Source organism: Trachinotus anak, unplaced genomic scaffold, assembly GCF_046630095.1.
Source record: "Trachinotus anak isolate AG129_WGS33_773 ecotype Australia unplaced genomic scaffold, CSIRO_AGI_Tana_v1 ptg000001l, whole genome shotgun sequence".
Lineage (NCBI taxonomy): Eukaryota > Metazoa > Chordata > Actinopteri > Carangiformes > Carangidae > Trachinotus > Trachinotus anak.
In genome coordinates, this window is record NW_027273852.1 from 2,729,967 (window position 1) to 2,785,050 (window position 55,084).

Below are 55,084 nucleotides of genomic sequence, written 5' to 3' on the forward strand. Positions count from 1 at the left end.
CATGGCTTCACTGTGTTTGGTCAACAGATGATGAAAGCGCTGCTTAATTATAATTGTTATCTCAATCACAAGCTCTGAGCCAGTTTGTCAGGTTGATGTGTGCATTTGTAGAAGCAAGTAAAAAAAAAAAAGTTCCTGTGAGAAAAGACTTTAAAGAGATCCTCCGCTCCATCACGATCATCTGGATACAATTGTGCCATTACAGCCGACTCCTGTCTGTGGATGAGGGGATGTTAAACAGCCTGACGATAAGGCCTCAAAATTAACTTTTATTTTCTCAATCCAATCCCTGCTTGACTCCCTCCCTCTCTCTCTCTCTCTCACTCTCTCTCTCCCCTGCACCCAGTCTCAGGAGCCACACAAGAAGCCTGTGACTACAGGAAATAAGGTTGCTCCCGTCGAGGCAAGCAGGGCCTCGTTTAACCTTTGACCTCACTTTGTGACTGGCCCACGAAACAGTGACTCAACACAGACGCACACAAACACTTACCGTAACTCAAAGCTCTTGTTCCCGTAACATTTTGAAATAAATGAGACGACTTGCAACTGTGTGTAGCTGCTAGAAGTGATGGATGTCATGGAGCAGCTGCTGGAGTTTTACTGGACAGACTAATGAAAATCACATGGTTTTAAATATCTATATGTTATTACTACAACACAACATGCCGCATGTTTGGCTTTTGAAAACAGTTTACAGAGCACCAGTCTCTGAACAAAATGCCTGTAATTTTCACTGCAGTGAAAAAAGGGAGGGTGTCATCTATTCTTACCAGATTAGTAATCTCAGCAGAGAAAATGACTCAATTAACATTAAACTATAGGGATTTTCCATCAGCCTGTTATGACTGTGTGTTTGCAGTGTTGACTTCATGCAAATGTGTGTATCCATGTAAGTCTGTGAGCACACGTGCGTATGCGAATGTGGCTTATTTAACAAATCATTTTCTCTTGATCCTTATAAGTGACAGCTACTCATTCACCTGCTATGGCAGTCAACCCCACCCTATTATTTAGCAACAGCAAATAGCCTTCCCCCTCAGCATGGGTCAGTACCAACCTCTTCATCTAATCGTTCCCATGTTATTACTGAGTCTGCCCCTAGAATCAAAGACTTCATCCCACATGCAGAGCAATTTATGGTCATTTTAGATCTCTTCACAGCCAGAGAGATTTATACTGGCAACACAGTGAACATTTTATTGAATAAACAGCAGTGATTGGTCATTCAGTCAGGTTTGTAAATAAAACAGATTGAAGAAGATTTGTTTTTCACATGGTTTTTCAATCTGGCGCCTACATTTGGGAAATACAGATTCATTGTGGGACACAGGCTTATTGAATCATAGAGAACAGTGGTGACCAAGCAGACACGGGCCTGTGACTCATTTTGGATCTCGAATAGAGGCTTTAAAACCAGCGGCGTAACACATTCTTCTTTTTCTTCCCTTTTAATCAACAGTATTTAAATGTACAGAATGTGTAGATATAATCCATATGTGACCTTGAAAGGTATGTTGTTTTATGCAGGGGTGTGGGTGGATCCTGTGGGTAAACTTTTATTTTTAATTTAAAAACCATAAACTCACTATGCCTCCCATTGTAATTCTAAAACCTTTAAATTCTAACAATTGCCCATATTCTCACATCTAATACCTAAAGTTAAGTATAAAGTTGACTGTGGCTAAATATTTCTTGTTACATTCATGGCATTAGTTATAGAGCACACACTGATATTAATCATTTTTCAAAAAGTATTCTTGACTGAGAGGCAATTCAGTTCAATTTTATTTTATTTGTATTGTGCCAAATAATAACATACATTATCTCAAGGCACTTTATAGGTCTATGTATGGCAAAAATGTGTATTGAACATTACCATTTAATATAAATTATTTTAATATAAACTGTTGTCAACAACTGTGAACATTGACAAATCTATCAAGGGTGTATATTTAAGTGTATAAAATATACTTAATGCTTATTTATATTTATATTTTTATATTTTTAAATTTTATTTCACACATTGCTCTTTACCATTGTCTGGGTGGGACAATTAAAGGGTTAATTCAAAAGCATTTGTAAATTACAAATTGGTGAGAACAAGGTAAAAGACATTCCTCCTGACACCCCCATGTGAACATCACAAGAAAAAAGGGATTTCTCCTCTAGTTCTCCTTCCTTTTCCTCCCCAGTAGCTCCCACTGCCACTGATTAACAACATCCTGAATCCTCTGTGTGGGTGTGTGTGTGTGTGTGTGTGTGTGTGTGTGTGTGTGTGTGTGTGTGTGTGTGTGATCAGTTCTGGTGTGGGGTGACAAGATGACTGCTTTGATCACACTGTCACCTCCCATGAACAGACACAGCTGGCCGTGGTGCTGTAAGTGTGTGTGTGTTGGTTGTATTGTAAATGCTCCACTTGAGTGAAATGTGAAGTCTAATACGTGGCGCGAACATGTGTGAGTACAGCTGAGGTTTTCCTCTGGAAGTGAGGGGGCATGCTCATCCCATTCACCCTTCGCAATGTCGCAATGTTTTCAACTGCTGGGACGGTGAAAGTGAGGTCAGGTAACAAATGTGTGATTCAGCCAAACCTTTCCAAAACATTATGGCCCATTGATCCTTCTCTGCATTCATCTCCAAAACCTCAAAAGCCTCAAAATAAAGCATTTTTCAAACAACTCAAGGCATCAAAGAATAGTACTAGATATTACAAAAAAAAAAAAGTGCAAACATTTCTCTGCTTCATTTGCCTGACTGGTGAGTTGTTTTGTTAGTCTTAAGTGTTTTCATTGTTCCATATGTTCATTTTGCATGTGCAGTGATTCAGCAGTTGCAGCTCTACACATGTTCTGATCTCAATCTTGTGTAACCACATACAAATGTCTCTGTTGCATTATAAACACTGTCCTCAATGTAGCATGATGCTGTTGGAATGTGGAGTACACTCTCCACAGCACAGATGCACTGCTGCTCCTGGGGTTTAACACTACACACATGGTTCTGAGGCCTGGATTTTATACTGAGTTGTCAACAACATACACAAGACAAAACATTTACTCAGTCCCTACTCAATTCATGAATCCTAACTTTGCGTTATACTCATGAAACCGCTGGCGTCCAAGGTCCTCCTCCAAGACCGAGGGGGTGGTGGTTATCTAGGAATTACTTGTGCACCTTAGCAGTTTAGTTGTAAGGTGTTAAGAGGATGTTTGAAGATGGCACCTGAAAGTTGCTGAAAGAGCCATATGTCGAATAAGCATCCGTGAGCTTCTTTATGCCTCCAGTCATCCTCCAGCCGAGCTGATTGAGAGCATGTGCATCCATGACTTCCTGTTAGCTCCCCACACACGTGAATGGGAGCAAATAGTTTAATGCTACAGCTCTGTCAGACTTTCCAAATGTTACTGAACTGAATGGATCAAATTCTGATAATCAATAAGAGGGTGTTTGAGATGCTCAGAAAAATCACCTTGTTGCAGCTGCTCCTTTAATTTTTGATCGTGTAAGGGAAAAATGCTGACGGAAGTTGTGACACAGAGCGTGGCCACTACACAAAAATTGCTTCACAGCCGCATGATTTTGGCAAGGGCTTAGTTACAACAATAACTAGCTCGCCAACAATTACTCACTAACTAGCACAAACATGTGGATCACTCATGTGAACGCAGAGGAGACAAGTTTTCCTCCGAGGTGATCATGAATGCTGAAACCTCAGCAAACAGCCATTTAGCATACTGTGGCTGTCACAGAAGAGAAATATATCTACATATAAAATAAAAACATATATGTAAAAATTATATATGAAAACTATTAGAAATTGGAACAATTTCATATATTGACATACATGTCAAACCCATATAAATATGTATGTTTATGTATGCATGCTTATATAGTAGACATACTCTATGTAAATATATATCCATCCTAAAGCCTGTCAGTGTATGATGATATGAATACAGCTGGGTCCAAAGCTCTGAGGCCACTTTCCCAGAATGAGAAGATAAATGTGTTTAAAATTCAGAAATTAATAGGAAAAGCATACAGAGATAGACTTTTTATATAAACGTGTATATATAAATTAAATATATATAGTTAGTATCTATAGCTGCAAAATGTTACACCATATAAAAAAATCATCATATAGATGTTTTTAAATATATGCACATATACAAATTTTACTATGGTATTTTATATATGTTATAAACTTTTAGTGTCATATTTCCAGAATAATAATATAACCCCTCATGGGTGACATATATGGCAGCATCACTCTTGATATAGGGATGTATATGTCTGTATGTATATTTCACCTAGTAGAAGTCTACAGTGCAGTGCTACCAACCAGTAAGTAGTTCTCACAGTTCAATCATAATGAGAATTTTAGGCCTCTGTTAAAAACTTTTTGTTGCCACTGCCAACCCATGGAGACGTAGACCATATGACAGATATTACCCCGCTTTCTTTATATAGACCTAACCCTGCCTAGCCCTGCCCAAAGCTTTCCTCATGGCCCCAAACCTGAGGAGCAAAAAAAAAAAAAAAAGAGGGAAGCAGAGCAAGAGAGAGAGAGAGAGAGAAATATATTAGGAAATGGAGTAATTAATAAACAAAATGTTTCTGAGAATGACATCGTTGCTAAAGATGGCAAGTGGTAAGATAGCTGAAGTAGAGATCAGAGAAGGGGAAAGAGACGGACAGAGTGAGTCTGGATCTGAGCTCTATAGAGGAGGAAACCACAGAGAAACCCTCTGTGGCCAAAGCATCCATCATCCTCATGTTACTGCGATGGGAAGAGATCGCTGACCTCACCAGCAGATGTGCAGCCTGCAAGCTGGGCTGGGCCGGCCAGGGTTGGGCAGAGAAGAGTTGGACTGTTGAATGCACATGGATATTCCCATCCAAGCTCTTGCATTGGTCGTTTTGCTTGTATGCTTCTTATGCTTATAATTGAGTGGTCATTATAGTAGTACATTAATCATTTAGCCTATAGCCAGTACTCTGATGGAGGATATGAATGCTTCCTTGGTTGGGCTTGCTTAGGAAAGCTAATGTACAGGCCATGGTTTAGCTGAGGCCAATCAAGCCAACTCCCTGAAAATGACATTGGAAGAGTAATGCATGCATTACACTGCATTTTATATCAATATAACAAGGAGAGTTATATTGAACATATAAGCAAATCACTCACAGTCAGTGTATTTAATTTTTTGCTGTGATATCTACTTTTTGCAACTACTGTTTTTATGGTTACATGTCATGTTGATGTTATGGCAAACCATGGTTTTGGTTAAATATTTGAAAAGCTCAACACTGACTTGAAGCACAAGACCGGACAAGTTGACTTTTTCAATATTTAACCAAAACCACCACCTTATTCTAACCTTAACCACGTGTTTAAGTAGCCTAGACCTAACCACATGTGGGACGCAGGACTCGGGCTCCTGTCAAGTCAAGTCAAGCTGATTTTATTTAAATAAATAGCTAAACTTTAATGGGGAAAAACTGGAAGAAACCTCTGGGAGGAGTAACAGAGGAGGGCTCCCTCTTCCAGAACGGACAGACATGCAATAGATGTCAGAAAAGACCAACATGGTAAAGTTACGTGTGGACAATAAGGACGTCAAAATAAAATTATAGGTAAACTGTAAATGAGGTGCAGCCAAACAGAGACTCTGAGCCACACAACCTCCTCTCCGCCATGGAGAGAGAAATGGAAAGAGGACAGACTACACGACACACGAGAGGCGAAACTCAAGCACATCATTCATACAGGGCGGAGAAAGGCACCAAACACACGGGGTATGTATATTAGATCTGTGCTAGAGCTAATTTATATAATGCGGTACATAATTACTAACGCTTGCACAAAGATGAGCAAGCTATGACAACAACACAGTTCTGTGTAATTTAAAAGTAAAAAAACAACTACAGTTAAGAAGTTTGATTGGCCCCTGACAGCCCAGTGCTCAAAAACACTTGGTTTATCTGTGATGTGGCAGTATATTATTTATTATATATTATAGCTAGAAACAGCAATAAGACAATAAGTTTTAATTTGAAAAACAGAATCACAGACTAAATTGTAGTGAACATATTTATAATGTGAAACTTTTTCATGTCTAAGCAACTGTCTATTAATAATATGAAACTGGTACAAAATTCTACATTTTTCCAAAATGCCTAATTTCGTTATAAATGCTTGGAATTAAAGTCATCCATCCTCTGTCAAATAAACTTCACATCACATTTCAGTTAGTATTAGTAGTATTCATGGATGTCTGGCCATTTTCAAGCCAAACTTTGATCAAACTTCAAACCAAAAATTTCTTTGTCCAGGTTTTCCAAAATTCTCTCTCTGTGCTTCTTCACTTTTCCTTCAACCTCATCTGCATCTTCTCATCTGCTGTCCTTTCCCTCCTTGCCTGCTCTCACTATTACCATTACTTTTTTCCCCTCTTTTGTTACTTTTCTCATTATTTGTTTTTAAGTCACCTTGCCTCCTTTACTCCCCGCACCCCAATCTCTTGATCCCACCCCTCTCTCCCACTTCTCAACGGGAAAGTCCCCTGAGTTTTGCAGTAGCACCAGGAGCTGCAGCAGTAGTGTTTGGGTCACACTGGTGAGGGGAAGGCACGCCACTGGCAGCTGGCCTACCACATGAGAGGACTTTGGTGTATGTATGTGTGTATGTGCATGTATGTGTGTGCTTGCATGTGTGTGAGTGCATGCATGTGTGTACAATAATAAGAGCCCTGCTGCCTGTCAGCCACAAGGCAGCAGCTGCTCAGGCCCACAGATTAGAGGCTTGCACTGCACTGAATGCCCTTAGTGAGTGGTTAGATGGATGGATGGATGGATGGATGGATGGATGGATGGAAGGATGGATGGATGGTGAGAGTTTTGGAAATGAGCATTTACCAAGCCCCGCCCCTCTCAGATTGCCACACCTGCCAAGCCTTGCATACTGGCAAACAAGTACTGTAATACTGGGAAATGTACTGTGTCATTTCCATTTCCATTTTCACTGAAATAAAGCTGCAAACAGTACAGTCCATCACTGGCATTGTGAATGTGTCACTTTGAAGTCATCCTCTCCAGAAAAACAATAGTATTGGTCATTTGTTCAAATACTTACTACACAACTATAGGCTAATTATATACTGTAAGTGATGTCTGAATCATCTCCACTGTCTGTCAGTAGCAAGAAGAAGTGATAATATCACAATATCACAAAGCTCTTAAGACAAAGGTCGGAGTACAGACTGTAGTTGTGTTAATACACTAACGTGGACAATGACAGTGATATGTCCAAGTAATTTCAATGATCTAAAATGAACCATCAAGTTGGAAGATCAGAAAACAGGAGCTATAAACAGGAATTTAGTTGATTTTGTTTTTCCAAAATCAAACCAATAATGAGTTCTCAATAGAATATCTCAACCTGAGAAGGCTTTTGCTTCTTGCTCAATTTCTCTCAAGTGGAGTCATGTAGCTCTGACTGTACTTTGCCAGTTCCATTAAATAAACAAATGGGGTTAGGGTTAGCCATACATTTTCAACTAATTACCGTCACTGGTTCTCCCTAGTTTCACCTGCTTGTCAATATAATTAATCAGTATCTGTACTAAGTCAGTTTTGTGACATTTGTAACCTTGACAATGATTCAAAGTGCAGAAGACTGTCTCACAAATGGACGGATCTTCCCAAAAAACAAGAACAAAAGAAAATTCTCTTCCCTTCCAAAAGCAGCAATAAACATCATCGCTCCCTGTCGGCTAGTGTTTCATCTTCGTTTCAGCTTAACACAAAGACCCATTCTATTCCATTTCTACAAAAACACCTAAACAAGGTGTAATTTCAACCAAAAGAATTAGTGCCAAATCATTAACCATCCCACACAAGTTCAATGATAGACTTCATTTATAAATACCAGTATAATTACTTTGGAGCTCTTCACATCCCCCAGGTCAAAAACCAGTGGAGGTAGTGTGTAATTAAAAAGCCACTGTCAAGTATAACTTTCCACCATTTTTTTTAATAATCTCAAATAATGCAGTACATTTGAATGTCTCAACAAAAGCACCATTCAGCTAACTTACTGCAACTGCTAACAAATTAATACAATGTCAGTAAATAGAAAAATTTGATGTTTGAGCTTTTCTACAAGACATGAAATCTTATTTTGGTTTACTGCTTAATCTTAAAACAAAACATCCCAGTGCTGGTGAAATCATCAATACAGCCCATTACCAAACCCTAAAGTAGAGTCGTTAATACCTCCAATTAAAAGCTGCCACTTTGGCTTATTGTTGGTGTTAATGTATAAGAAAGCTTATTCTTTCCACACATTGCTTAAAACTTGAATTGTCTTTCAGCTATTTAAAGTAGCTGAGGTAAAGTAAGGACTCTTTACTAGCATTTAAAGTTGAGTCACCACCCATCAGCTGCTCCTCTTTGCAACATTTTCACGTATTCAAACTGAATTGAATTCCGCTGCCAGCAACACAGGGACCTCTATAAAAGAGTAGTTGTCTGCCATTTATCCCACCTGTGCATAAAATCTGTTTTAGGGTGGAATTCCCCTTTAGGCGGGACCCATCAGTCATATGCCGGTGAGGTATCCCCCCTTGATCCTCTGTTGTGGTTTCTCTGGGTGAGATGAAGGCTATTGCTGTGACTCTGGGAGGCAGGCGCACTCCTAAATGCTCCCTCTTTGTGTCTGATCCATCTGATCTCTTTGTTCCCCACACTCTGGCACGCGCACGAATGGAGATACACCGCCACCACCAATGAATGGTTGCAAGCACCTGCAAGCACACACGCAGACCTGCAAACGCACTCATGCACACGCCGTTTGTTGATCCCTGTAAGAGTATACTCTTAATGTCATAACCCCATTAAAGGCGCAGCCATCTAGGTGTCTGGTGAGTGTTATCATTGTATTGGGTAGATCAGGTGAGATGAATGCCTGCTCACTACATCAGAGTGTCCTGAATTCCCTCACACGCGTCATCCAGCCAGAAGGTGTGATCACGTCAGTGGTACAGTGGTGGTGAGACACCAGCAGTGGCTGCCTCATACAAGAAGGAATGTTGTTCATTAGACATCTGGTGCAGGTAAGGATGCAACCTGGTCAAACATGATGTCATCAAGCTCAGGTGCTGGTGATGAAGAATGGAGGGGGCGGGGGGGGGGGTGTTTCATACACCTCGTTTCCCACTCAACACACAATGACATATGCTGTCTCACTCCCTTTGACATACAGCACAAGCCCACCCACTAAATAAATAATTAATAAGACAATGCTATTGGATACTTCTGAATGCATGCTACATGTTACTTAGAGTTAAATATCAGAAACATGATTCTACACATGGAATAATGGTCAGTCTTTTATAAGACTTTTATAAACTCACAACTGAAGATTCTGTTCTACAGGCAAAGATGTGCAAATACAGCTAAAAGGTGTCAGTATGTGAATGAATGAGACAAAACTGTGACAAGACATGATTAGACTATTGGATATCTATATATGATGTAAACATCATAGAACAAACTTTTTGTAACTATCTGTATTTTACTGTCTGAAGTTTCTTGTCTTACTGTAGCTCAGGAAGTGGAGTGAGACAGCCACTAATCCAAGGTCGGTGGCTCTCCAGTCTGCATGTCAAAGTGTCCTTGAGCAAGATACTGAACTCCAACTTGCCCTCAATATATCATCTGTGTCTGTGTGTGAGTCTGTGTCTGCAGAAAAAAAAGTGCTGTGTGAATGTGTGAGTGAATGGATGAATGTGACTTGTATTATAAAGCATTTTGTCTGCTAGATCAGACTAGAAAGGTGCTAAGTAAGTGCAGTACATTCACCGTTTATTTTCAAAGGTATTTACTGTACTAAAACGAAATGCAGACACCCTTCAAATGATTCAAATCTTATCTCAAGTCTGAAGTCAAGGCTCAAGTCTTTTTCAGTAATTTCTCGGTTTGACCTGAAATGTAAAAACAATTTATAAACATGCAACATTTCCCAACACAACCAACATTTTCCCTACCCTTTTAGGTAGGAAACAACAAAACTGTGCATTGCACATGTCATCTGTTGAAGAGGAACAAAAACAACATGCGCTATTATGTTCTGCAACAATTGTTCTTGTTCTTATTGATTTTCTTTTCTGACAACTGCATAAACATAAAATTTGACTTGCTGCATCCTTTTTTTTCTGCCTGTGAACTAATTCCTGTGCAGTTCACTGAGTGCATGGATCAAACCACTGTTGAATGGGAACTCCATCCAATTGTACACATCAGCGTCTGTTCACAGGTCTGAGGGAGTACTGGGCTACTTCATATGTGAAAAAATTGCCCCAGGTGATGTCCCTTGAGTCAGTGTTGGTTGGGGAAGAGTTTCAAAATTAAAATCATTTGCTGGTGTAGAGTTAGAAAGAAGTGACCTCACCAGACCTCTGTAGCCCACTCATCTTTGCTCGAGGCTACTAACGCAAAGCTATATTAGCCACGACTAGCATAACAAATCTAGTCAAGTCATAATTTTTGTAATGCAGGCACCAAGAATGATGATCTCTGGTTCTGCTGCATCAGTTTTGATCCTCTTTTGGTATAATGACCCTGTAGCTGCATATTTAGGCCCCTTTTGGTGTGGACATTAATGACCATCATTAATAACCTTCACAATAAAGACGAGGGCTTTGCCTTTGGAATGCTCTGCCTACTTGTGGCTTAGGTCTGTTACACTGGGAGGTGTCTGATCTGCAAAGATACATAGTTGGAAAAGATTGTATATGTGGGTTCATGCACATATACATGTGCAACCACACAGACAAGCACACTCACACACCCGCCTCCAGCATGGCAGGTCTGAACACTGTGGTAGCAGTGAAGCCTTGGCACTCCCCTCCTGACATGTTCAAATCTGTCCTCATCTGTGATTCTCCACTTAATCTGCACCGGATCACCTCTGTCTGTCACATCAAAAAGAGAAGGGAGGGGTGGGAGAAAGACAAATGATGCGTTCTGTGTGTTCTTCTGTGATTTCCATAGTTATTTACTAATAAGAGGTCAATAAAGCACCCCTGAGTTAAACTGGAGGAGCAGAGAGCAGCATCTCCAGGTGTTAAGTGGTGGTGGGGCTGTGTGACGGGCTTTGACATGAAACAGGAGTCACACCTGTATGAAACAGAAGGTGAAAGTGTTAAGCTATACATTCCTCACACTCTTCCTTTTAGTTAAACACATGGAATGTACTGTATGCTGCACAGATGCAAAACAGCACGAAACTGTGTGTGTGTGTGTGTGTTTGTGTGCATGCTTTTCAGAGGTAGCAATTAGAGGCACATGCATGTATACTGCAGACAAAAAACGTGTCTGCAAAAGTGAGTATTTGAATTTGAAAAAAATTGTAAAAGCACTCATTTGTGTGAGATACAGATGTGCTTGTGCACTCACACATCAATGATTGATTGTATTTCTCTGTCAAAGAGGTGGTAAGTGCACTGGAAACAAGCCGGTGTGCAGGAGTAACAGAAGGAAAAAGTGTAGTGCACAACAAGTAAAATAAGGCCAGGTGATCCAGCCTGCTCCAGGTGTATCTGCCCATGTTGTGCCACATTCTACAGACAGCGTTGCCCTGTGGGATCGTGGGAGAGAGAAAGGAGGGATGGATAGGAGGGAAGAATGCAAGGAATGAAGGGTGAGCTCAGCCCGGCAGGTCTGTGCAGCGACAGCATGCGCAGTGAACTCTAGGAAAGGTAGTACAAATGGCCTAGGGACACATCTTTGCCTCAGCATCTGCTCAAAGACCTTGCTACTGATTAACCTACATCTAATCAACTCCCACACCCATGATTCAACACTGTCTCCATCTGAACCTCTCAGATTTTAACTGTCAAACTAGAATTACCGCCTCACGGTTGTTTGCCTCTGCGACTCAGACGAGTTTCAGGTTACATCCCTGTTTATCCAGAGTCAAACAAATTAATAACCATTTGTGTGAAATTCTGTTGTAATTGCTGTGTGAACTCTTGAGTAATGGCTAAAAAGGGTTTCGTGAGGTCACATTGACCTTGACCTTTGACGACCAAAATGTAATCAGTCCAAGTAAATGTTTGTACCAAATTTGAAGAAATTCCCTCAAGGCGTTACAGAGATATTATGTTCAAAAGGCCAAAACTATGTGTTGTGAGGTCACTGTGACTTGACCTTTGACCTTTGACCGGCAAAGCCTCTGATTTAATGCTCAGTGCTCAAAACACTTTGTCATGGAATATAGTTATTTAAGTTCTGACAATAATGTTTATCTACTAAGCGTTCCAACTTACATACTTTTATCTTTAACCCCATCTCTCATAAGGATACCCACTTCACTGGGTCAAGCAAGCATATAACTCAGCTTTAAAAAAAAAAGATTAGTTAGCAATAAGCAAAAAAGGGAGACAAATTTCTCTGTGACATATGACAGTACCTTTTCTCCTCACGTCAGGGGCACACTGGATGTGGTGTGTGTGTGTGTGTGTGTGTGTGTGTGTGTGTGTCAGGGCTGCCATTGCTGATCTGCTGCAGAAAAACACACCCGTGTATTCACACTGGTTTCATGTCTGCTCTTTTGCTGCTACTGACAATTCTGTCTACATAGAGTTTGCAGGATAACTGAATATTGGATATTTCTTTATTATAAATTAATTTCAAAATTTATTTTGACAGAAAATGTCACTAAAATGCCACTGTCTCCACATGCACCTGCTAAAATGGTTAAAAAAAAAATTGATTTAGATTTTTTCATGCCTGTGTCATATTCAGATTCAGCCTAGACATAAAAAAAATAAAAAATAAATAAATAAAAAACTATAGTGGAGGCTGTCAGTTTGTGTAATGTTGCTGGTGTGATGTCAATATGGCATCAACAGGTCTTTTCTCTGTCTATTTTTACTGCCAAACGCTCGCATTACACATGAAAAATAGGCGAGGCGCCGAGCTTCTGGATCATGCGACACAGCCACGAGGTGTGTGACGCATGAGCAGGCAGCGTGCTCGCTGTAATCCATTACCATGGGTGCCGAAATGACAAACAAGATGTTCTGCAGCCGCCGTGCACAAGCAACGCATCCAGTGTGACAGAGCCCTCAGTCATTGTGCACAGTACAGTACAAACCCTAAATTATCCCAAACGTTTAATGATGACTTCATGTTTTGTACATGTCAGTTTACCAGAACTGAACTCGACACAGATGATTCATGCTGGATTACTTTGCCTCTGTAGGTGAGTCCACTGTTCAGGGTGAGTATTGTGTTTTAAATGCTCTCAAGAGACCAAAAATTCCTCTGAGATAAATATTCCTAATGATCATCGATGCACAGCTAAAATCTTCTAGTGGGCAAGTAGTGGAGAGCTGTGAGTCTTGATGCACTGAAATGTGCTAGTGATATGAGCTGGATAATGTGATAGTGAGCTCCACAACTATCAAAACACCTTGGAGATGGAGCTGATAACGCTTATTACCAGTCCTTTTCCAAAACACTCACACAAGGCACATTACTGGCAACAGCCAACTGATTAGGTCTTACTGACTTAAGAATCCTCTGGACTACATATAACTTCTCCCAGACTTAAGAGCTTAAGGTTTTATAGCAACAAAGCTCAGAGAATTGGAGGAGACCAAATATGTAACATCTTAAGGGTTAAGAATGACATGCCCATTTAATTCTTCAGCATTTTTGTGAGTCTAGCCCCTGACATTTACCAACTATGAAGACATGGAGGAAAACTAACTAGTTTCTTTTTAAGTCCTCATCAAGGCTATGTCTACAGCTGAGAGCAGTTTTAGTAATGACCATGATTGAGGCCACAAGGCCATGAAGTTGACAATCAAGATTTTGACCTTCATCGCAACGGATAACTGGAATTCCTTCTGTGCTGTTGAATCTCTGGCAAAACTGCACAATAATGACTACATGACAGTGTTATGGTATGACAGTGACCTTCCCTGAACAATAAAAAGAAAAGTACTGAGAAGAAAAGTATGACATAATGAAGGTTACAGAGTGTAACTTTTATTCTATGAGCACAGGCTGCTCAAGCCAAATAGTACAAAATAATTTAGGCAGATATCAGCTGATTAGGCTGGACCACCAACTCTGCAAACACAGTTCTAAGAGGATCCTTACTATTCATTACAATCCTGTGATGCACTGCAAGTCACCAGAGAATATCTAATTCATTACAAAACTACAAATGAGAAATTACTCACAAATAAAGCTGTTTGGTTAACCACTACATATATGTCTCTAGAACCATATACGCCCTCTCTCTGAAGCTTAAAATCTTGTCTGGTTCAGGACCGTGGGTTGCAGCCGATCATGGGTCACTTGGAGTAAGAGGTGGAGAGGAGAAGGGACATAAAAGAACCCTCTGAAAAGCGTAAGATTAAAGGGTACCACTGCTTGTCCCTCGTTGTGTTATTAATGCCAAAATTACTAATTATACTGTCTCAGATGTTCTTAAGGCTTGGTTGATGATGCAGCAATTTAACTTGTTTGGGGCAGATAACTGATCAAAGAAGAACACCCGCCTGGGTAAAGAGGAAGGCTGAAGTGCACACAACTACATGGAGAGAAAAGAGAGAGCACGAGGAAGAGAGAAGAATAAAGAGGACACTGATATATGAAATGCATGAGTTTAGAAGAAGTTGAGATTAGAAGATATGACTGCCTCATTAATGTGAAATCAAGTCATCAATATATTGAACATAAAAGCTTGATTAGAAGAGTTGTTTTTGTTTGTTTGCATAGGCATAAGTTAATTAAAAGACATTTCCTGTATATTTCAACTTCAGAATTCAGACTAATTGATCATGCAACTGCAATGTAACTCCTAATCTAACTTCCAAATAACTTTTACACAAGAAATGACAGAGATCAGATTGAATTTGTTTTGGATGCTACCTATTTCTGGGGCAACATGTCAGCTAACCAAGCTTATTATCTATCATGTATTTATCATTGTTTAATATATACCATGACTCTGTTTAAGGAGGTAAACGTTTTATGAAATGTCCTGAAAGATGTTCCAAGTCTTACATGAACTGGTCCCTCTTTGCAGTTTCCTCCTCAGTTCGCTGTCAAGAGCAGTGACCACAGAACACCCCCAGTTTCTTGGGGTATTTCTATCGTCCACTGAATGACCATGCTATTGCACTCAATTTTCCGAAATTTCCCTCCTAGCAGAAAAAACGTTTTCTCATTTGCCACTGCCTCTCTTGCAATATCACAGACTTGCACATAAAAACAACATGACATGTACAGGTATATACAGCTAGCTCAGCAAAACTTGTCCACTAAGTATAGATCCCTATGCTGTTAGCTACAATAGCTAATCTAGGGGCTACTTTGCCTTCGTTTAAACTCAGGGACAAGTATTTAAAGTGATTTATGTAACACTTTTTTTTTATATGGCAAACTTGTTGGCAAACAGTTGCCTATTTGCACATAGCAATATTATCATTCATTTGAAGTTGTGTGTCAGACCACCCGGTGAATGTAAGTCCAGTTCACTTTCCTTTTAGCTCTGTTTTTGGTCTCTACTCACTCCTGAGGCAAATAATTGGCTCTTAAACTGCTAAATGCTCCACTTTGTTCAATAGCTAGTTCCTGTCTGCAGTTTGGTGCTGGGCAGGAGTGTACAGTGCGTCTTTTCACTTAAAATACACAATATACAGCACTATGAGAACTGTGCAAGTCAACCTAAAGAGTGAAATTGCGGGCTGAACACTTAAAACAATGAGCTGAAATTCAATACCCTTGCTTTGTAAAGCTGAGGGGACTAAAAATATTGATTAACCTATAGCCATTTTAATGAAAGCTATTGTTTTGTTTTGCCAGAGTTTGTGTTTATAGATTGTGTAGAACAGGGGTGGTTTACAAAGTTAACATTACCCATTGTCAAAAAGGTTATAATAATGAGAATAAAATCCAGGTTGGAAAATAGATAAACTTTACTTGAACTATTGATGTCATTAATTATTTTCCTCTAAATACTATTTCCTTCTGGAGCCTTCAACCTTACACTACACTACGTAGTGTTGACTTTGTGGTTTATGAGTAGTGCGTTGTAAAGTGAGTTGTAATAATCAGCAAGCACAGAGTGGCATTACCTAAGGCATGCATATTGTCTAGCTATCAACAGTGTGAGTGGATAGAGGGTGCCTTTGCCAGCAAGTCACAGGTTTCTATGACATCCAGTTTCTTGAAAGGCAAAGCACAAATAACAGAGGTCAATACAGGTATGTTACTTCAGCCCTATCTCATATAATATGAAGAAAAAAACACAGATGATACATGAAAGACAGTAGATGGATGTATCTGCTGAAGACTTTAATCATCTCTGTATTCCCTTCGCTGTATGTGGACGTTGGTACGGTGGGTGGGAAAGGGTTTCCAGCGGTTTAAGAGCATGCATGACAAATGAGGAAAGAATGCAAAGATAAACCAAACATAAATGGCACATTAAGTACATTCCTTTGTTTGAGGGCAATAATCAAGATATCAGCCATCCTCAGATGTGTTTTTGACTCAAGCTAAGATCAGGTCTCTGAGGTTAAAGTAGTAGCTCATAACATTTTGGGAAGTATGCTTCTTTAATTTCTTGCCAAGACTTTGATTGATACCACTCACCAATGTCAGTTCTGCTGGTACAGCCAGTGACCTGTTAGCTTAGCTTAGCATAGAGACTGGAAATTAGGAAACAGCTAGGCTGGCTAAGTCCAAAGGTTACATAAATCTTACCAGTACCTCTACAGCTCACTAATTAGCATGTTATATATCATCTGTTTAGTCTGTAAAAAAACTGAAGAGCAAAAATAACAATTTGTGATTTTTGGACAGTTATGTGCTGTTATGTGCTATTTCTTGATTGGGGGCAGTGACTCTTTTGGTTGTCTGTCCTACTGAAGGTAATGACAAGACTCTAGGTAAGAAATAGCAAGTAAAGTCTTGAGTAATGGCTAAAAAGAGTTTTGTGAAGTCAAACTGACCTTGAGCTTTGACCACCGAAGTCCAATCAGTTCATCCTTTAGTCCAAGTGGACAATTGTGCCAAGTTTGAAGAAATTCCCTCAAGGCGTTAAGTAGATATTGTGTCCACGAGAATGAGGCGGATAAATAATCAACAACTTCAACAATTCATTTCTGAAAAAAGACAGATTTGCTGATTCTCGTTTTGATACCACATGGAAAAATTATGGGGACTACATTTGCCTTTTGTGATCCTTCAGATAGGGGACGTAAATTTAAACTGATTGTCTCACCACTGCAACATCACTGGATGTATCAAACGCATGCATTTATTTATATCTTAAGTAATCATGCTGTTTGGTATTACATTTTTTAAATGGATTGACAGTGGAAGCTTTGTACTGGAAAAAGCTTTACAAGCTAGATCACTACCAACAACTGCTGAAAAGGTGATGCCATGCAATTGTCCATACCAGAAATAAGCCTTTCTCGATCTGCATTTTTGCCTGTAACTTTGTTCTTTGGAAACTTTGGAAACACCATCAGTCATTGTCCAACCTGTGTCCTAATTCAAAGTCCACATCTAGTCAAGTATGGCCCAAATACCTGCAATCATTTTGCTGTCTTCCACTCTGCTGAGCTCAAAGTGCAATTTTTCAACCACTTCTAGGCGACATCAGTAGAGCTAAAGGTTCCTCCTGAGGAAAACCATCAGACCAGAAGGGTTAGACCTCTTCCATATATAGCCCTTCTTATGAGGACATGTTTGACCCTTGGTGATCAATATTTTAGGAAATTGCTCCTTGTGTCACTCCCCATCTCCCATGATGGCAGGGATGTGATCATACAATGTGTGTGTGTGTGTGTATGTGTGTGTGTGTGTGTGTGGGTGGGTGTGAGAGGCTTGAGTTAAAGTGAATCCGTCAGCAGGCCCATGGCATTTCTCTCCACCATCTCATTTCCTGTCAGGCTTCAAGAAAGTGGAACTCAAATCCACTGAAGCAAGTGTCAACTTAGGTCGAGTGGAACATGTTGCAAATGGTGTTAAAAGCATGTACTTGTTGGCCTCCACTCTCAATAATTAATGTGAGGAGGCGCACAAAAAATGATCCCTGTTTCCTCTTTGATACTTCCCTGGTGGAAGACGGCATGAATTAGTAACACAGATCAAACTGCTGTGTTAGCGCAGATCAAGTATTTGTAAAGAAGCTGAAAGGACTGTATACAAGAGAGGCCCTGTGAGATAATGTGTATGTGCCTTGTATGTTCGCTGTTCCTGTCAGATTAAATTTTAATTTAGAATCAAGCAATTCTATAAGAATGATGAATTAGTTATTTAAATGCAAGACCTTTCTTTAGACAGAAATTTCTAATATAATGTTTTAAAATGCTGTCCTCATCAAGTTTAAGTAGAATCTTCTGGAGAATGTACTTTAATTTAAGGCCAGTGAACAAATCAGTCAACAACACATCATTTCAAACTGAATTAACCTTAGATTGTTGGTCTGCTTCAGCTAATTGGATCAAACTAACCACTTGTGTGGTCTCCTCTGATCTAGCCTCAACCAGGGCATCTATGCTGGTGTGGTATATCTAAACTGGCAGTCAGGGACTGCAGTGCTTCCAAACTTTACAGCAACATGCACTTCAAGCAGTCCCTACTGAATTTGGAGAGACTGATCATTAACGATCTATTGAGAATAAACCATGAAGCAGAGGAAACTGTAGCTGCTGTTACTTTGCTAAAACCAAATTATAGATTCAGTTGCATGATAATCTTGCTATCTGTAGCTGAAAGTGGATAAAAAAAGTTACAAATCCAAATCCAGCACAAAACATCCACAGAGCTTTAATGAGCACCCATGGTCATTTGACACAGGACGATCAGTCACACTCTGTTGCACCTGATCATCAACGCTGTTGTTGTTGATTTGCTTGACTTACTGTTTGCTGCATGTGGCATGTACACACAGCACATGTGGATTACTGTTATAATGCACTATTCAGTGTTTTTCTGCTGCATTTACTTGTAGCGACTGGTCCTCACATTTGTTCTTTTCAAACCACCCTTGAGGGAAAAGGAAAGTAGAACATTTATACCTCATCAAGCTTGTAGCAGCTAGCTGCCTGTCTGTCTCCTTATCTTTGGCTTCCCACATGTCTTTCTTTCCATCCGTGGTATTGTATTGTTTGCTTACTCAACTGTAACTCTGCCTGACCACCTCTCTGTCTCTGCACCTTATTGCTTTCAAGAAAGAGCTTTGGCTTAATTCAACTGAGTTATGCACCTACTTAGTCTTTTGGTTTGGTCTGCAGGTTGTGGTTAAACTAACCACCTAACCTAATCCATTTAGGTGACACAGCTCAGGGTCTCGTGATTTAAACCTAAAGCAGGACAGACAAAAGGTGCTAGGTTTGTTGCTATGTGCCATTCATAAAAGGCAATAACACACTCAAACAAATGCACACATACCTGCATGTGACAAACACTTACATGCACAAATGCTCTTATACAAATACACAGTATGCTAGGAATACAGAGGTATGCTCTCTGTTGCTATCTCTTGCAAAGATACTTTATGCACACATTCCCACAAGTTATAAAAACACTGATTACAGTTTGAATGTATGGTGTTGTTGCTTGTAGAAATATGCAATATGTGAGGATAACTGCACTATTAAAAGTTCTCTAGCAGCCATCGTAGAAAACAGCAATAAAAATTAAGTAATTAAGGTTAATTACTCAATTAATGAATATACTTGTTGACAAGTTGGTATGCAGGATTAAAACTGTCAGTGTCCCGGGACAACCCTTTATTTCCAAAACAGCTGTTAGAAACCACTGGTGTATTGAATACAAATGGGTAAAGAATGACTAAAATTTGAGTCATAAATGTCAACTTAAAGTGGATTTACAAGGTAATGCAGTGGTTTTACATGCAGTCTGAAAACATCCATGTCACTGCTTGTTTTTTACATGCATAGTGAGTGTCCATTCAGGCGTCATTGCACAACAACCTGAAATTGTCCTTGAAATCAATGTCCTTGAAACATCAAAGAATGTTTAACAAGTGATGCAGACCTGCAAGTTCATGCGAAGGGATCATAACATAATGAATCTCGTTCACCAGCATAATGTTGTTTCAGCTCAAATCTGCAGTTACTTCGGGACCTGCTCTCTATCAAAATAACTGCCACTGTTCAAATAAACCTAACACACAAGCCCAGGCCTGATGTTTCTGACATTCACAGGCAAGACCTATTCTCATGAAGATAAATGTTTCTTTTTTTTTTTTCTTTTTCTTTTGAGAAATCTAATATTAAACAATTATTTATCAAGGATTATAATATATGTTCAGGCTCTGAACAGATATATGATCATGTGAATGATGTGAGCATTTTGATTAATTTCTGCACAATTACCTGTTTACTTATCTACAATAGAGAGGATCAGCTGAACTTTGATTTGGCTGTCACTGAATCTTGCTGGTGGGTGAGCCCAGCAGGGATGTCTGAGCCGAAGTCACTCAACCCTGGTTTTTAGTTCGTTGTCAACACGTACTACGAGAACACATACAGTCGCCCTGTCACTTAAATGCATGTGCCCACAAAAAGAAACACACAAGCTTGCATAAACAAACACACATGCAAGTCACACATGGTGTTCTCACCGCAAATACACATCCACACATAAATTATTTATACATGTAGAGAGGGAGATGAAGAGAATGTTCACTTAAATCAGTGCACTGAAGGATGCAGTGTGCATGCTTAACTCAACATACAGATGGTGCACCAGAGAGGAGGGAGAGAGGCCCCAATGGCAAAGGAAAGCTCTATTTTTTTTTTTTTTTCCTCTCTGAATGTAAGCAGTATGTTTGGATAAGAATAGAACTGCATGACTCTGAAATAGCACCTTTTTACTGCACATCTGTTTACTTTGAAAGTGTATTTCTTGCATTCTTACACTTGACTTGGTGACTTCATCACTTCCCTCAGGGCACAGAATATGTAAGTGAGTCGAGACACTCAACAGGATTTCTCTCTGCACGCAAGCAGCAACTGGTAAGGGAGGGTCTGCATTCGACCACAGACTTGTGGTCTTATCTGGTCTGGGTATATCTTAAAGTTCCTTAAAAAATCATTCACTTCTACTGTCAAAAGTAATTTCTCTATTACCTGCAATTACAATTTTGAGGCCAAGTATTCCAATTCCAATGATTTTTCAGTCGGTGTGGAAAGAATAAAATCTTGCACACTCAACTCCAGATTTGACATATATTACTGGAGCTTTTTGTTACAGACCTGTCACACACATATTTTCAGTGTATTTCAACTTACATATTGGTATAATTATGTGTTTTGTCCATCACAGATAAACCAAGATCAAACAAAAATGGTCTAATTTAATCCTGTCAGTTTGCCAAATTGAAACTAATATGGACTAAAGAAACAGGGCTCAAGTTGTATCCCACGAGTAACTAACTTCATGGCACATTATACATCCTACCCCCACCCCCCGGTCCATACTCAGTGTTTCCCCTGCTGAATTATGACATACATATATATGCTGTTCTGAGCATGCACAACCACCAAATCTAAAATAAAGCCAAAAATCAACTAGCCATTAGCAAAACCATCACAATACAGCAGGCATAGCTACATCATTGATTCATTAACTGCAAACAATACCCCGTTTAGGTAATAGCTAATTTACCTGCTTGTACTTCGGACATCTGGCAGGCAAGAATTAACATTAGCCTGACTTATTAGATACTGTTTGCTAATATTTCCTTCTAACTTAAAACCATGGCAAACAGATCAGTTACCTCAGCTCTGTGTAACTGTGATCACCAGTTATCTTTGAAAAGCTGTTTACCAAGCTACAGTAGCTGTCCTTAAGTCCTCATAGCGTCTGTGGTCATGCTTTGCAGGACCCGCATCGTGGGAATGCAACTGTTGAGGCGTACATCATTTGTCGAGGCTGTGGTACCCAGTGGAGTGTACGTACAGTCGGTCTACTCTTGTAGCGGTGGCCGGACAGAACAAATTGGTACGATGATGTAATTTCCTTGTGGGCCCTCACGGAGTCCCTCATGTACTTGTGGATGCCTCAAGTATCACTTTGGTTTAGTGTCACTGTTCAGCAGTCCAACACACACAGTTCAGGCTGTTCTTTCAGGAGAAATGGCATATCAAGGTAGACCCACCTATGTCTCCTAATGGAAAGTCTTTTACTTTGCATTTCTTTGGCAAAGGCAGTAGAAATATGGAGTTAAACAAAATGAACATTTCCAAATGACAAAGTGACTGTTACAAGCCAAGCTTAATTGTTACTAGTTAATCCTGTTAGGCTGCACCTTTACACTATGTGCGGCCTATTCCATGCACTGCTGTAATATCTGCACATTTCCCATTAATTTCTCAGGTTGGGCATCTAATTAAAACAGATAATATGACGGTCTGAAGGGAATACTATTGAACACTGTGGCATTGTGTGGTTGGAATCCTATGGGATCAGAATACGAATGAACTTGTTTTTGTGCGTGTATGCACAAAATGAAAAATAAAAAACTTTGGTTGAACCATTTTTCAGAAATGGAAAATCTAGGCAAATTAAAGTAAGAAGTAAAGTACAAAATAAATTGTGACAAAGGAATGAGTCACCACATTGGAGTCTTTTGGACAGAAGCTGGGTGCTGAGGCCTATGCTTAAAAATGTAGTGTTCCATTTCTCAAAGAACAGTGTGAACACAAATTGCGATTTTTCCTGCACAGACATGCACATATGAAGACATTCTGCTTGTGGACTGACTTGGTTTGTGAGGAAGCTGTTACCGTTCAGCCTCTACAAAATAACCTTGGTACAAAATAAACTAAAAGTGTTTCCCCATGGGATGTAAACTGAATAAAACTAATGACCTCCCATGTACCATAAATATACTGTGGCATTTATACAGTCACAGGAATTCATCATCATTACTATGCTGATGGCAGCGGGCTTATGACAAAATAAACATAAAACGATTCTCTTACCAAATCCACTGATTTCATGTATTTTATTATTCATCACATTAAAGCCCCATTTCAATATTATGGTCTTTCTTTGTTGTCTTACAAATATTAAGTTATCCACAAAAATAAAATAACTTAGATAATAACCATATTAAAACATAAAAATACATACATTACATTTATGACATGAAAAAAATGCATATTGCTGATATTTTCCCAGAGTTTTCCTGGACACAGTTCTGTATGTGCAAACTACTTATCAGAATCAAAATAAACTGTTACACTGGAAACATAATCCCAGATTATTTTTTTTCTCTTTGCTTTTAACACACAAACATATTGGCTTGAAATAAATTACACTTTCTGATAAGGAGCCTCACTCATACAAGTTACTTGAGACCAAATGCGATCTTTAAAATGTGCATAGGCAGAAATCCATATCAACTTTGTTTTTTTATATGCTTTGAAGTTGACATCAAAATATCTCCACTGTACACATCTAAGAAGTGTGAAGAAGGTGAGTGTAGATATATTACAAGAAGCTTACAGTGTCACACACAGTACATTGGATCACACTGATTGATGACAGATTAGGATGTATACAGTGTGAGGAACTGAAGCCTGTTCACGTGCACTCAGTCTCCTGAGGCACTTTAAGTTTACTGATGATATTTGTGCAGCATTATTGTTTTATTTACAATGCAGTTCAGATCATACTGAAGATGAAAATTGTATTTGATAAATTAAAGAATACTGTGCACTCTGTGAGTCCTCTTACATTACAAACTACACACTGACACAGACCACACATGGTGCATTTTGGATCAATGTATCTGTACTGTGTCGTAGGGAGGTCTGAAAATAAATGCACAAGCTTGTGTCACAATGGTTTGCAAACAGCAGTTTTCAAATGGTATCACAAAATGAATCTTACATGGTACGGGAGTAGTGCATGTTGTTACTCTGTTGAAAGCTGATCCGTGTGAATTTTATTTCAACATCCTCCATTAGAGGAAAGGAAATGTTTTCATTTCATTTGTGAGGGTCTGATATGCAGAATTCCAGGAAGCAGCACCAGCAATCAGATCAGTTTCAGATGAGTTCTTTGATTGGCTTTAGCTTCAGCCACTCTGATTCATCATTGCTGTAACGCCCTGCTTTCCACAGTGGCCATCATTTATTATAAACGTTTTCCCCTTTCATGCAAACTTCTAATTTAAATAGTCCAGTCTGCCCTGGGCCCTTTTCTACCAAAATGTGAACATCTGTACTGAGTGATGTCAATACTTTTAGCATGGTTTGAATTATGCACACAACATAGTGAAATTGACTGATACATCTACAGAGTGTCAGTTGAGCCAGACAAACCCCTGATGTATTCTGGGTATAACCTGATATCTGCTATGAACGCTAAAACTGAAACTGCCCACGAACAAGGCACTAAGTCCTCAAGTGCTCCAAATGTGCTCTGCTATGTCCAATCCTGTGCATTGTGAATCCCGGTGTATGAAAAGGTCTATATTTGTCTCTTTGTACGTAGTAGATGGAGGCATAGCAAATACTGTGTAACTGTATTTATACTGCAAGTTATCATATAGATAATAGAGGGACTACTGTATTGAGTATGGTCTGTTTTTTAGATGTCTTCCCACATTTTTAGGTCTCATGGGATGCAGACATCAGAATTTCCACCTCATATATCACCGGTGCTATGAAGCAATATTATTGTCTTTTTGCATGCAATCTACTGCTTACTCTTCCTTTGCTCGCCTGAATGTCATGCAGCTGTGTGTCAGTCAACATGTGCTGAAGAAACAACAATCACTTGTTGTTTTCAGAGCTCAGATTTCATATTTGGAGTTTGCAGATATTTACCTGATATAACTGTGTTATCCTTTGTCTCAAGAGGAAGGCAGTAAACATCCAAGCTCTCTGAGTTGTGGCAGCTTTAGACATATGCTGCATGTGCCCACTCTTTACCAACAAGCACATCTATCTTTCTGCTGGCTCAACTGCTTCACACTCTGTCCTCGCTCTTCTGGAAAACAGCAGTCCACCGCAAAAAGGTACGGGGCACATATATTACAGTCACATTCCCCTTTGAAATTAATAGTCTTGGTTTAAAAATGTCTCTTTTTCTTTGTTTTCTTTATGGAGTCTTTTGATGTGTGTTTCTTCATTTACAGACACTGACCCACTCTGTTATCCTGCACTCTTCGCAGACCACATAGCAGCACCAGTGAAACTTGCAGTTGCAGCGTTCGCTCCGCGTCTGCTGCAGGATGTTGTGGCCTCTCCCGCAGCACAGGCTCTCACAGTTGTCCATGCCGGGGCTGGTCTTGTTGCAGATCCGGCCCTGCGTGCCGGCCGAGTCCGACCCCAGGTCCCGCTCGCAGAAATCTGGCGACTTTTCAAAGTAGACCAGCTCGTTGATGCTTGGCCGCCGCCGATGCGTGTGGTGGTGGTGATGGTGGTTGTTCTGATGATGGTGATGGTGGTGGTGGTTGTGGTGGTTATGGTGGTTGTGGTGGTTGTTGTGGTGGGAGTGGTCGAGCTGTCCGGTGTTCCGGTTGTGAGCCTTGATGAGTGTGGCGATGTGGAAGCGCTCTTTGAGGATCGAGCCCACCACCCGGAACTCTGGCGTGACTTGCCAGCAGGTCTTTAGCTGGCAGCTCCCCGACGTCCCGTGGCACTTGCATTTCCTTCTCATGTGGTCAAGCACCACCTGCGAAAAACAGAGGCAAAGACAGACAAAAAGAGAGAGTGGGATGGAGTGAGGAAATGAGCAGACGCGAAGGAGTCAGAGGAGGGAGGGAGGGAGGGAAGAAGAAAATGAGAGGGATTAAAAACTTTCTTGATCATTGGTTGCATTTGAAATTTAATATACAAGTCCAGGGTGTTGTAGGTTGCATGTCATATTTCATATTGTCTTGGCTTTACTTCAGTGTTTTTCGATTGTTTGCTCTCCTAAGCAAGCGACTGCTCCACTGTAATGCCCCGAAGAAACTGGTCCCACATTCAAAAAGCCAGGTGGTCCAACTCTGAGCCGGCTCTCAAACACACTCATATCAAATAACACAGATGGATGCAGGTGTTACCCAAACAGATAGCATTGTCATTATTCATCTTTTGGCAGCGGCGAATGACTCCAAGCATGACCCACATGTAGTGGCACATTAGGCATCAGAGCATTGCGGTATTTACATATTTTCACTTTAATGGTTTTAATGCTGGCCAATGAAACCACATGGATATCAAAAGTCATAATATATTGTTTTGGTTTTATTATATATCAGGAAACGGCATGAATGAATGAATGAAAGCCATTTTCACGCACCAGTTGGACTTGTTCATATAAAGGCTCACTGTAGGCCCTGATATATGAAACTACTACACTCTGTACAATTAAATTCTTATTAAGGGCCTAAAAGAATGTTTTTGATGTCTACAGTACATCTGCATGCATAAACAAGCACAAACAAAACGTCCTGTTAGAGCGTGGCCAACACTGTAGGACCTACCCACTCTTTGTCAGTGACACACACACATAAACACACATACACACAGGTACATCCCACATGGCATAAACCCTGTCCATCCCAGTAACGGTCCTCAAGGCTATGTGTATGCATGCGTGTACATTTGCATGTGTGTTTGTGTGTGTTTGTCACTCATCATCCATTCTAAACTTTAAGATCCAATTACCAACAGGAACACAAGGCCACCCAGAGTAGTGACAGATGCTGCTGCTGCTGCCCCTATCAACACATACACACACAAACACACACACATGCAGCACATTTGTGCAGTTCAACACATTCCATGCATGTGCTAGTAATAATGCTACTCTCCACAGACACACACCAGATATAACTGTCAGCCACACACGCTTCCACACAGAATAAGACCGAGACAGCAGCCATAATGGCATGACCAATGAGGAGAATTTTAGTGGCTGTATCGGTGCATTAAGACAGAAAACAAATTGTTTGTCATGTATCTATTAATTGTAATGCTTCTCCAAAAGTCAGTTTGGACTGATGCCAAAAACAAGATACTTCACTTTCTGCGTCCTTGTTTGACTCCACCTTTCTCAGGGGGGCAAGAGCAGGTTGTTGTATATTGTAAAGCTCAGTACTGTGCTTGGTTTGCGTACTACAAAGCTCAAATCCATGCTGTAGACTGGGCAAAAAGAAGAAGGAATGCCCTTTGTTCCAGGGCATGAATGAGCAGAGGGGTGGATGAGAGAATGAAACTGTGATAAATGGAGCTACTTGCCTCATCAGTTTGGAATGAACAAGTGAAAAGTGCAGCAAAGGATCTGTTTGCCACAGAGCCAAAGTCAATAGGGATCTGTCATAGTAAAAGAAAAACACAAAGCAAAAAAAAAAGTAAAAGCTGGAAGATAATGATGCAACTAAATTATTAAAGAACTGCAATTGTGCTTTGCTGTGCAACTGTGTTCAAGTGAATATTGGTTTCCTACTTATTTAGACACATTCACACAGTCTTTGTAAGCATATACTCTATATTTATGATTGGATATATGTTTATGTTAACTATCACTCATCAAACTTGCAGCATTGTAGAGCACTACAGAAAATTAAATGTTAGAAACTGATGCTGTAGCTTCAAATCATTTAGATGGTGTTCTGTTACAATTATGCAAAAGAATGCAAAGTCTTTCAATCACTGCATGTTTTGTTCGTAATGTTTGTTAGGATCACAGAAAGTGACTACAAAGTATGCATTTTAGATAAACATGGTTCCTCTGTAACTGAGAGTGTTGAAAAGAAAGTTTAAAGAAACTGTGATCAGTGGAGAGGGGATACTAGAGGCTGTAAGACTTTATAGTAAACAACACTATAATAGCTCAAACAGCACTTGCACTGAGTTCAGATTGCAGCGTTCGGTTCAGTTTTTACATAAAGGCAGAGGCAACCCCAGAATCACAAACGCACTGGCCTTAAACACACAGCAAAGTCTGTAATCATAAAACGCTCTAACCCACTTAAACCTTAAGGAGACAAACTGACCAAGGAGTCATAATTGCATCCACATTGCTACTGTTTGATGGTACTTTCACAACAGGATAAGGGTTTCAAAGAACAGTAAAAACAACATAAACAGCTAAAAAAGTGGGATGTCTAATGACTGTGATATTGTTGCATTGTAAAAAATAAAACGTTCTGGGAGATTATGAACCAGAGCAGCATGTCTCAAACTTTCTATGTGTATCTGGATATAACATGTTGCAAAAACTGTGATCTCCACAAAATCACAAAATCAAGAGTCCTAAACATGAGCTCAACACATAATGCTCAGAATTCACCAAATGCATTTGACCATTTACTAAATCTCTCCCCTAAACAGGAATTGTCCAGTCTTAGATAAGTAAATATAACTCGGCATAGAAGGCCTGTCATGGTTTTCTTGGAGGATGGTGTCTTCATTTTGGCTGAACTGAAAGTACAAAAGCAACATTTTTAAACAGGGTTTTAGCTGCTCTAACATAAGCTGTCGTTATTAGCATGTGCAGCTAATTATCTCAGGAGCAGATCATTCATCAGCTACATTTTGTAAGGCTACAAGCTCTGCTAAAAAAAAAAAAAAGGAAAAAGAAACTAGAACTCCTACTTTGCAATATATCTTCACTGTATGGCCCTGGTCCTGCAACCCCAGCAGATGGTATCCAACATGGTGTTATGTTTGCCACATCATGTGAAACACACCATACATACAAACAAGTACACAAGCTAAACAGCCATATTTTATAACAGATTTCAGTCAATTCTTATATTTTTCCTTGTCATGCTTATAAAATAAGACTCATATACAGTATAACCATCAAGTGCATATTTAAAACCATTTGCAAGATTCTCATTTTAAAATGACTCAGCTGGAAACATTAAAAACTCAGCTGCAGACAGTGATTACCAGACAACTAATAGAGCTAGCCTTCGCTCAGTTAGCTGGCCAACAATGATTTTCAGCCGGTAAAATGTAAAGTTGTTCAGTAGTAATCAGAGGGCAGCCGTTGTTTCAATTACCTAGAACTTTGAAAGGAATCCCCCACTATACTCTGTAAGTAAATCTGCCATAGTTTTGTGAAGTGCATACTTGCTAAGCAAAAGGTCATTTTGCCCCTGGTTGCTAATTATGTGTCCCTATACAAGGATACTGCTGCATCCTATAAGTATGATTCATTTTGTCAGACAGCCAATTAGTTTTACTACTCATTGCTACTCAGTTAGAGTCCAACCTGTTAACCACTAACAAGGCCTGTAACAGCTGTTTGGATTTACAGGGAAATAGCACTTGATTTCAAATTTAACACATCTGCAACATGAAAGGAATAATTGAGTTCTGTTTTAGGGTGGAATTATCCACACATATGTGTGTGTGTGTGTGTGTGTGTGTGTGTGTGTGTGTGTGTGTGTGTGTGTGGGTGTGTGTCTTTGTGTGTGTGTGGGGGAGTGTGTGGCAAATATTCCTTTGACATGTAGTTGAAAGGCAAACAGGTACAATCCAGACCCTTAATAGGAAATAGGGAAGCTGTCTGCTCTTGCTATATTATTAGAAGTGGTCTGTCAGTATGACATGTGAAGTGCTGATCCATCTGACAGAAGAGCCAGGGGAAACAGCAGTTAAGAACATTTTGTACAAGTGGACTACAAATAAAGACACGGCCCCTGATTTAATTTGACGTAATGAAAAGCAACATAGCATTCTGGAATAAATTTAGATCGACCAAAATGAAAGTTTCTGACAAAACTCATATGTGTGACATTACTTTTAATAAGGAATTCAAGGAAGGAATGAAAAAATGAAAACCTGAGATCATGTATTCTGTTTTTAGAAGGTCTTTAGTTTTGCTGATCTAACCTAATGCACTTCCCAATCACACTCTGACAGTGTATTTCCAGATCTAGACCACTCTAACCAGACTGGATAAATGAACAGATGAAAGGTTGTGATTTTCTGGCGTCTACCTGGGGCTATAGTTTGTGTAATAAAGACAAGAGAGAGAGACAAAACACAGAAAAATGTTGTGTGTCTGTTTCTTTGTCTGTGTTTACGATATCTGACTTGACGACTGTGGAAAAAAGGAAGAAAAGTGATGCATGTGATTTACAGTTGCCCTGTTGATCTGGAGAATGAGCCCTAAGGACATGAAGGACAGGTGGAGGAGGGGGTGGGTGGTGGAGCTGCAGGGGGGGGTGTACAGTTCGGGGGAAGGGAGGGGAGGGGAGAGGAAAGGAGAGCGGAAAAGATGATGACAGGAGGAGGAGATGATCTTTGGATTATCTCTTTGCTGTGCCTCCACCGCTTGATACACAAAGGCTGTTTGTGTGTGTGCGAGGGGGTGTGTGGGTGTTGTTTCAAATCACCTGTGTGTCAAGCTGGTACTCAGTCATCATGACCTGCTGCTATTAGTCATTTCGATCAGACTATAATCAGCAATCCTATCCAATCTGACATCAGCTGATTGTTGCGGCAAGGGGCGGGGGAAATATACAAAGATCGTAGGTCTTACACAACCTGAGTCACAAGCTATAAAAAGCTAGCTTGAAAAGAACACTTTGTATAACGCACTTACTTTGAGCCACAGTGTTGCATAATGTGCAGAGACACAGTAGGGGCCTGGAGTCGGGGTTTGAGAAGACTAAAATAGGTCACTGTGTTAAACAGGGAAAAGAGCTGATGGTTTTTAGATGAAATAAAAACATGGGTTACTGGACATAAAGCTGGAAACCTGCTAATATCCTCTATTCCATGACTTACACTTTGCCTCCTGCTGCATGAACACTACAGAGATGTAAACGCTTCACAGTCAATGGTGGAGCACAGTTAGAGACAAACATCTGGCAAGTTTTAATTGGCTTAGAGAGTGAGACAGAGGCGTCTATAAAACAACCCCAGACTGAGATCAAACACGACATGTTGGTGGCAGATTAGGACTGCAGGCTACATAACACAGTAGTCCAGGGAATAGTGCAACATATTGGAGTGGAGCAGAGCAGGCTACTGTGCAAAAGGAGTGATGAAGTAAAGATCAGAGCTTTGCTAGCACAACCTGATGTTGACAATGGGTCAGAGTGTGTTAAATAGGTAAAGGTACATCAGGATTTATTAGTGGAGAGCAGACAGAATCACAATACAGGAAACACGAGGAGAGAAAGTGATGGCGATGACATGCGAAAAAGTTTGCCAGCCATATTTGAACTATAAAAGTTACAGTTACGTATATTTGACTAACAGGACAACTGTATTCTCACTTGTTTTTTTTTTGTTTTGTTTTTTTTGTTTTTGTTTTTTACACATTACCACATCATCATGTGGAAGCCATTGGTCTATAGGTTGTTATTTCAGTAATTTAAATTTTGTAATTTTTTTTATTGTTTTGTGTTAGAATAAATTAAAAAGTACTGTATGTATCAGTCTAATTTTTTGCACATGTTTAACACATTCCCTTTAGCAATAGTCAGTTATTGCAGAGGTTTATTTGTAGAACATACAAACTTAATGAGGCAGTTTCTGATTCGCTGCATGTGAGTGAAAAATGAAAACTGTGATTACAGTTTGCAGGACTACAGTATGCCAAAGGTGAACTGTTACCACACTCCTTTCAGCCTGAAGATTTTGCCATCCTAACCAAACACCAAGATTTGAATGAGTCAATACTGACTCAGTGGTAATGAAGGAGTTGGTGAAGACTTACAGCATAGCTTTTTTTTTTTTTTGAGGAGGGAAACTCCTGTGTCCTGACATAAACACCAACAGCACAAATGGAGAGAAGAAACAGCCAATGAGGAAATGAGAAATTTGCCTGTCTGTGCTTGTAGCACCTTTTATAAGGTATAGCATAAAAAATGTATTCCATTGTGCTCCCTCCTGAGAAAACGTGTGATCCCCATTCCTAGCTAATCACAAGCAAGAGGAGAAGTCCTGAAGAGTTTGTTTCCTTTTGGTCTCAAAGTTAATAATAAAAACATTTTTGTAATGTGCAACTAAGGGAAATACAGTGCATGTTCCCCTTGTAGAGGCATAGGAGTTGAGCAACTTCAGTCAGTCATAACCAGATACATAGTGCCCGTATAATTTGTGGTTTATTTTCTGTTTTGGTTGGTTCATTGAATTTAATTGTTGGCCCATCCCTGTATCGTAACCACCAAACACGTTTGGGAAAATCCTAATCTAGTGTCTATGTGTCCCACAGCCGACCCTTCCCGCTGATCAACAGCAGACTAGACTGCATGCTGCTGTGTGTTTGTCAGTTCAAAGACTGTCTACTAAAGGACCTTTAAAGCCAAGCAGAAAGCCAAGGCAATATCAAAGCACACAAACAAATCCCACAGCAGCACATTAAGCCCAGACATCACTTTAAACAAATCAAACGCCTTGCTTCAAAAGAACAATTACACATACACAAATACACACGCACACATGCACAACATGTACACAACACAATGACATGCAATTACAGAGCAAATGCATATCCACAGTATACAGTAAGAGCTATACTACATAAGAACGTGTGTGCATGTTTGTAGTATTGACTCACTGTTAATTGCACACAATGTCCACAGCTCTCATTTAGAGACTCTAATAAAATGTTATTACCAGCATAAGCACTTCCACCTGCTGCGCTTTTACTGTGAAGCATTTGCCTCTGTGTAGATTTGTGTGTACATAAGAGTTGTAAGGAGAGAGTGGGCATGAGTGTGTGCGCGTGTACATGTGCACATGTATGTGTGCATGTGTTGGTGTGTGCACAGCGTGTGGTGGGTCAGATCAAATGCGCTGCCTTTGCACTGTCAGGACTCAGGAATGCTCTGCACACCACTGATGATATGAACTGGCCTCTGAGGAGCACAGGACTAACCCCACACTAATGCTGCTATTTTTGATCAAACACACTTTGCTTTTCGTGTGGGTTCTGAGTCAATGAATTACTGTGAATGGGCTCTCCAGAGCAGTTTATCATCGCTCAAGGGTTAAATTAGGCATAAAAGAACCCAGGAGTCCCACTATTGCTGGTTTGGATCAAGCTTGATGGGTTGCTGTGCAAATTCATTATGGTTTAAATAACTTTTGCAGCATGTTTGGTACTCTGGTCAAGCAATGTCGTGCCTGAACACACGTAGGTCATGGCTGAGTGTTATGTTAGTACATTAAAATACATTATCAGTTAATGGAGCAGAGGCTAATATCAGACACAGGTGAATCCACTTTTTTGATGTCCTTGAACAGTAGGTGCAGATTAATCAAATGAGAATATCTGACATTATAAATTAAATTAGCCTCAGATGGATTACCGCATTCAGCTGCTGTGTTTCTTTGGTATCAGGGGAACAATTACCAAGTGCATGAAAGCAGTCAGTAATTTGGACCACACAGAGCTTGCACTCTCCACCAACGTCTGGCCATTGCAGCAGGCCATTCATAAGCCAATCCAGCACATGATAGAGTGACCATAGAGTATTTGGCCACTTCAACAAATGTGAATAGAGAATGTAGACCCACACTTGAGTATTAGCTCATTGGTCATAGTAGCTAGCCGTGCAGCACTGTTTCATTTCCAAAAGAGTGCGGTTGTGCTGTAATTTTCATTCCTCTCTGTCCTCCTCCTCCTGATCAGGCCCTCTATACTGAGGCATCCTCACCAAACCATGCCCACTTTTGAGAAATCCAGTTGGATCTGAAGGATTTCATTGGAGTTAATCTCATACCTACACTATCCTCACATATTCAGTTTCATTCTCAAATACATTACATTTTGAATGATTAACATGCTCTAATTGCAGTTCCAATGTGACTGTGGATCATTACTGGCAGACTTCCTGCATTACCTCCATTCCCACAGTGAAGGTAACCAAGAGTCAGCAAAACACTAAAGACACAAGTGCCATCATGAACATAACCCATGACACTAATTTGGAGAGAGTCAGGGCAAATGTCTCAAATGCTCAAATGATTACCACTATTGAACTGCGAGATGCCAAATGTTTATAAATGGGGTGAAAATGAGTGGAAATGTATAGTTTCCTTCCTGTAAAGAGCCACACCATCTCTCCTTACTCCCCTGAAGTCAGGCCCTGATGGTAAATCATAATTACCAGAGGATGCTTGCCAGTAACACGACTGCAGACTGTTGCATAGCCAGCACTGTCACCACCTGCCTAATAAACAGACAGGATTCAACAGAACCTCGGCATGGCTCTAAGCTCTGCAACATGAACACAGGGAAGCATGCCAAGCATTTGTTTTGAGGTGTGCTCTCTAAACGATTGAGAAAAATGCTCAGGAAAAAAAAAAACTTGGCCAAGAAATTTACCACCCTGGTGAGGTGTTTCCATGTCAAAAGCAGATACTTTAAGCGTGTAGTCAAGCCTTTAAAACTGCTCTTATTAACTACTGTACGGTGGAGGGTTTTGATTCACTTAAAAGACTTTTATCAGATTTGTGAAGCTTAACTTTCATATTAAATGTCAGTCAGCAAATACTGTTTTTACCTGATTTAAAATTTCAAGTTTGGAAGGGATCTATTTAAGATTGATAATACTTGAAATGTATTTATTTATTTATTTATTTTCACTCACTCAATATATTTCTTTATTTGCAAGTGTAAACAAGCAGCTGGTAAAGCCTAAACTTTATATATATGCATGGTGTTATTGAAATGCTGACATCATATGTAAATCAGCCCCCCCTCAACAGAAGTTTTTTGTTAGTGTAAAGTATTATTTCTACAATCAGCCCTGGTGGAGAGAAGTTGGTGGAGGCAGAGCAGAAGAGGGGGAAGAGGGGAAGGGAAGGAAGGGCGAATCTCTTTCTACTTTCCGCCCCGGTGTTTGAAGTCTAAAATCTTTTGCAGGGTTTTAAACATCTGTTTCCAAACTGCCAGCAGCCACTAATTAGGGCTAAAAACAAGACGGGACGTCGTGAGAACCCTGGGGTGGGCATGAGGCGACATGCACGCCCCGCTAAAAACCACCACATTCCTCTGCCTAAAGAGTACTTCTCTGAAAGGGGGGAGTGGGGCCAGGGGGTGGAGGGGAGGAGCCAGGCAGAGGGAGGTGAGGCGGTGGGTCGCTGGGAGGAAAGAGACACGGTGAGGCTAGGCATTATTTTGAGGCCCCACCTGTCAGTGTTTTCTGTTTGATTCTAGGGGCTGCGTGTCTGTGTGTGTGTGTGTGTGTGTGTATGTGTGTGTGGGTGTGTTGCAAAGCCTTAAAGGGGTTTTGTTGTGGCTTTCTATACCATTTGAAGTCATAAAGGTGCATGGTATTTTACAATATAACAGCTCTGCAATGACTCATAGTAAGTTTGGTTTCTGTCTCTTCCTCCTTCTCTCTGTCCTTCGGTGCTCTGTATCTCTCTCTCTCTCTCTCTCTGTTTCTCTCTCTTTCTCTCTCTCTCTCTCAGTCAAGCTGTAATCTCCCACCTGTGGTGTGATGTAAAAAGTCACTTAGACCCCATTAAGCTTATTTTGTAATTTGGATAAAATAGTAAAGGAGTTTGGATTTCTTTCCCCATCGTAGGTGAGTGTTTGAAGACACCACATAAGTCAGCAGGCAAAAGACTTCAGCTTTGAACCCTACCAGGGTCATCAGGGGTCATCAGACTTGTGTCAAAATGGTCAGGATAACTGGGTGTCGATTATTCCTGCTGGTCGTAACCTCTGGTCTTTGCCAGAAAAAGAGCTATAGGCTCTTTGATGTTGATGACTGTGGGTCAAAGTTTTTCTTGTTTGATGGATGCCTCAACCCAGTTGGCTGGAAATTTGCAGCCTGGCACACTGGAAGCAAAATTTATTGTGAGCAATCCGAGAGCCAATATTTAGTCTTTCTAAATATCATTCTGGAAAGATCAAACTGTGAATTAAAATGAAGCTAAGTCGTGCCAAATATAGTTTGTTTTCTTTGAGCTACTGCTGTGCTTCTTACAGTTTAAAGGGTGTGATTACATATTCTGATTTTGAAAGATTTTCTCTGGGGCACTTCACCTGCCAAATGGTGGAACTGGCTTGGTTTGATAAACTTGTTTGTAATGTATACACTTAATCTTTTATCTAACCCAAACCCCAAGGAGCTAAATTATACGCACTATAGTGCCAACTAGATTTATGGCCAAAACAGAAGAGCAACATTGACTCGATTCTGACTTTCTGCAGCTCTACAGTGATCCAAAACATGAGCAGTGATGACTCTTGGCTAGCAAAAGGATTTCTTAACCAGCCTTTTGCTAAGTGACTTCTGTGTCTGTAATTATTTAATAAGATGTCCTGCATCGCATCATGTAATTGAGCTTATTCCTACTGTATAATAAAAGTGGCACCTAAACATCAGGCTAATGGGCAAATTGGTATCTGTGTCATCATGTTTCAGTGAACGTTTATTATTTGAAGTCACCAGCGACAGTGATCTATGGCCATCACCACATGCCACTGTAAAAATAAGATTGCAGGTGTTGAGAGCAGGGTTAGCAGCAACGTGAAGCTTGGTGATTATTTCAACAGCCATTGAAACTTTCTGACACTAATGTTTACACTTTTCTCTTCCTCTAACTGCTTTTTGAAACCCAATACTTTGCATTATTACATTGTTAGAGGTTCAAATCCACACCTACTCCTTTTCAATGACATTTCAACAGGATACACTGCTGCAAAGAAGACACACTGACCATGAGAGACAAATCAGGATCAAACCTGGGATGTTTTAGATGTGAGACAGTGTTTAAGTCTCTGCCATCCTCCAGGGGTTGAATTATTGGGGAGCATGTGGCCTCAAGCGGCAGAGAGAGTAAAGACGACATACTTGAGGCCACACTGTGATCCTGTATGTTATCAAGTTTCATAACCTGACTTACTACATCTAAACAAAAAGAGAAGGGCCCAAAAGACAAATGATTTCCTTTCCTTGGCTCATGAACTCATTCCTACTCATGTCATATCAGCCCCCACTCAAAGTTTACTCCCATGTCCACATCACTGATTGGGATTTATGTCACCAGTCCTACGTCTATGACTGTTTCTACCATCACAGCTACTGCAGGGAGTCCAGCTGTTGTTGAATTCAGCTGACGCACTCCACATTTGTGTTTTGTCTGCATAATCAAGGAAACCAGAAGTAAGCTGATGGAAAGATACAGGCCCAAATTACTCAGGAGGAAACAGGGAACAATGAGCAATTTACGGTCGCTTCTTGTCTCTGTTCCACCACAGAGCTGGACATCATTAAGGCTTATCACTGTCATTTACATCTTTCTCTTGCATTGCCCAAGGCACAACGCTTTTGGAACTAGTTATTTAAAAGAAGTTTAGTTTACACCAAGAGAGTTTCTAAAACATGGGAGCCTTTAAATATTTTACCCTGGAATAAAATACCCACAATGTGGCTATAATAAAAAAACAAGAGTGTGTTTTAATATCATAGGTATCAGAAGTCAAATATATTGTAGCTTTCTGACACTGAGTACCATTATATTCTTTGATGCCCTGACTGATCTGTCACTGACTGTCATGACACAGCCATCATAACAGAACAAAGATAGTCTAAACTGACAACTTCCCCTATCTGTCAGAGAATGACTTACTTGTAGATGTTTTAAATCTTCTGAGGAAAGGAGTTTCCCTGAAGAAACAACAAATGGAGGAAACAATAGTGCTAACAGCCTATAATAATAAAAAATCTACCCACTGAAGTGACCTCATTTTTCAATTCATCTGATAATAATAAAAAAAAAAAAAAAAAGCCACCAAACCAACCATTTAAGTCAATGCTTTTTTGGACCTTAACATCATTAATCAGTGTTCAAATGAATGTTTTCAAATGATCAGTCAAACATTATCATTATTATAATGTAGAAAGAGTTGGAATGAAGTGGAAAGTTACTCCAGACATACTGTATGTGTTAATGCAATCCACAAGGCTGTGGGTTAAGGCGACCCTGATGCATAACAGAAGAATCAGACTGGAAATTCCCACAGTGGTCACCTTAACCAATACTCATATCTTTTTTTGCATTGCACTGGGAGAAGGTAAAAGGTCAAAGCCAAAGACGCAAACTCATAATGATATGAAACCATAGTTTGAAGCTTTTTTTTCCCTTGTTATCCTGTTTCTAAAACTACTTCGTCATTTTGTTATGCAATCAGAAGTGATTTGCTTATCTGTTTTCTTACGGCTATAACTTCACAAAAAAACAAACAACTACCAAAACCTAAAAATAACCAATTATAATCTACTGCACCTGAATCAATCTTCTTGTGCATATGAATAAAATGCACTATCAACCAGTGAACGGGCTTATACCCTGTCTCTCCTTCATTAATATTGTTTTTTCCACACAGTTCTTCTCCAGGAAAAACAACAGCGTAGCCTCTTTTCAGCAAAAGTGTTTGAGCTGGAATTTCTACAGTAGTTACATGTGTTTGTATAAAATACAACTGTAGTTGTGATAAGATATCTGATTTCCCCTTTGAAACACATTTTTTCAGAATTGTTGAAATAAATATACAGTGTTTTGATAAACGTCACACTCTGATTCAAATTACTTTCAAAAAAAACAATTCCCTGTTGTTATTTTTGTAATACTTGAACTGTAGAGTAACCCTTACTGCAAGTGGAGCTTATGCAAAAACCCCTATAAACCATCGCCGCCAGCAGAAATAAACAGCAGTGTAATTAACGACAGGCCACTGTTGACCAAGCCAATTAAATCAGATTGTATTTTAATGTTATCATTGCCCCAGAGGCACTCAACCCACCCACTATCCACCTGTTTCATTGTGTAATAAATTATATAAAAGATTGTGTTGTAGTTACATTGATAACAGAGAGAGATGTTCTAGGAGGGGTAGAGCCAACTCAGTTTAACAATTTTCAAATATAAGCAATAGCTACGCTTGTTGATATGAGGTAATATGCTGGCAATAACACAATCTGCCTTCTCACAATGAAAAGGGACACTCCAGTGATCTAGTATTGTACTTTCATAAAGTTGAAAATCATATTTGAAAAAAGAACGATCAAAACCCAACCAGCAGAAAACTGGAGCTAGTTGCACCAGCTGTTCAGAAAAACTTAGTCCAGCTGTAACGTATGTGTTTGATAAGTGCAGCTTTACACATTCAATTAAAACAGGTTGCACAATGCACTCTAGTTGTTACGCAGAGATTAGCTGTTGCTAAATATTTACATCCGCTAACTGCCAGGTGTAACTGTGGTGTAGCTAGCTAAACACACGAAGAAAACAAATGCTAGCTTGCTAATGTATGACAAATAAAGCAACGACTAAAAGAGGTGGCATGGGATATGTTGGACAGATACTTTTACAAAAGATGTAACATTTACATAAGATATAGAGTGTCTTTTGTGAAAGTTTTGCTAGCTTGTGATGCTACAGGTATTAGTTACGGATGTTTCCCAGCAACTGCCTGAGTAAATCACTATTTCAAACTAGATGCTAGTGAGTAAAAACTTGAGAGGGACTTATAATTCTAATTTAGTAATAGAAGTCCTAGCTTAAGCTCCAAAAACACTTGATGCTACATTTCCCATAATGCAGCTGGATAGCATCTTTCATTAGACCATTCCTGCCTGGTAGAGCTCCCTTGATAGCCACAAAATACTTTTTTTTAATTACATTCCTCTAATGAGTAAGCTGAACTTGATGCGTAAAGCAGTGGACTGCCCCTATACATTGCAGACAAATCCACAAATTGCTATGTATGTACTGCTAAGTACATACTGTTGAAGCTGTTAGACATTAGTTCCTTAAAAATCACAGAGAAAACACTCAAACATAGGATTTGAGCAGGTTATATGGGTAAACTCTGGGTGTCTGGTAGGGTCAACTTTAATCAGAATGCAGTGAAGTACGACAAATATTGCGGAAGTAGTCACAGAAACAAAAAAACACACAGACACACACTCACATCATCTCCCTTCACACTCACCTGTCTCCCAACTCTATTATTGTGCAGCCTCATACGGGCATGGATGTCTTTGTAGGTCTCACGGGCATCCAGGAAGTCCCGCGAGAACTTCTCTCCGAATTCCACATCAGGGCTGCAGCCTCCCCACTCCCAGGAGTCCTGAGGTCCAGGCAGGTCGGCGGGGAAGTGCTCCATGACGCCGTGTACCATACCCTTCCCTCGGTGGATGGCCTCTAGCTGCAAGCGGTGCAGTTTGATTCGAAAGGCCTCCTCGTCACCACGCCGTTTCTCATCACAGCCGCATGCTTTCAGTTTGCCCATGGAGCAGGCGTTGGCCACTGCATGCACCACGCCCGCTGCTGCAATGGCGTACGCAAAGGCACTCTCTCTAAAACCTGTGAGTGAAGGGAGGCAACAGTGGTGTTAATATATAGTATCGCTTGAATTGTCACAATCAGGAAAGAAAGTTTAAGAGAGGAAAGACCGGGATATTTGATAAATGTGTCATAGCTCAAGACATGGAGGATGGAATTTACTGTCTCTAAATTGACACAGGGCTTCAAAGCTAAGTCCATAACGACATGAGTATGAGGACTGGCTGATTGACATGAGGACTGCGTCAGTGTTTGGGAATGTGCCATGTTGTTTTTAAGAAGCCGTAAGGCATTACAAGATTTATAAGATGGATTTTATGTAAAATGTTTAAACTTTTTCAATAACCTGCAGGCAGAACATACCAGTGAGCATGCCTCATGAACCTGTCAGGTGAAATTAGAAGATTACCAGGTAAACGGATGAGGGTGGATGACATGTGCTAGTTAAAAATCCAAATTCAAATGACCGACTGTGGTGCTGCTTACAAGTTTCTTTGTTTTGTTTTTTGGTTTTTTTTTTTTTTAATCTCTGGTGCATTCTCTATTTTTAACCCAAGTAGCATCAAAATAGCAACAAAACTATTTAATTCCCCTCATTAAAGATGGATTGTAAAACTGCTGGATACAACTTTAAGATGTAAAGTGATTTTCCTAGCCCTGAAACTCACTTTAACGACAGCTAAATGAGCAAGATGAAGAAATTTTCGACTTTGACTCAACAACTGTGTCACTGTGCTTAGTAAGTTTGCACTTCAGTTTTGTTTGACACATTCTCAGTGAAGCTGTAGTAAAAGAGCTTCCTCTATTTTGATAAGGATACACATAAGAGTTCATCCACATGTTTATATACACACGTGCCAAATCCCATAAAAGCAGGGGAAACATCTGGGACAATAGCAATTAAGTGTTCCAAACACTTGCGTACGTCGTCTCTGTGGACCAGCTGAACATGAACAGACCCCCACCACTCCCATCAGAGGACTCATATGGTGTTACTAAACACGGATGTGTCTCCTTCTGTCCACTCTACTGCTTATATATACAAGATATTCAGTATATATTCTGTGGAACTCACTGCTGTCTTCTTACATGGATACGAGTGAGTAGAAAGATAGCGAAATAGCATGCATTTGAAGCTGTGTATACTTTCCTCCATCTTTCATGGGTCTTTCTATTTCCATTTTATTGGTTCCTGGGTGACTGGCAGACTTGGTCACTGACTAACTTTTCTGGCTCAGATGGCTGGAGTTTTATCCTTCTATCTATTTTTGTCATATCATATCTTGCACTGATAATTTAGGTTAGATTATGCCATACAGCTGCTTTTGCCTTATAATCACTTCAAAATTGTCTCAGCCAGACTACTGTGTGTGGAGGAGGTGGTTAAGCGACTGTGGACATGTAATCTCTCTATATGACGTGTGACGACTGTTGCCTTCACAGCTAAACACATCCCTTTCTCCTTTAGAAAGTCGAACACATGTAATGAGCAACTCTTCCACAACTGAGCTGTAATTCAGAGGACTAAGTACTCTTCTCCTACACAGACACATACACACTGGCAATATAGTTGAGTCCAAAAGTCTGAGACCACTTTCCTATCAGACTTTTGGATCCCACCGTATAAACACACATAGCCATTCACCCCATGCATGGTGATATATCTCTGTGACAATAAAAAATCTGTGTCTAATTGTGGAATCTGTGAAGATTGAAGGATGAAGTGACAGCAGCATTTGTACTCGCATGTCTGCAGTGTTTGTTGATGGATATCAGCTTACTGGCTGTGAGCATGGTACCCTCAGCTTCTATAAAAGAAGCTCCACTGGCGGTCACTTACTGGTGTAGAGAACAGTGAAGATTATAATGGAAACTTGTAAAGCAAACATGAAAAGAAGCCACTTAGGGGTTTATAGCACACTGCTTGAAGGGGAAATGATTCAGGCTGCTTGTTGGAGTCAAATAAAAAGCTAATAACTGGAACTGCCCCTTTTCAGCAATGTTTGATGTTACTTCATTATTCACACAATGAAACAGAAATTTACCCACAGACCAAATGACAGTCTGTAGCTCTCCTGTGCAACACTGTGGCACATATTCCTCAGTGTGGTGTAATTTATAGCTCAACTACTGTATACTGGCATATGTATTTGAACACAAAGCTTGTGTCACTCCATCAGACCATCATCTTACAATGTCGTTAGAAAAACATTTTTTGAATTAGCTAAACATATCGTCACATTCTGAATGATCACTGCTAAGTTCTGCTTTTATGAAAGCAAGCTGAAGCAGCTTAAGGCAAAACTAAGGCCACATGCAGACTGACTTTTACACAGTGAGAAAAAACTGTACTTCATGAATGGTGTGTTGTTGTTTTTACCAGTATCTTACATCACATGAGTCCAGGGTGCTGTTTTAAACATTTTCATTCTAATAAACGGAGGTTTCTTGGAGGTTGGCTTTTCTTGTCTGAAGTTGTATATTTATAATCTGTATGTTACAGCCATTGTATGTTATACTGTGAATTGTTGAGTGTTAACCTCCCATAACTTGGACTTTAAAAAAAGAAGCAAGCAGACAGCCAGCAAAGAATCTGATACAGTACACTTCTTTTCAATAAGCCAGCTACATTATCTCTCCAGCAGGACATACACACTGCCCCTAAACCTTCATTAACAGATTTTTTCGGCCATCCATAAAAACAGCATTGACATGTTATCAACCTTTAAGTTGATCGAGTAACTTTGGAAGGAACAGCATTTGGAGTCCTGTTTCTGGCCACATGACAAATATGAGCCATCGAATCAGAGCTTAAACAGCTTCAAACAGAGATATGCACTCTTTGATCCTTCCTCCACCCTCCTCTTCTTCTGTGTCATAGTCAGACTGGCCATCAGGCATCCAGGGACAAGGTCCCAGTGGGCTGCCATATGGCCAGTGGACCTTCAAGTAACCAGCTCTGTCTGTCTACCTGTCTTTCAGGGTGCACATGAGAGCGTGCTGCATGCGTTTTCCAGGACTGAGCACACTGGCTGCTCACAACCAAGTTTCAACCCTTACACTCATGCTGAGTTAATGTTAGCGTGAATAAATCTAACCTCAGCACAGAGCAGTTGATGACATGTTGCCAAACCTGCACAGTCAATAATGTTTTCCACACAGGTTTACTTTGCTTATGTGGCTGGTAGGCTGTTTTCTTGATTTATTGGTAGACAGAGAGGATGTAGTGGTGGCAGGAGTACAGGACAAGTCATGAGGGAGAGACAGAGCGACAGCATCAATGGCTTAGCTTGTGGAAAGAGTGGAGGAATGTCTCAGAGCGAGGACGGCTGCGACACTGGTTGATATCTACTCGCACTCGTACTCGTTACTTATTCTTCATCCAGCAGACTACATGCTACAGTGACTCACTATTGCCTCTTGAGGTACAAAGTGGTATTACAAGACAGGACGAGCTTAGGCTAGCTGGCTAGCATGCTAACTTCAGTATCTCTGCAGCACAATACATAGTTGCTTTGACATGATGTTATTAAACTGTTAAACTGTTATTTCTTCACATTCTGTTGATAATCTTAGCTAATTTTTGAATGTTTTACACATTGTCTGTAAAATGCTCTGCAAAGTTGAGGTAAACTGCAAAGTCAGGTGATAGATCTAGGAGGTACCCCTTTAACATATAGGTAGTCCATTGAGCCATTGTTATTATAGAAATCAGTTATCATAGCAGATTGAATATTCAACATCTGATTAAGGCGTGTTTGGTTTGATACAGTGGGGTCTGAGTGGCCTCAGACTTTTGGACCCCACTGTGTATAATTTGACTCACTAACTCCTCTCCTCTACCAACTTGACTCACACAAGGAGAGGGGGCGAGAGCAATGGCACTTAGGCACATCCTCATACATAGAAAGCCTGTTTTAGCTCTAGTGCCGCTCTGAGCCGGGCTCCCAGACTCAGGCCCCCGGAAGACTGGGAACAAATCAATCTAACAAATAATTCACTGGCTGCGGCACGCCCGGCTGAACTGATGGCAGAGGAAGTGGCAAAATGAATTAAAGATTCAAAGGAAACTGTCACTTTGTGTTACAGAAACCGACTAAACAGGTTTATGCTTTTGCCACAGAGAGTTGGGAAAGTGCTGAGAGCAAATTCACAAGCACTTGCACTGGCAAGGGAAGTAAAAGCATTAGGAGCAGCCCAGCGAGGGAGGACACAGACACAGAGAGAGAGAAGGAGAGAGAGAGAGAGATTCTCCTATTTCTGTCTATCCATGTCTCGTCTGACGTCCTCTTTAGCCTAGTTTTTAATGCAAGCTAAACAGGCCCATAAAAGTTAGTACAGACCATCAGCTGAGAGATCCATGGCACAGACAGAGAAGATCCAAGTAGCATCTTAGACAAAACAAACTGAACTGTAAAGCACCTGATATCCTACTCAGTTTCAGTTTTACTAGAATTATTACAAGTCGTAGTGTTTACATCGCTTCACGGGCTTTTCAAAACTGGAAACTTGTGTTAATCTCTGCGCTTCTATCCAATCCACGACTGTAAATCTGTCTTCATGAAAGCACTGCCAGTAGCTGCACGCAAGAATGGCTGCAACATGTTAACTTGCATCAATTTTTGTAGCTTCTGTGGAGTGGAACGTATCAACATGTAACATATGAATCATCCGGTTTAAAGAGGTTGTTTATGTCAGTGGTTTGGAGTTTCTGCACCCGAGGCAAACCAGGGATGCCAGACAACGAGCAACTGCCTCTTCTAATAATGACAAACAGCCTTTCAATGAGTCGGTGAGGAGTGAAAGTACATCCAGAGGTGTGTAAGCATATAGTGTAGTTAAGAGTTTTTTTGCTTTGTTAAAGTTCTATAGCAGTGACAGGATATAAAGTCCGCAATGAGGGTTATAAAATTAAAGATTCGTGATTATATTGCACGCAGAGTAAGGAGAGAATAAATTTATGTCAAAAACCCTCCAGGAAAAATCTGACACATTTAATCAGTTAGTTCTTTTTATGATGGGGGATTCCATCAACAGGATCTTTACAGAAACCTGGTTTTTAGACTTTTCCAAACCCAAACACTCCACCCTATGTTTACACATTGCGGTCATACAGCACCAAAGCAATGATTAAGGTAAAATAAAATAATAATATCAACCAGTGCACCATGATGCAGCTCTCGGGTCTAATATCTCAGCAATTCGTAAAAGATCAGATACAACATTGGTGCAACTAAAAGGGAACTCAACTCAAGACTCAAACGACAAACCACATTGTGCGTTGTTCATCTGTCCAGGTGCTCAGGCTACTAAGAAACTGATGCCTCTTCCAGTCAATAACCTGGGATGAGTCTATCTAAAGGCTTCCCAACTCTAAAGATCCTCTTTCATCCTTTGTGGCTGACTTGCAAAGCTCCACGCACTACAAAGCGTCAGAGAAAACCGATCTGCATGAGCCTTGGTAATCTGGAGGTGACTAACGGCTTTTGAAGTTACCTGCTCTTTTGTATGGGTTATTGAGGAGACACAGTGAGATGGTTAGAAAGTAGATACCAGTATGCTAGTCACCAAAGATAACCTGACCATTTGGAGGACCTTATTGTTGTGAGATAACATTCAAGAGTTGTAACTATGGGGAAAATGATCTCTTTTTATAGTCTTGTTTGAAGATTTACAGTTTATTATCCCAACGCTTGTTTAGGACGTGTATCTTTGTGGCTGCTAATCTTTCTAAGCCTATCCTTTCAAGGTATTCCATTAAAGTGTGTTTGAGAATGAAACCACAGCCTGTTTGAAGACCAAACTTTTGAACTTACTCCGTTGTTTTTTTTTGTTTTTTTTTGTTTTTTTGAGCAGATAGCCTGTGGTGACATCTCACTTCTGTAGCCTAATGTAGCCGATAACAGATGAGTACATTTTCTGTAATGGGTAACATGTCATACGGGGAGTTTTGTAAGCCAAATTTTAATGCAAAATGCCTACAAGACAGGCTGAAAACTCAAATGAAACAACACATCAGACTAAATCTCTACAGTATATTTCATAATGTGACCATAAAGCTGACCTCTTTTAAAGACTATGCTGTCATAGGGTATTTTGTTCCTTGTCTCCAGGCTGGAGCAGTTCCAGCGGTGCCCTCTGAACTGGTGCTGGCACTCGTGGATGGCGATCTGGATTCCCTGGATTGCAGAAGCCGTCACATCTGGGTTCCGCATGCACACCTCTAGCTGGCGTCGCGTCAGTCCCGGCAGCGTCAGACACACCGTGTTGGCATTCAGGATTGGGTCAATGTTGGGGAGCTTCAGGCCCAAGATTTCATTGGAGTCTACCCTGCATGGAGCACACAGGTCAGGTTATTGACAAGGAAAAGATAGAACTTATCGACTCTTTTGCTTCACACCAACACTCAGTTCCCATAGTGCCAGACAGGCGCCCTGACTTGATGGTCCCCAGTATAGTTGATTGCTTTAAAAACCTCAATAATACACATAATGTGGGTAAACGCTTGTAAAACCATCTCCAGATGCTGACAGAAGGGGAAATGCACTCACAAATCTATTTGTTTTTTTGTTTTTCAGATTGATTTCGGTTTATGGGCCCGCAAAGTTGTCGCCAAAATAAAAAGAGAGCCATGACTGTCGACTATGACATGTTTTGGCAACAAAACAGTCAATACTTACTGACAGTGAACAAAAAGAAAAAGCTCTTGGGTCCTGTGGGCGATTTTACAGGAATGTTGTCTCATTTTAGGTTTCTGAACTTATAAAACTGCAATAAAATGCTGATTTAAAAGTATGTGCTGATACATGAATATTTGCATTTAGTATTAATTAGGCCTGATTGAGGTTAAGGTTAGTCCGTGGTCATCACTTTGATGTTGATTTAACTGTGCAAGGTAAGAGTTATACAGTGGAACAAGTGAGTTGCAGAGGGGAGTGAGGGAACTGCACTAGTGTGAACCACTGTTACTTGTATTTCTAGTGACAGTTTTACATGCACGCAGGGAAAATAACAACTTACCTTCCTCGTAAAATCACCACAGAAAATATGTTAGCTGTAAGATCTTTACTCAGCTGCCCCCTGCTTCTGTCACCTATCAATCATGTAGCAGCCAAAGCTCTTCTCCACTTCACAGAGAAACAGTCACAGCAGTAACAAGGAAAACACAGGATGCACTGATGATGGCTTGAGAGCCGAAACGTGCGCAGCTTTTCTTTTCATTATCACTACAAGTAAAACACAGGTTGTGCGCCTCAGTGTTTGTGTGGCTGAGACACATGCAGTGAGGAGTGTGCTCAGCTGTGAACAAACACATACACACACATCTGTATACAGTGCACACATGCTCAAGCACACCCTGACATGCACACGCAAATACCCAGGTGTAGGGAAGCTTGTGCAGCAACACACACACGCACACAGCTGCAGAAAATTTGCATACTTCTTTCCAGTTTCGTCAATATGTGTGACATTTCTACTCTGCTTTAGTCAGCCTCTGTGTCAGAGAGGCTGACTAAAGCATTCACAAACCACCGTATACTTGTTCTGAAAATGCTGCCAGCTTTGGACATAAATCAAAAACAAAAACGCAGCTGGCTCAAACATCAAATGTTCATTTGCATGGCGGTGTGCTACTTTGTTGGTGGCATTGCATTTTGAACTGTTTGCCGTTAGGCTTCTGTTGCTACCTGTTGTGTTTCCTGCTTAGAGAGTAGACCTGTTTCAACAGCTATGTTTCTAGAGGGCAACTTTTTACATTGTTTGGAAATGAGGCAGTAGCTTATTGGCTACAGATAATAAAACTGTTTAAAAAAATAAATCAATTTTTAAAAAAAAGAAAAGAAAGGAAAAAGTGGGTCAGTGTTTCTTTTTTTTAAATTTCCTTTCATATGTTGTCTTTCAGCACACGTGTCACCCAGAATACTGTGGATAATGTGAATACTGACTTTTATTTTATTCTTTAATTTTAATTATTTACTATTGTATCTATCCTCTTGTAAAGAAAAAAGTAAAACAAGATTTTAAACATAGAATCATAAAATGAAAAATTAGACATGTTCCAACGCAGAGATTAACTTTTCTTTAGCTTGAATTCAGACCCTTATTTATTTTTTCCTCATTTATCTCAACTCACCTTTTATCCAAGAGACAGATAACCACCAAGACGCATGTTATTCTGAGGACCGAGTGTTCCATTTTGTGCCTTGTAATTATGAAAAAAGAAATAAAAAAGTTTTTTTTAAAAAAGGAAAAAAAAAAAAAACTAAAGAGGTTTTTTTTTTTTAAAAAAAAAAAAAAAAAAGTTCAAAGTCCAATATTCCGCCTCAAAGTTTAGGGAGGACAAAGCAGCAGAGGGAGGTCAGATCAGATCAGGTCCGGCTAAAAGTTGGCGCTGGACTTGACAGCTCCGACTACCCTGAGTCCAGATGTGCCAGCCAGCGGCGGGATACTCATTCAAGAAAAGTTTCATCAACCTCTCAACTTACTGAATGGAGGAGGTTGTTACGAGTTTGAGGGAAAGTCTGTTTCTCTCACACATCCGTACACATCCCGGTATCTCCGCCAGCGAGGTCTTAGGTCTCTGGTGTAACATCCGAGAGAGAGACGGCTGATCCAAGGTAGGCGCTCTAAATGAAGTCTGCTTGACTAGTGATTTTTCGGTGCGCACCGATAGCCCTCTAAACTACTGCACTTAGCGCTTCGCCAGCCCACTTTTTTTGCGTCACTCGGGGAGTAGGAGAGCGCCGAGGGAGGTCAAGTGCCTCGTTAAAGCAGGATAGAGATCCTTTCAGATAAGGAAACCAGAAACACTTAGCCTGCGCCCCTGAGGGAGGGCGTTTATATGCACTGGAGGAGCGATGCTGAGGATGAGGATGGTGGTGGTGGTGGTGGTGATGCAAAAGGGAAAATTACTGTTGTGTATGAAATGAAGTTTGTAGAGTTGGTGAAAATGATGATGAGGATGGAGATGATTATGAAGTGGAGGAGGAAAGGATAACTGAAGTCATAACTGACTTTTTTTTTCAGCTCATTTTAGAAACTAGTGATTTATGATCATGAGATGAGGAAGATGAAAGACAGTTACAATGCCTCTTCTGTTTTATTCTCAAATGAGACCACGAGTTTGACCATGACCAACTCCTCTGTGTGTTTGATTCTTCTCATGCTCTAATGAATTATTGCACAGTACTTCTGCAGATATCTTTTAACACCTCCACCTAGAGCAAGGCGTATTTCCCCACCAGTTTGACTTGAATTAAAGTGGCGCTCACTCATGTTCAAAAGCAACATATTACATAAATAAATAAATAAATAAAAAAGAAAGGTTGGAAGTAGTAGGGGTGGAAATCTCCTGACTTTTAGTCCATCACATGGGTCGAGCTTAAGAAATGCGTGATCCTACTCTTCCCATAATGCATCTAGCAGCGTCCTTTTATCAGACCCTCCCTCACTGCTAGCCCCTGTTAACATCATCAGTGTACGTCACAGGCTGAGTAATGTTAATCATGGCAGGTAAGTTGATCTTGTGTCAATTCAATGAGTTGCCCTTTTATATATATTTTTTTCTCATGGAACAAACATCCATTTAAAAACAGTAAGATGTGCATTGGAGGTGGGTTTGTACTCAGTAGTTGTGAAAACCTGTTGGTTTCTCTGTAAGAAGAGAATGTATCGTAAAGAAATGAAGTTTTGTGAAACTGTCGGCTGCAGTTCCCACTGTTCTCTAACCTTCTCTATGTGTCACGGCCTTTAATCTTTTGATTTAAAAGGCTATAAAGTATAACGAAAAGCTCCCTTGTTGATGAAGACCACATGATATCACTCATCTCAGTGCTTTTATGAGTAGCTTAGAATAAAGATTCAGAAACCACAAATAAAAAGGTTTTCCCCCACCAGTGAAGGGATGCAAGCATTCTGCCAGCATGGAGTCACCAGAGTAGTAAAACACTACATGAGTTTAGCATTCAGACACAATTAAGTTGCCATACGCAAATTTAGAAGATCAGGGAAACAATCCCACATCAAATTTTCTCCCAGAGGGATTTATCGCAGCACCCTGATCTGGAAGATTTGGCAGGGATGGCAACTTTGTGCTTAATTATTTCAAGGCATGTAAGGAGAGCGGGCTTGTTAGTAGATTTAATGGGGTTTTTGACACTGAGTTCAGTTCTACCGCAGGATGTGTTTCATGCTGTCATCCCAATCTTTCAGTTTCTCCTGCTCCCATCATGACTGATAACAATATTTTCTGAATCACAGTTCCTTATAAACATGACTCATGCATCACTCCCTTCTCTCCAGAATCAAAAACAGCAGCAGAGAGGACCTCTGCTGTGACCCAGTGAAGCAATCCCAGGAACCAAATTATAAAAAGGTGGTAAAGGTGGTTTTCCCAAAACATTTCTGGAAGATATGGATTTCCACCCAGAAAAAGAACTATATGTTTGTCATGATAAATCTGGAAATGTTATTGGTAAGTCAAAATTTAGACTCACTCACTCACTCAGGTCAAAATTATGAGGAAAAAAAGAGACAATAAGTCAAATATCTAAACTAAAGCAATAGTGCATAACTTTTAAAAGAAGAAATAGAACATTTCTCCTCTTAAAAAAGTAAAGTTGAATCTACAAGCAGTGACAAGCATTGCTCTGTTCAGTATACTCAGAGCTACACAGGGGTTTTAGCTGCTACAGCCTTCCTTGGTCAGGTACGACCAGTCGCATATCGCGGCTAGTTAGCCTAGCTAATGTTAGCAAACTTGAGCTAGCTTCATTGCGATCAGCAAATAAAAAGTCAGAAATGTCAAGTTTGTGCCGTCACTGATGTCAAATGATTTACCTGTTATTAAGTCAGTGTGTCCTGAAGAGCTCTAAACCTCAGCAGGTTCTAGTTGAGTGTTGATACAAAACATTTCAGGGGCAATGATGTTGAAGCCTCTTTTTTTTTCTGTTTGTATGTCCCAATAGACAACATCACATTTTTACACATACGTTACATATTCATGCTATGGACCTATTGCACATTATTCATAATGAAAAAGGATATTGTGCACACACTCACGCACATGCAGACATATAATACACACAACTTCCATCTGGACTGCAGTCCTTTGCCAAGGAGTTAGGTCTGCCATGTCTCTCTGTCTCTTTTTGTGTGTGTTTCTCCTACTCTCTCTCTCTCTCTCTCTCTCTCACACACACACACACACACACACACATACAAACACGCACGCACCTTTAATTGTTTCCCATTCTTCACCAGAGAGTATGTTCCTATTCAGTTACATTCATTAACAATGATGTGGGAAACATTTCAGTGCTAGTCTCAGATCAACTTGACTCTTGTGCCTAGAGACATAAAGAATTTATTTTTGTTAAATGCTCATGCCAGGTTCATTTCATAGTTCCCTATTTTGAGCCTAAAAGTTTTTGTTTTAATATGATTTTCCTGTAGCCCACGAAAACTTATATTATTTTTATCTCTCTCACTCGCTCTGCTACACGAAATATGAACCTGCTGAACATTTAATTCAATAATAAACTAAAACACAGAGTTTTCCCAATGGTGTCGGTATTTTTGTCGAGCTGCAGTGTCTGGTTCAATTGAAACTTTATTGTCCTGCAGGGAGAGACACGGCTGAGCTCAGTTTTCACAGTCTAGTGGCGAGTGCCATGTAAACACATTAGGTCATGCTGTATTTATGAATATGTAGTCTATGGCCTTGTGTAGTCAGACTGATAACTTTTAGTGTAGTTGTATCACGGAGCAGCAGAGATTTAATATGGTACTGAAATACACAGAAATATAGGATTTTAGGATTTTAGCTTCAGCTTTTTTACATTTTTATTATGTCAGAAAAATCCACTTTTGAAATTTTAGGTTCACATGGGGCTTATAGACTTAATACAGTCAGTGGCATAACTGGATCTGTCATGTGGCCTTCGCCTTAGGCTCGACATAAAGTCTCTCACACAGGCTTAATACCCATTGTATACACAGTGATGGTCACATATTAAAATGGACTAATGAGCATATTAAAGGAATTGTGCAACATCTTGGGAAACACACTTATTTGTTTCACGCAGAGGGTTAGATGAGAAGATGTGAATCTGAAGCTATAAGTTATATATAGCAGCCTGATCATTTCCTTCCTATTAACTGCAAAGTTCAGCTGCATTGTTGCTTTCATGCTCAGTTGAAAACCATGGTAACGTTGGTCTGATTACGTCTTTCACACTTGTAAAGTCAGCAGTGTTGTATAAATGGAGATGGAGTATATTACTGCCCTTTACACTGTAGAGGATTCTCATTGTGCCATGACTCTGGTGCATTTTATACAGAGCTGTAATGAGCTTCCATTAGTTTGGAGCAGCCCCCCCCCCCCCCTTTATTCCCATGAACTTTTTAAGATTGACTTCATTGTTGCAGAAATAGCAGAGTGGGTGTCATGGTTACTTTCACACACAGTACCATCATGAACCCAAACCACTGTTACTCTCAACCTGGGATCTCATACATCCCAAATTAAATAGACGGTACCGTGATAGGATTTATGATCGAAGGTCAGAAATAATTACAACATACAGTCATTTAAAGTTAGCTTGTGGCTATTTTGCAAAATCGTTCATCTCCATTTCTCCCTCGTCTTGGCCTTTCTGTACCTCATGCTCTCTCTCTCTCTCTCTCTCTCTCTCTCTCTCTCTCTCTCAGCACATGGGCAAAAAACACTGTGACAATACACTGTGTTCAGTATATTAACTGACAGAATTTATGTCTGTCACACCCTCACTCTCTGTGTCTCTCTGTGAAGGGAGTTCAAGCGCAGTTCATGTTTCTTGGAGAGTTTTGGACTGAGCTGACGAAAATGAGCAAAGCAGAGGAGAGCGCGGCAGAGCAGAGGTTAGTCAATTACAAGGCTCAACACTAGTAACTAACTTCTAACAAGCAAATTCTTGGCCCCGTGTGTGTGTATTTGTGTGAGTCTGTGAGACAGAGAGAGGAGAAAAACAGTGTGGGTGCACGGGGCTGTCAATAAGCATGGGTGTTTGTATGTTTTTGCATGCGGGGACACATGTTTTGCCAGTGATTTTGTGTGAATTGAGCAGACGCGGCACGACAAAAACTGCATAGGAAGGGACAGATGTGCAATTACACCATAGGGAGCTGGGACAAATGACAGGGCTGCCAGTCAAACAATCAGTATACGAGATCAATGGCATTTATGATTGAAGTGTTGGTTTGAAGAAGAGAAAGTTAAGAACAAAATGTACTCTTGTGAAAGCAGTTTTGCTCTCCTCACCCCCCCCAAACACACACACACTCTAGTTTTTTTTCTTCATCTCACTCCAGGACACTTTGAGTGAATATTGCTTTATCTCACAGCACGAGAGGGACAGCAGTTTAAATGAGCAGGTAAATGAGCAGGGCTCTGGATTTCTTCACTATGAATGACAGTTTAACATTCTCCCATTCACTGTGTTACTGTACAATCAATCACGTTATCTCCTTTTAGCTTAACACATGCCATGGTAGGCTGCAGATCAAATGTTTGCTGTACCTTCCAGTGCCAGTAACACACGCATGTTATTAGAACTGTCACAGAGCTGTTTCTTACCATCATGTATCGTATTTGTGTTGCAATCCCCATGCCGAGACCGTGGTGTGGTTCTAATCAATTAACCCATTTTTGCGGGGGAATGAAAATATCTTGGGGCTGTGAGAACTGGCTTTATTTTGGATGATCCTAACGATTCACAGAATGCACAGAGAACACATGCCTGAGGCGGGGTAAAACTTCACTGGGGATCCTTTAACAAAACAGGCACCAAAGTGGGATGCTAAACTTCCAAGTGTTTTTTTCTTTTTTTTTTTCTTCTTTTTTTCCACCTCTGGTGATTGGAAAAGAAAATATTTCTAGGGTTGTATTTTTTGGGAAAGGGAGAAAGTGAAAGTCATATTTTAGGAGGTCAGTTCAACCAAGGTTTCCGCAGTAATTATTAATTTTAAAAATAGTTCACATGGAATTTTAAAAGACTCACAATAATGCATCGTTAGAATTTGCTTACTTCTCTCATTCCACTCATTTTGTTCGTCTAGCTTTATGAAGGGCATCAAAAGAGGGAAAAGTTTGATCAAAGTTTGCATTAAAATGAAAACACAACACTTTTAACAACTACAGTGTTGTGAATTATGTATTTAATGTGTGTATCCACCTGTGCATTCACATGTTTATTTCAGTCATTTTTCACCAATCATCATTTTTGGCTCATGGAAATAAGTTGGGGTTCAGTGTTCACTTTTATGAGATGCCCCTAAGGTCTGTACCATGTGACTGTTTCCTGGATTCGAGCCCAGACCATGACCTTTGCAGAACCTCATCCCTCCTTCCCCGAAATGGACACTTCTACAGGGTTTCAACCAACCACTGTCTCTTTAGCTAAAAAAAACAAATATTGCCTCAACCCAACACAGCACACGCTGCACCCCAGCTGAGCACAAAGACTAAATAAGAATAATAAAATAAAAAATAAAAATTAATGGACAAAGTTCAAAAACATGTACGGATTTACACACATACACACACATTCACACACTCATCCCCCAAGTCTTTTTGTTTTGAGGAGTTGAAAGTGCCTGTTGCCCTGACCACCTCACTTACCTCTGGGTATCTCTAATTGGGGATGATTACGACATGTTTGCATGCCATTGTTGTCTCAAAGCGTTTGTGTGTGAGT

The 55,084-nt window shown here is 40.2% G+C and overlaps 1 protein-coding gene across 1 annotated transcript; it reads right to left on the bottom strand.

The window, feature by feature from the left end:
* Window positions 1-23,058: 23,058 nt before the first annotated feature.
* On the bottom strand, window positions 23,059-49,310 carry wnt10a (wingless-type MMTV integration site family, member 10a). The gene is made up of 4 exons (XM_071492311.1): window positions 48,484-49,310; window positions 46,414-46,679; window positions 39,997-40,370; window positions 23,059-25,758 (listed from the first exon to the last, which is right to left on the bottom strand). Exons 1-4 carry the CDS (start codon window positions 48,543-48,545, stop codon window positions 25,210-25,212), a joined length of 1,251 nt encoding a protein of 416 aa, XP_071348412.1. The 5' UTR covers window positions 48,546-49,310; the 3' UTR covers window positions 23,059-25,209.
* Between the last annotated feature and the right edge of the window lie 5,774 nt (window positions 49,311-55,084).

Bases quoted from the DNA above. Each gene is read 5' to 3' on its own strand.
- wnt10a (XM_071492311.1), bottom strand. From the start codon at position 48,545: ATGGAACACTCGGTCCTCAGAATAACATGCGTCTTGGTGGTTATCTGT. The intron at 46,680-48,483 runs GTGAGTTGAGAT...TGCTCCATGCAG, and splicing joins ATCTGTCTCTTGGATAAAAG to GGTAGACTCCAATGAAATCT. The intron at 25,759-39,996 runs GTGAGTGTGAAG...TGTTTTTCGCAG, and splicing joins ATAATAGAGTTGGGAGACAG to GTGGTGCTTGACCACATGAG.